This window comes from Lemur catta, chromosome X (genome assembly GCF_020740605.2).
Source record: "Lemur catta isolate mLemCat1 chromosome X, mLemCat1.pri, whole genome shotgun sequence".
NCBI lineage: Eukaryota > Metazoa > Chordata > Mammalia > Primates > Lemuridae > Lemur > Lemur catta.
Genome location: NC_059155.1, coordinates 47,008,430 through 47,078,452, shown reverse-complemented (window position 1 = coordinate 47,078,452; position 70,023 = coordinate 47,008,430). Strand labels below are relative to the sequence as shown.

General features: G+C 55.3%; 4 long non-coding RNA genes across 4 annotated transcripts in view; 3 read left to right on the top strand and 1 right to left on the bottom strand.

Annotated features, from left to right (window-relative positions):
* The first annotated feature begins 16,869 nt into the window (after positions 1-16,869).
* Positions 16,870-18,689, top strand: LOC123628723. Its single transcript, XR_006731744.1, has 5 exons — positions 16,870-16,882; positions 17,418-17,494; positions 17,767-17,812; positions 18,416-18,465; positions 18,553-18,689. It is a non-coding gene; the product is annotated as an uncharacterized LOC123628723 (long non-coding RNA).
* Positions 18,690-37,500: 18,811 nt separating this feature from the next.
* LOC123628722 lies at positions 37,501-38,804 on the top strand. Its single transcript, XR_006731743.1, has 4 exons — positions 37,501-37,573; positions 37,845-38,078; positions 38,489-38,538; positions 38,625-38,804. It is a non-coding gene; the product is annotated as an uncharacterized LOC123628722 (long non-coding RNA).
* Positions 38,805-58,309: 19,505 nt separating this feature from the next.
* The window catches only part of LOC123628720, a 21,020-nt gene continuing 9,306 nt past the window's right edge, over positions 58,310-70,023 (top strand). Inside the window, exon 1 of the long non-coding RNA XR_006731740.1 lies at positions 58,310-58,326. This is a non-coding gene — a long non-coding RNA (uncharacterized LOC123628720). The remainder of the gene's footprint in view (positions 58,327-70,023) is intronic.
* Positions 62,533-63,836, bottom strand: LOC123628719. Its single transcript, XR_006731739.1, has 4 exons — positions 63,764-63,836; positions 63,259-63,492; positions 62,799-62,848; positions 62,533-62,712 (listed from the first exon to the last, which is right to left on the bottom strand). It is a non-coding gene; the product is annotated as an uncharacterized LOC123628719 (long non-coding RNA).

Here is a 70,023-nt window from a genome sequence, read left to right as displayed (position 1 = left end):
AGAGCCTTTCCTCCATGGGGGCAGAGACTCTCAGCAGTTCCCCTGAAACCAGTCACCCTGCCCGCAATCGCTGGTGTTGGGCTGCTCGGGAAATCCAAGAGCTACTCCTTGGTCTCGTCCGGACCCAAACACTCCAAGCACAGCAGCACTGGGAAGAAATCTGGGGCGAGGAAGGCAAAGGATTCCAAGCCTGTGGCCAGAGACGATCATGACCCAAGTAGAGACCCACGCTCAAAGGCCCATGTGAGTAGGCCATCCTCCTCCTGTCTCCCCACACTTCCCCTCCCCGGCTCAGGCATCTATACTCTGTCGCTTGCTCAGGAGCTGTCCTTGGGAGTCCACGATCATTAGGAGGCCCAATCAGGGTCATCTTAGCAGGGGCAAAGGTTAAGAGAGCACTTAGTATGCGCCAGGCTGTGTACTTGACACTTTGCATGTTTCCTGCCTCTTCCCGAAAGAGGGGCTGGGCTTGATGGGACGACCCTTTAAAGATTGGGCTGCAAAGCTTGGAAGTCTAGACTCATCAACCTCCTGATTCATCATTCCTAGCCATTCCCCAAGCCTGCCTGGCAGGGGGCCTGGACTGCCTTAGCATGCCCCTGTTTTACCTGGCTCAGCGCTGCCTGCTGGCCTGGGACTGACTGAGGGAGAAAGTGCTAATAAGATTATGGCTTCCGAATTCCCCTCCTTGCTGCTTACCTCACCCGAGCCCCTGCACATACATGCTCACACCCACACGACCCAGCCCAGCTCTGAGATATTTTTGTTTCAGCTTCCAACGCCCAGGTCAGGGCCACCATGCCTGCACATACATCGTAGAGAATTCATCAGTGGCGACCCCAATACCAGAGGCTTCCAGGTTCCAGGAAACTCACAGGCCACGGCCTTGAGCCAGGGAGGCGTCACGCCCAAAGGCCCTGCACCCTCCAGTGAGTCTTGTGGGTTTGGTGGAGTGGAGGGGAGAGGGGTGGAGGAGTGCAGCCTCTGGCTCTGTCACTTCTGGGGGCTCAGCTTTGCTCCTAGGCTTTCCGGGCTAGCCAGGCACCTCTTCCACAGGAAACGAATGTCGACAGTGCTGGGGTGGGAATGTGGGGTGGGGGTGATTTGTACCACCACCCCAAACTCTGCCTCCAAAAGTAAACTCTCAGCAGAGCAGAGCCTTTTATGTTAAGTCCTCTTCAACCACACTGTTCCTCCGAGAGGCTGGCTGTGGCTGCAGCTGTGCTAGCATCCAACCCAGAGCCACAATCCCAGGGGCCACAGGCTCAGAAGGGCTGACACTGGGGAACAGGAACAGGGAAGGCAGGCCCAGAGAGAAGGTGGCAGCTGCTGGGCCGAACAGGAGCCAGTGGCCGCCAGCAGAGGGTGATGCTGCCTCACTTTAGAGCCAGCTGGGCCCTTGGCATCTCCAGGCTGTGAGGCTTGGAAGCTGGATTCCGTGTTCTCTTTCAGGTGATCAGGAGCCACCTGTCCATGCCCCAAGACCGCAAAGGCAGCAGCACCCACCGGGAGCACAGGGCTGTCCTCGGGTAATGCCTGGTCTGTCTCCTGGAAACCCAGGTCCTGACTAGATGGTGGGAACCGTGTCTGGGTTAAGCTGACTTCTGTGTCGTCCACTGCTTCCTTGCATCCCTCATCCCTCGCATCCCGCGTCCCACGTAGTGGGGGCGACGCGTTTCCACTGAGGATTCTTTGGTGGTCTGGCCACTGGGCTGTGGGTGGTGGGGGATGTAAGGGCCCCGGGCGAGAGGGAGGACAAGGAGAGAGGAGGGCAGAGTATACTCACCGTTTCTCTCCCTCCGGTGTTCACTGGGCTAGTGTGCTCTGCTGCGGAGAGACAGAGACCAACTTAAAGAGCGCCTAGGTATGATGGACCCCTGGCTGGGGCTGGGGACAGGGGCTGGGACAGACCACAGTATCTTCCTGCAAATGCTGGGGACACGGGGCACGGATGTGCTGTAGGTACTGGCGACATCAGTGTGACCAACATCCCCATGGGGAGGAGAAGCAGGCAGTGCTGGCCCTGGAGGCTTCTGTGCATTTACAGCCAGGGTGGGCATGGATAGATTTGTATCGGCTGAGCTCTGTGTACACTTTGCCTAGGCATGCTACAGAGCTCCTTCACATAGCACATTTAGCGCTACCTCATTTATTTCCCCATTTCTATGCTTAGTATGGCTTGTACGGGTTTTGTTGTTGTTTCTTTGCTTGTTTGTCCTTTGAACACATTCTGAACGGTTCTCGTGGACCCCAGTGTTTGAGAAACACTGGTATATTTTGTTCCCGTTTACAAGACACTCCCACGTGTAATTCAGGTGGTGGGTGGGTGGGTCGGACCCACGGCTGACTGGACAGGGGCTGCAGAGGTTTCCGGTTGCAGGGCTAGGAGGGTACTCCCGGGGACAGGGGGTGGTTTCTGTATGCCTATGTGTGTTGTGCCCGGTTATGCCTCTCTTTTCCAGCGGTCGTGGAGAGCGTCCTGAAAAAGTTGCACGCCCTTTGAAGTGAGAGAGTGAGTGTTACACATACCATACCGGTTCCCGCAAAGCTGGTGGGTTCGGGGGGCTGTGGCCGTACCCTGACTCTGCTCTGTTTGACAGGTTGAACCCAGCATCTTCCTACCAGACCAACAGCTGGTACCTCTGGAGCCGGCGAGCTGCGACCAGCCTGGTTCCCTTTGTTTCTTCTTCAGCCACGGCTTCTTCTAGCCCCCTGCTCTTGCCCTCACCTCACCTGAGTTTACGGGAAATTATCAAAATAAAATACCTCTCATATTCGCATATTCTGTGCTCTGCCCTCTTTCTTGCGGGAGGTAGTGTCACTGCAGAGGGAAGGGGTGGGTGTGCTCCTCGATTTTGGAGCATTTGAAGCCAGGTTACCTGGGACCCTGTGCTATGCCCTGACCCTGTGGGGCGTCCCGACCAGGATCTGGGTGGCAGCCCTGCGCTCAGGCTCACCGTAGCGCCCTGGGTCTAGGCTCCGTAGGGTCCCTGCCCGGCCACATTAGGAGGCCCTGTTCATGGTCCCAACCAATGTCGTCTGATTCTGGGGTCCCAAGGTTCCCATGCTGCACCGCTACTGGCCCCTTCCCTTTAGCAGGAGCTAATCAACCTCCTCCCAGAGTTCCCAGCCCTCTTTCCCTTCCTCACTTGGTTCGCTGTCCTCGTTGGCCACTCTCGCCCTTCTTTTCGGTCAGCAGCATCCCTGGTCTCCTCCGTGGTTGATGCCTGGGGCCTTTCCCGCGGGGTTATTGCAACAGGTGTTAAAGAGCAGAAGCTTTGAACTTGGGATTCTGCCACCTTCAGAGACTAGACGGAGCGTGCTACAGTGAGTCTGAGCACCAGGGCTGCCACCCAGATCCTGGCCCAGGCACTGCATGGTAAGCTGGTGGAGCACTGGGTGCTAGGGTACCGGGCTTCAACTGCTCAAAAATGGAGCAGGACCCCTACCGATCGCCTCCCCCGCAACGACCCCTCCCCCCAGAAACCAGGCAGACCACGGAATATGATAATACCAGACCTACTTTAATGTGATAATTTCCTGTAAGCTGGGCTGAGGTGAGGGCGAGAGCAGAGAGCAAGAGGAATCGGTGGCAGAAGAAGAAACAGAGGGACCCAGCTTGGTCGCAGTTCCTGGGCTCCAAAGGTACCAGCTGCTGGTCTGGTAGGAAGATGCTGGGTTCAACCTGTCAAATAGAGCAGAGTCAGGGTCGGGCCACAGCTCCCCAAAGACACTACCTTTGCGGGAACAGGTATGGTATGTGTAACACTCACTTCAAGGTCCTCGAAGTTGTCAATGAGGCACTGCATGGCCGCTGGAATGGAGAGGCATAACCGGGCACAGCAGACATAGGGACAGAGAAACCCACCCCCTGACCAAGGGGACCCGCCTAGCCCTGCAACCTGAAACCTCAGCAGCCCCTGTCCAGTCAGCCCTGGGACCGACCCACCCACCCACCACCTGAATTACACGTGGGAGTGTCTTCTAAAAGGGAACAAAATATACCAGTTTTACGTCAACGATGGGGCACCCCAGAATCCTTCACAAGGTCTTAAAAGGACAAACAAGGAAAGGGAACAACAAAACCAGTACAAGCCCTACCAACCAGAGAAAGGGGGAAATAAATGAGGTAGAGCTAAACATGCTAAGAGAAGGAGCTCTGTGGGATTCCTTGGCAAAGTGCACACAGAGCACAGCCAATACATTTGTATCTGTGCTCACCCCTGGCTGTCAATGCATAGAAGGCTCCAGGGACAGGACTTCTTGGTTCTCCTCCCCAGGGGAACTTTGCTCCCACTGATGTTACCAGTACGTACAGCCCATCCCTGCTCCATGTCCCTAGCATCTGCAGGAAGATACTGTGGTCTGTCCCAGCCCCTGTCCCAGCCCGAGCCAGGGATTCATCATACCTAGTCGCTCTTTAAGATCTTCTATCTCTCTCTGCAGCACGGCACACTAGCGCAGTGGATGCCGGAGGAAGAGAAATGATCACCATATTCTGGCCTCCTCTCTCCTTGCCCCTGTACATACATACTCACACCCACATGTCCTAGCCCAGCGCTGGGAAAATTTTCTTTCCGCTTCCAAGGCCCAGTCCAGGGCAGACCTGCCTGCAGATGCATCATGGAGAATTCAGCAGTGATGACCCCAACACCGTTGCCCCTCAAGCTCCAGGAAACTGACAGACCACTGCCCTGAGCCAGGGAGGCGTCACGCCCAGAGGCCCTGCACCCTCCAGTGAGTCTTGTGGGTTTGGAAGGAGTGTAGGGGAGAGGGGTGGAGGAGGGCAGCCTCTAGCTCTGTCAATTCTGGGGGCTCAGCCTTACTCCAGGGAATCCCTGCCTACCCAGGCAGCTGTTCGACAGGAAACGGGGTGTAGACAAGGCTGGGGTGGGACTTGTGGATGGGGATGATTCATACCACCACCCCAAACTCTGACTCTAGAAGTAGACTCTCAGCAGGGCAGAGCCTTTTATGTTAAGTCCTCTTCAACCACAGTGATCCTCCCAAGGGCTGGGTGTGGCTGCAGCTGTGCTAGCATCCAACCCAGAGCCACAATCCCAGGGGCACAGGCTCAGAAGGGCTGACACTGGGGAACAGGAACAGGGAAGGCAGACCCAGAGAGAAGGTGGCAGCTGCTGGGCCGAGCAGGAGCCAGTGGCCGCCAGCAGAGGGAGATGCTGCCTCACTTTAGAGCCAGCTCGGCCCCTTTGCACCTCCAGGCTGTGAGGCTTGGAAGCTGGATTCCGTGTTCTCTTTCAGGTGATCAGGAGCCACCTGTCCATGCCCCAAGACCGGAAAGGCAGCAGCAACCACCGGGAGCACAGGACTGTCCTCGGGTAATGCCTGGTCTGTCTCCTGGAAACCCAGGTCCTGACTAGATGGTGGGAACCGTGTCCAGGTTAAACTGACTTGTGTCTCGTCCCCTCCTCACCCGCATCCCGCACCCCACAGTGAAAGAGCACCTCCTTTCCACTGAGGATTCCTTGATGATCTGGCCACTGGATGTGGGCGGTGGGGGATGTAAGGGCCACGGGTCAGAGGGAGGACAAGGAGAGAGGAGGCCAGAGTATGGTGATCATTTCTCTTCCTTTGGTGTCTGCTGCGCTAGGGTGCTGAGCTGGAGAGAGAGATAGACGACCCTAAGGAGAGACTAGGTATGAGAAACCCCTGGCTCGGGCTGGGGCAGGGACTGGGACAGACCTAGGTGTCTGCCTGTGGCTGCTGGAGACACGGGGCGGGGAAGGGCTCCAGGTGCTGCCGGCATCAGTGGGACCGAGGTTCCCGTGGGGAGAGGAACCAAGCAGGCCTGGCCCTAGAACCTTCTGTGCATTGACAGTCAGAGGTGAGCACCGATACAAACCTATCGGCTGCACTCTGTGTACACTTTGCCAAGGAATTCCACAGAGCTCCTTGTCTTAGCACGTTTAGCGCTACCTCATTTATTTCCCCCTTTCCCTGCTTTGTATGGCTTGTAGGGGTTTTTTGTAGTTTCCTTGCTTCTTTGTCCTTTGAACATGTTCTGAACGGTTCTGGGGTGCCCCAGCGTTGGCGAATCGCTGGATGGTACATTTTGTTCAGGTTTACCAGACATTCCCACATTTAATTCAGGTGGTGGGTGGGTGAGTCGGTCCCAGGGCTGACTGGACAGGGGCTGCGGATGTTTCCGGTTGCAGGGCTAGGAGGGTCCTCCCGGGGACAGGGGGTGGTTTCTGTACCCCTGTGTGTGTTGTGCCCGGTTATGCCTCTCTTTTTCAGCGGTCGTGGAGAGCGTCCTTAAAAATTTGCACGCCCTTTGAAGTGAGAGAGTGAGTGTTACACATACCATACCTGTTCCCGCAAAGCTGCTGGCTTCGGGGGGCTGTGGCCCGACACTGACTCTGCTGTGTTTGACAGGTTGAACCCAGCATCTTCCTACCAGACCGGCAGCTCGTACCTGTGGAGCCGGGGAGCTGCGACCAAGCTGGTTCCCTTTGTTTCTTCCTCAGCCACGGCTTCCTCTCACCCCCTGCTCTTGCCCTCACCTCACCCGAGTTCATGGCAAATTATCAAATTAAATTAGCTCTCAGATTCGCATATTTGTGCTCTGCCCTCTTTCTTGCGGGAGGTAGTGTCACTGCAGAGGGAAGGGGTGGGTGTGCTCCTCGATTTTGGAGCATTTGAAGCCAGGTTACCTGGGACCCTGTGCTCTGCCCTGTCCCTGTGGGGCGTCCCGACCAGGGTCTGGGTGGCAGCCCTGCCCTCAGGCTCACCGTAGCGCCCTGGGACTAGGCTCAGTAGGGTCCCTGCCCGGCCACATTAGGAGGCCCTGTTTATAGTCCCAACCAATGTCGTCTGATTCTGGGGTCTCATGGTTCCCATGCTGCATCACTACCGGCCCCTCCCCTTTAGCAGGACCTAATCGACCTCCTCCCAGAGTTCCCAGCCCTCTTTCCCTTCCTCACTTGGTTCGCTGTCCTCGTTGGCCACTCTCGCCCTTCTTTTCGGTCAGCAGCATCCCTGGTCTCCTCCGTGGTTGATGCCCGGGGCCTTTCCCGCGGGGTTATTGCAACAGGTGTTAAAGAGCAGAGTTGAGCTGAGCCTCCCCCTCCGGAGCCCCCGCCTCCGTCTGGAGTCATTCTCTCCCTCTGGAGCCGCCACTCACACGCACAGCTCGCCCGGAACCTGGCGAATAATCCTCACTTCCTCTTTAGCCCTCACCTTGGAAACTCAGTTACCAAATCCTGTCAGATCTCCCGCCTTAGCTTCAGTGGAGGGGTGGAGGCAGGAGCCACATCCTGGGGCGTGGTGGAGCGAAAGGGAGGCTGCAGGGGACACGGAAGAAGAGAGTAGGTTGGTCTCTGGGCTGCAGGTGGGGGAACTGAGTCCCTATTGGCGCCTCGGGGCCAAGCCGGGGGACACTGCCAGCTGGCAGCTTGGACAGATGGCCTAGGGATCAGACCTTCCACGTCCCTCAAGTCCTAGATGGACAATCGCCCCTTCTCCAGCCCGATGGGCTCCGCAGACTCCACTTGGGCAAGGCCAGTTACTTTCCAGGGCACCTGTGCATGCTAGGTCTGAATGTCCTTACACGGTCCCCATCACATACCATCCGGGCACCCCCATGCCACAGACTCTGCTGGACGAGATGTTTCCGTGTCCCAGCTCAATCTTCCAGACTGCCTCCCGAGGCCACATGAGGTCTGTCTGAGCTCCCTGTTCTGATGTCACCCTCACTGACAGCTGGGATCGCCTCATTCCTTCAGCGAGGGTCCCTGGCTGGGCGGGCCTGACACTCAGAGGGACAGACTCCTGTGTGGGTGAGGTGAGTGCAGGTTCCGCCAGCTCCCATCGCCCAGAGACTGGGTGTTCACCAGACAAAGAGGGCACAAGTGCAGAAACCATCCGGGGTTAGCGTGTGCAGGGAGGGATGGTCTGTCTGTGTGTCTGTCTGCGTGCCTGTGGATCTAATCGGGGACGATCTCCCTGGAGGGAGAAAGAGCTGATTGAGGGAGTGGGGGCAGTGTGGTCAAGGATCCGTAAGGGATGAAAACAGCCAAAGCAAGGGTGGGATGTCCCTTTCACAAGAGGTGTCCTTCAAGTCCGAAAAACACACAGGAGCGCACAGAGTGGGATGAGGTGGAAGGGGCCAAGCCCAGTGACGGGCACCAGGGCTCTGAGAGTGCTGCAGTCCCCGCAGCAGGCTCTTGATCCTGTGTGCGATGAATATGATGTCTCGAAAGTCCTGTGCGTGTGGGTGGCATGACAACGTGAAGGCTGGCTACCTGGGAGTCGGTGGGACGTGCCTCCCCTGTGAAGCAAAGGGCTCCCGTGGGAGACTGCCACGTTGTGAGCTGACGGAGACACGGGTAGCATGGGCGTGGTGAGGATGGAAACTAGGGAAGAGGGACTGCCCTGGGAAATCTACTCAGCCGTGGTACCAGCCCTCCCCCTATTCCCACTCTGCCTCCCTTCTGTGCCGGCTGGTACGAGCTCAGGGAGACGGCCCATCACACGTGTGGTGGGACCATCACAGACCTCAGAGGCCGAAAGGAACATGAGTGGGGACTTAAACCATCCGCTTCAAACCCTCACTTGAGAGGGTGGGCTTGATTCCCCAGGCTGAGCCTTTGACCCTGACCCCAGTGGTTCTTTTGTAGAAGGAGAACAGAGCGGGTTGGCATCTGGGTGCAGACTCTGCCATAGATTTTCAACTTGGGATTCTGACACCTACAGAGTCTAGACGGAGGGTGGTACAGTGAGTCTGAGCACTGGGCTGCCACCCAGATCCTGGCCCAGGCGCTGCATGGTAAGCTGGTGGAGCACTGGGTGCTAGGGTACCGGGCTTCAAATGCTGGAAAATGGAGCAGGACCCCTACCCATCGCCTCCCCCGATACGACCCCTCGCCCCAGAATCCAGGCAGACCATGGAATATGATAATACGAGACCTACTTTAATCTGATAATTTGCTGTTAGTTGGGCTGAGGTGAGGGCAAGAGCAGAGAGCAAGAGGAATCGGTGGCAGAAGAAGAAACGGAGGGAACCACCTTAGTCTCAGTACCCGGACTCCAAAGGTACCAGCTGCTGGTCTGGTAGGAAGATTCTTGGTAGAACATGTCAAACAGAGCAGAGTCAGGGTCGGGCCACAGCCCCCCGAAGCCACCAGCTTTGCGGGAACAAGTATGGTATGTGTAACACTCACTCTCTCACTTCCAAGGGCCTGGAACTTGTCAACAAGGCACTCCACATACAGCAGACATAGGGACACAGAAACCCACACCGCTGTCCCTGGAGGGAACCTGCCGAGCCCTGCAACCTGAAACCTCAGCAGCCCCTGTCCACTCAGCCCTGGGACCAACCCACCCACCCCCCACCTGAATTACACGTGGGAGTGTCTTCTAAGTTGGAACAGAATATAGCAGTGTTTCGTCAATACTGGGGCACCCCAGAACCGTTCAGAAGGCATTTAAAGGACAAACAAGAAAAGAAACAAGAACAAAACCCGCACAAGCCATACCAAGCAGGGAAAGGGGGAAATACAAGAGGTAGCGCTAAACGTGCTAAGAGAAGGAGCTCTGTGGGATTCCTTGGCAAAGTGTACACAGAGCTCAGCCGATACGTTTGTATCCCTGCTCACCCCTGGCTGTCAATGCACAGAAGGCTCCAGGGCCAGGCCTGCTTGGTTCTCCTCCCCACGGGAACGTCAGTCACACTGATGTCGCCACTACCTACAGCCCATCCCAGCCCCGTGTCCCCAGCATCTGCAGGAAGGTACTGTGGTCTGTCCCAGCCCCTGCCCCAGCCCGAGCCAGGGGTTCATCATACCTAGTCGCTGTTTCAGGTTGTCGATCTCTCTCTGCAGCACGGCACACTAGCCCAGCAGACACCGGAGAAAGAGAAACGGTCACTACATTCTGGGCTCCTCCCTCCTTTTCCTCCTTCTCGCCTGTGGCCCTTACATCCGCCACCACCCACAGCCCAGTGGCCAGACCACCAAGGAATCCTCAGTGGAAACGAGTCGCCCCCACTGCATGGGACGCGGGATGTGAGGGATGAGGGATGCAAGGAAGCAGTGGACGACACAGAAGTCAGCTTAACCTGGACACGGTTCCTACCATCTAGTCAGGACCTGGGTTTCCAGGAGCCAGACCAGGCATTACCCGAAGACAGCCCTGTGCTCCCGGTGGGTGCTGCTGCCTTTCCGGTCTTGGGGCATGGACAGGTGGCTCTTGGTCACCTGAAAGAGAACACGGAATTCAGCTTCCAAGCCTCACAGCCTGGAGGTGCCAAGGGCCCAGCTGGCTCTAAAGTGAGGCAGCATCACCCTCTCCTGGCGGCAACTGGCTCCTGCTTGGCCCAGCAGCTGCCACCTTCTCTCTGGGCCTGCCTTCCCTGTTCCTGTTCCCCAGTGTCACCCTATTTGAGCCTGTGGCCCCCTAGGATTGTGGCTCTGGGTTGGATGCTAGCACAGATGTAGCCAAAGCCAGCTCTGAGAGGAGCAATTGGATTGAAAAGGCCTTAAGTTAAAAGACTCTGCTCTGCTCTGCTCTGCTGAGAGGGTGCTTCTGGACTCAGAGTTTCCAGTGGTGCTACAAATCACCCCCATCCCACAAACCGCACCCCAGCACTATGAGCACCCCACTTCCTGTGGTAGGGATTCCTGGGTAGCCAGGGAATCCTGGGAGCAAGGCTGATCCCCGAGAGTGACAAAGCCAGAGGCTGCCCTCCTCTACCTCTCTCCCCTCCACTCCTACCAAACCCACAAGGCTCACTGGAGGGTGCAGGGCCTCTGGGCCTGACAACTCCCTGACTCAAGGCCACGGCCTGTGAGTTTTCTGAAACTTGGTGGGCCCTGATTTAGGGTCACCCCTGCTCAATTCTCCGTGACACATGGGCAGGCAAGGTGGCCCTGGCCTTGGCATTGGAAGCTGAATGAAATATTTCTCAGAGCTGGGCTAGGGCGTGTGGGTGTGAGCTTGTATGTGCAGGGGCTGGGGTGAGGTGGCCAGTAAAGAGGGGCTTTTGGAGGCTACAATCTTGTAAACACTTTCTCCGTCACTCAGCGCCAGGCAGTCAGGCAGCCCTGAGCCAGGGAAAACAGGGGATGCTGGGACAGTCCCGGTCCCCTGCCAGGAAGGCTTGGGGAACAGCTAGGAAGGAGGAGTCAGGAGGCAAAGAGTCTACACACCCAAGCTTTGCAGCAAAACTTTAAAGGGTCTTCTGATCCAAATCAGGTGCCAGCCCAGCTCTTCCCTGGGGAGGATGCAGGAAACAGGCAAAGTGTCAGGAACAGTGCGTGGCACATACCAAATGCTCTCTTAATGTGTGTCCCTACTAAGATGACCCCGATTGGGCCTCTAATGACCCACGACACCCAAGGAATGGCTCTGGGCCTGGGAGAGAGTAAAGATGCCTGTGCCGGGGAGGGGAAGTGTGGGGTGACAGGAGGAGGATGGCCCACTCACTTGGGCTTTTGGGACTGGATCTCTTTTGGGGCCATTATCATCTCGGGCCACAGGCTGGGACTTCTTTGCCTTCCCGGCAACAGATTTCTTCCCACGCTGCTGTACTTGCACTGTTTGGGTCCGGACCAGAGCAAGGAATATGTCTTGGACCTCCCGACCAGTGGAACACCAGCGACTGGGGAAAGGAGGCCGGCTCCAGGGAACTGCTGAGCGTCTCTGACCCATGGAGGAAAGGCTCCCCCGAGGGCCAAGTTTCAGGCAGCCCCTGGGCACTTCTTCTCCTGGGCCACCTTCTTCCTAGGAACAGCCCGTGGCAGGCTGCTCACAGCAGGGGCAGCAGCAGCTCCTGGGATGCCGGGCCTGCTCCCTCCCTACCACCACACCACGCCCTGCATTTGCTTAGATGAAGAGCTGTGCAGCTCTCCCACGGCCTGCCTTTCCGTGCCTGAAGTGAGTCCTGGGGAGCAGCGGTCCAGAAAGGGCCTGGCATGGGAAGGGTATTCTCCCTGACAAGCAAACTCCAGTGTCTGGCTGTGTCCTCAGGTTGCTCGCGGCTGCCGGCTCTCCTTGGTCTCTTCCTTTGGGGTAAATGCTCACCCTCATCGGTACCTGTCTGAACTCATCTGGTGACTCGGGGTCGGAAGGCAGCTCGACCAGGCCTTGCTCGGAGGGCCGCTGGGGATCCCTGCCGCCCACGTTCGGCCTACTTTTAGCACCTCTTTTCGGGTACCCGCGGGCCCGGACTTTCCGGGGCACGAGGAGGGGGAGAGGGGCGGCAGACGGGGCCAGCGCGCCTCTACCAGTGGGACCTGCTTGTAGGTCCGGCCACACTGTGGACACTTGGGCGTCCCATCCTTCTGAGGACGGGTGTGTGCCGACGCCCCGGACAGCCCAGTCGCTCAGCGGCTGCACGATGGCCACAGACTCGTCAGCCAGGAGGGACTCGTAGTCCGGTTCTTCCCACATCTGGTCAGTCGTGGTGCCGGGCCGGCCTTCCCGGCCCCAGAGCTCGGCCCCTCCCCCCTCTATCACTTCCCGTTCAGCCTCGAAGCCCTCGGGGTCTGCAAGGGCACCCTCGCCCTCGCCCTCGCCCTGGCCCTCGCCGCCCCGCGGCGCCCCCAGATCGAGGTCTAGGCCGGGGCCCCGCGCTCCGGGGCTGGCCGGGCAGACGCTGGCCCGCTCCCCGCCCTCCAGGCCGAAAGCGGCCCCCGAAACAGACACCTCATCGGAGGAACTCATGTCGCCGCTTCGATCAGTCCAGTTTGTGGGCAGAGGGCTGCCCTTGTCACAGCAGGAGAGCCCCGGACACACCCACCTCGGGTGCAGCCAAGACAAAGAACGTGTCTGCCCCTCAGGAGCCACACGACATGGCCTCCAACAGCGCGGCCCTTGCTCAACGCCCGCCTTCTCAACCCCACGGCCTTCTCATTGGTTGGCTTCTGCGCCCGCTCAACGCCGCTGCCTTCTCATTGGTTCGCATCTCCCAGCCCCCGCTAACCAGCGCTGCCCTTGTTTGGCCGTCTCTCGGGTCCCAACCAATAGGGGACGGCGGCGTTTGGTTTGCCCCGAGGCCAGTCCTTTGGCTCCTTGGAAGCCCGCTGGCTCACAGGGTCTTGGCCTCGGGCTCTCGTCCCAGCTCTTTCTCGCTGTCCCTCTGTCGGGCATCTGCTTTCACACTGAGAGCCACGTGTCTCAGCCTCAGTTTCCCATCTGTAAAGTGGGCTAAATAACAGCACCTAGCTCAGGGGTTTGTGAGGGTCACTGGTGGATGTGAAGCAGCCAGCGCAGAGAGGATTTGCAGGGCTTTATTCCCCAACACTTGCCACCCGTGAGGAAGCCCGCAGTCAGTAATCGGAGCTTTTATGGTTTTCTTTTCCACGTCTTTGAAACATTCCCTTGCTGCTTCTCAGATTGGACAATTTCAGTTGACCCTTCTTGAAGTTCACTGATTCTTTGCCTACTCAAAACTACAGTTGGCCCCCTTGGTCGGTTTTTCATTTCAGTTATTGCACGTTCAGCTCCAAAATTGTGGTTCGGTTCCTTTGTGTAGTTAGTGTCTTTTTATCGATATTGTCTATGTGGTCATGTAGTATTCTTCTGGTTTGATTTAGCTCTTTGAGCATATTTGAGACAATCGAGTTAACCTCTTTGTCTACTACGTCCAACATCTGTCCTTCCTCAAGCACAGTTTCTCTTAATATCTTCCGTGAATTAGGCATACTCGTGGGGGGGTATTTTTTATTTTTTGCATGCTAAGTTTGTTGTTAAAAACGGCATTTTGGGTATTGTAATATGGTAACTCTGGGCATCATATTCCAGGGTTGTTTTTTTTCTTTCCTGCTGTGGGATGTAGCTGTTTATTTGTTGTGTTCTAAACTATTTTTGTAATTTGTATTCTTTGTCAGGTTTGATATCTGAGGTGGGAAGGGAGGATGAAGAAGAGAAGGAGGAGAAGGAAGCAGAAAGAAGAACAACAAAAACCTCTTGCAGTCTTTGCACATTTGTTCTATGCTTAGAGATTTGGTGAGTGCTCAGCCAGGCCATTTAAAACTCCGAGTTAGCCTTCACTTCTTGCTTGCGCTGAGACAAGAGAGCAGCCAGACTTGAAAGTTTAGGTCCTTTTCAGGACCTCTCTAAGCATGCATCCAGCCCTGGACACGCACATGGCTTTCTGAATTCCCCAGTGAACATGGACAATTTTGAATGATCTAATTTCCCCCTCTCCCCAGCTTTTCCTCCTAAGCTTTGAGCACTCTTCTGAATGAATTAACTATAATGTTTTGCTGCTAGAAGCTTCAGACTGTTTGCCTTACAATGTTTTAAAGGAATATGTGCCAGTTTTTCTTCCTGAGTGAGTTCTGAATAAGGTGCATCAGCCCTTTGGCTAGCCCCGGACAGATTGGGACAGACAAAATTCTTTCAGGTAAGCCAGCTGGGCTCTCTTCAGAAGCAGGGACCAGAGTGTCACACTGGGAATGTAGACTGTGAGCCAGCTGAGGTCCCAGGGTACGGAGGAATAAAAATGCCACAATTCTTATATAGAGTTCTTAAATTGCCCCTTTCCTGGTTAAGCATTTACCTGGTTGCTGTAAAGCTTAATTAGTTTCCAGAATTCTAATAAAGTTGATTTTCATAGTTTTTGCTTGCTTGTTTGATGTTTTCATAGAGGGACTGATCATTGGAGATATGTGCTTCCCTATGTTTACAGATGTTGTTCATGCAAACAAAGCGCTCTGGTCCCTATGGTTTGGGGCCAGAGAGGCGGCCAAACACGGGGCGCGCCGGATGGTGGGGGCTGAGGGAAGCGAACCCATGAGAAGGCCGCGGCCTGCAGAAACCGGGTGTGGAGCACACTAGGAAGCCGCGCATTGTTGCGGGCCGTCTGCTGTGGCTCCTTAGGCAACGGCGCCCCCGTTGGCCTCTCTACTGGTGAGGCGGGCTTGTGCGGGGCTCTCCTGGCTTCACAAGGGCTACCTTGTACTCAGAACCCGGGCTGATCGTACCCGCGACATGAGTTCCTCGGATGAGGTGTGTGTTTCGGGATCCACTTTCAGACTGGAGGGTAGGGAGCGGGCCAGCGACCGCCCAGCTGGCCCTGAAGCCCCGGGGGGCCCCTGCCTAGGCCTTGATCTGGTGGTGCCACGGAGCAGCCAGGGCCAGGGCTGCGCTTGCAGACCCCGAGGGCTTCCAGGCCAAGGGGGAAGAGATCGAGGCGGGAGGGGCTGTGCTTTGGGATCTGGAAGGTGGGCCCGGCTGTCCGACCAAGGAAATGCGGGATGATCTGGACTACAAGATCTCCAATGGCTGAAGAGTCTGTGGCCCAGGAGCAGCCTCCCGAGAAACTCCGCTACACCCGCATCCGCAGACAACCATGCTGAGAAGGCTGGGACAACCAAGTGTCCACCGTGTGGCTTGACCTAGAAGCAGGTCCCACTGGTAGAGGCGCGCTGGCCCTGTCTACCGCCCCTCTCCCCCTCATCGTGCCCCGGAAAATCCGGGCCCGTGGGTACCCGAAAAGAGGTGCTAAAAGTAGGCCGAACGTGGGCGGCAGGGATCCCCAGCGGCCCTCGTGGAAGGCCTGGTCGAGCTGCCTTCCGACCCCGAGTCACCAGATGAGTTCAGCGAGGGTACCGATGAGGGTGAGCATTTACCCCAAAGGAAGAGACCAAGGAGAGCCGGCAGCCGCGAGCAACCTGAGGACACAGCCAGACACTGGAGTTTGCTTGTCAGGGAGAATACCCTTCCCATGCCAGGCCCTTTCTGGACCTCTGCTCCCCAGGACTCACTTCAGGCACGGAAAGGCAGGCCGTGGGAGAGCTGCACAGCTCTTCCTCTAAGCAAATGCAGGGCGTGGTGTGGGGTACGGAGGGAGCAGGCCCGGCATCTGAGGAGCTGCTGCTGCTGCTGCTGCTGCTGTGAGCAGCCTGCCCCGGGCTGTTCCTAGGAAGAAGGTGGCCCAGGAGAAGATGGGCCCAGGGGCTGCCTCAAACTTGGCCCTCGGGGGAGCCTTTCCTCCACGGGTGAGAGACGCTCAGCAGTTCCCTGGAGCCGGCCTCCTTCTCCCCAGTCGCTGGTGTTCCGCTGCTCGAGAGGTCCAAGACATATTCCTTGCTCTCATCTGGACCCAAACAGTGCAAGTACAGCAGCGTGGGAAGAAATCTGTGGCCAGGAAGGGAAAAGATTCCCAGCCTGTGGCCCGAGACGATAATGGCCCAAAAAGAGATCCAGTCCCAAAAGCCCAAGTGAGTGGGCCATCCTCCTCCTGCCTCCCCACACTTCCCCTCCCCGGCACAGGGATCTTTACTCTGTCGTGGGCCCTGGGCGAGTCCTTCGGTGTCCTGGGTCATTAGGAGGCCCAATCGGGGTCATCTTAGTAGGGACACACATTAAGAGAGCACTTGGTATGTGCCACGCACTGTTCCTGACACTTTGCCTATTTCCTGGATTCTCTCCAGGGAAGAGCTGGGCTGGCACCTGATTTGGATCGGAAGACCCTTAAAAGTTTTTCTGCAAAGGTTGGGTGTGTAGACTCTTGAGCCTCCTGACTCCTCCTTCCTAGCTGTTCCCCAAGCCTTCCTGGCAGGGGGCCTGGACTGTCCCAGCATCCCCTGTTTTCCCTGGCTCAGGGCTGCCTGCCTGCCTGGCACTGAGGGAGGGAGAAAGTGGTAACAAGATTAAAGCCTCCAAAAGCCCCTCTTTACTGGCCACCTCACCCCAGCCCCTGCACATACATGCTCCCACCCACACGCCCTAGCGCAGCTCTGAGAAATATTTGATTCAGCTTCCAATGCCAAGGCCAGGGCCACCTTGGCTACCCATGTATAATCGAGAATTCAGCAGTGGCGGCCCTAAACCAGGGCCCACCAAGTTTCAGAAAACTCACAGGCCACGGCCTTGAGTCAGGGAGTTGTCAGGCCCAGAGGCCCTGCACCCTCCAGTGAGCCTTGTGGGTTTGGTAGGAGTGGAGGGGAGAGGGGTGGAGGAGGGCAGCCTCTGGCTCTGTCACTCTCGGGGCTCAGCCTTGCTCCCAGGATTCCCTGGCTACCCAGGAAGTTCTACCACAGGAAATGGGGTGTTCATAGTGCTGGGGTATGATTTGTGGGATGGGGGTGATTTGTAGCACCACTCCAAACTCTGAGTCCAGAAGCACCCTGTCAGCAGAGCAGAGCAGAGCAGAGCCTTTTAACTTAAGGCCTGTTCAATCCGATTGCTCCTCCCAAGGGCTGGCTGTGGCTGCAGCCGGGCTAGCATGCAACCCAGAGCCACAATCCCAGGGGCCACAGGCTCAGAAGGGCTGACACTGGGGAACAGGAACAGGGAAGGCAGGCCCAGAGAGAAGGTGGCAGCTGCTGGGCCGAGCAGGAGCCAGTGGCTGCCAGCAGAGGGAGATGCTGCCTCACTTTAGAGCCAGCTGGGCCCTTTGCACCTCCAGGCTGTGAGGCTTGGAAGCTGGATTCCGTGTTCTCTTTCAGGTGATCAGGAGCCACCTGTCCATGCCCCAAGACCGGAAAGGCAGCAGGAACCACCGGGAGCACAGGACTGTCCTGAGGTAATGCCTGGTCTGGCTCCCAGAAACCCAGGTCCTGACTAGATGGTGGGAACTGTGTCCAGGTTAAACTGACTTGTGTCTCGTCCCCTCCTCACCCGCATCCCACACCCCAGGGAGAGAGGGCACCTCCTTTCCACTGAGGATTCCTTGATGATCTGGCCACTGGATGTGGGCGGTGGGGGATTTAAGGGCCACGGGTGAGTGGGAGGACGAGGAGAGAGGAGGCCAGAATATGCTGATCATTTCTCTTCCTGTGGTGTCTGCTGCGCTAGTGTGCCGAGCTGGAGAGAGAGATAGACGACCTTAAAGAGCGACTAGGTATGATGAACCCCTGGCTCGGGCTGGGGCAGGGGCTGGGAAAGACCTAGGTGTCTGCCTGTGGCTGCTGGAGACACGGGGCGGGGAAGGGCTCCAGGTGCCGCCGGCATCAGTGGGACTGATGTTCCCGAGGGGAGGAGAACCAAGCAGGCCTGGTCCTGGAGCCTCCTGTGCATTGACAGCTAGGGGTGAGCACGGATAGAAATATATCCGATGAGCTCTGTGTACACTTTGCCAAGGAATCCCACAGAGCTCCTTCTCTTAGCACGATTAGCGCTACCTCGTGTATTTCCCCCTTTCCCTGCCTGGTATGGATTTTACGGGTTTTGTTGTTGTTTTCTTGCTTCTTTGTCCTTTGAACACGTTCTGAACGGTTCTGGGGTGCCCCAGTGTTGGTGAAAGACTGGTGTATTTTGTTCCCCTTTAGAGGACATTCCCAAGTGTAATTCAGGTGGTGGGTGGGTGGGTGGGTCGGTCCCAGGGCTGACTGGACAGGGGCTGCTGAGGTTTCAGGTTGCAGGGCTAGGCAGGCTCCCCCTGGGACTGGGGGTGGGTTTCTGTATCCCTATGTCTGCTGTGCCCGGTTATGCCTCTCTGTTCCAGCGGCCATGGAGAGCATCCTTGAAAAGTTCCAGGCCATCTGAAGTGAGAGAGTGAGTGTTACACATACCATACCTCTTCCTGCAAAACTGGTGGCTTCGCGGCACTGTGGCCGACCCTGACTCTGCTCTATTTGACAGGCTGAACCCAGCATCTTTCTACCAGAGAAGCAGCTGGTACCTCTGGAGCCCCGGAGCTGCGGCCAAGCTGGATCCCTCCGTTCCTTCTTCACCCGCGGCTTCCTCTCACCCCCTGCTCTTGCCCTCACCTCACCCGAGTTTACGGCAAATTATCAAATTAAATTAGCTCTCATATTCGCATATTCTGTGGTCTGCCCTCTTTCCTGGGAGAAGGGGCGTCACTGCAGAGGGAAGGGGTGAGATTGCTCCTCGATTTTGCAGGATTTGAAGCCAGGTTACCTGACACCCTGTGCTCTGCGCTGTCCCTGTGGGGCGTCCCGACCAGGATCTGGGTGGCAGCCCTGCGCTCAGGCTCACCGTAGCGCCCTGGGTCTAGGCTCCGTAGGGTCCCTGCCCGGCCACATTAGGAGGCCCTGTTCATGGTCCCAACCAATGTCGTCTGATTCTGGGGTCTCATGGCTCCCATGCTGCACCGCTACCGGCCCCTCACCTTTAGCAGGACCTAATCGACCTCCTCCCAGAGTTCCCAGCCCTCTTTCCCTTCCTCACTTGGTTCGCTGTCCTCGTTGGCCACTCTCGCCCTTCTTTTCGGTCAGCAGCATCCCTGGTCTCCTCCGTGGTTGATGCCCGGGGCCTTTCCCGTGGGGTTATTGCAACAGGTGTTAAAGAGCAGGACTGAGCTGAGCCTCCCCCTCCGGAGCCCCGGCCTCCTTCTGGAGTCATTCTCTCCCTCTGGAGCCGCCACTCACACACACAGCTCGCCCGGAAACTGGCGCATCATCCTCACTTCCTCTTTAGCCCTCACCTTGGAAACTCAGTTACCAAATCCTGTCAGTTCTCCCCCGTTAGTTTCATTGGAGGGGTGGAGGGAGGAGCCACATCTTGGGGCATGGTGGAGCGAAAGGGGGGCTGCAGGGGACATGGAAGAAGAGAGCAGGTTGGTCTCTGGGCTGCAGGTGTGGGAACTGAGTCCCTTCTGGTGCCTCGGGGCCAAGCTGGGGGAGTCTGCCAGCTGGCAGCTTGGACAGATGGCCTAGGGATCAGACCTTCCACGTCTGTCCCTCACGTCCTAGATGGACAATCGCCCCTTCTCCAGCCCGATGGGCTCCGCAGGCTCGACTTGGGCAAGACCACTTAGTTTCCAGGGCACCTGTGCATGCTAGGTCTGAATGACCTTGGACGGTCCCCGTCAGATACCATCCGGGCACCCACATGCCACAGACTCTGCTGGACGTGATGTTTCCGTGTCCCAGCTCAATCTTCCAGACTGCCTCCCGAGGCCACATGAGGTCTGTCTGAGCTCCCTGTTCTGATGTCACCCTCACTGACAGCTGGGATCGCCTCCTTCCTTCAGCGAGGGTCCCGGGCTGGGCGGGCCTGACACTCAGAGGGACAGACTCCTGTGTGGGTGAGGTGAGTGCAGGTTCCGCCAGCTCCCATCGCCCAGAGACTGGGTGTTCACCAGACAAAGAGGGCACAAGTGCAGAAACCATCTGGGGTTAGCGTGTGCAGGGAGGGATGGTCTGTCTGTGTGTCTGTCTGCGTGCCTGTGGATCTAATCGGGGATGATCTCCCGGGAGGGAGAAGGACCTGGTTCAGGGAGCGGGGGCAGTGTGGTCAAGGATCCGTAAGGGATGAAAACAGCCAAAGCAAGGGTGGGATGTCCCTTTCACAAGAGGTGTCCTTCAAGTCCGAAAAACACACAGGAGCGCACAGAGTGGGATGAGGTGGAAGGGGCCAAGCCCAGTGACGGGCACCAGGGCTCTGAGAGTGCTGCAGTCCCCGCAGCAGGCTCTTGATCCTGTGTGCGATGAATATGATGTCTCGAAAGTCCTGTGCGTGTGGGTGGCATGACAACGTGAAGGCTGGCTACCTGGGAGTCGGTGGGACGTGCCTCCCCTGTGAAGCAAAGGGCTCCCGTGGGAGACTGCCACGTTGTGAGCTGACGGAGACACGGGTAGCATGGGCGCGGTGAGGATGGAAACTAGGGAAGAGGGACTGCCCTGGGAAATCTACTCAGCCGTGGTACCAGCCCTCCCCCTATTCCCACTCTGCCTCCCTTCTGTGCCGGCTGGTACGAGCTCAGGGAGACGGCCCATCACACGTGTGGTGGGACCATCACAGACCTCAGAGGCGGAAAGGAACATGAGTGGGGACTTAAACCATCCGCTTCAAACCCTCACTTGAGAGGGTGGGCTTGATTCCGCAGGCTGAGCCTTTGACCCTGACCCCAGTGGTTCTTTCGTAGAAGGAGAACAGAGCGGGCTGGCGTCTGGGTGCAGACTCTGGCATAGATTTTCAACTTGGGATTCTGACACCTACAGAGACTAGACGGAGCGTGCTACAGTGAGTCTGAGCACTGGGCTGCCACCCAGATCCTGGCCCAGGCGCTGCATGGTAAGCTGGTGGAGCACAGGGTGCTAGGGTACCGGGTGTCAAATGCTGGAAAGTGGAGCAGGACCCCTACCCATCGCCTCCCCCGCAATGACCCCTCGCCCCAGAAACCAGGCAGACCTCGGAATGTGATAATACAAGACCTACATTAATCTGTTAATTTGCTGTAAGCTGGGCTGAGGTGAGGGCAAGAGCAGACAGCAAGAGGAATTGGTGGCAGAAGAAGAAACAGAGGGAACCAGTTTGGTCGCAGCTCCTGGGCTCCAAAAGTACCAGCTGCTGGTCTGGTAGGAAGATGCTGGGTTCAACCCGTCAAACATAGCAGAGTCAGGGTCGGGCCACAGCCCCCCAAAGCCACCACCTTTGCGGGAACAGGTATGGTATGTGTAACACTCACTCATTTCAAAGGTCCTGGAAGTTGTCAGAGAGGCACTGCACGGCCGCTGGAATAGAGAGACATAACCAGGCACAGCAGACATAGGGATACAGAAACCAACCCCCTGTCCTCAGGGGGACCCGCCTAGCCCTGCAACCTGAAGCCTCAGCAGCCCCTGTCCAGTCAGCCCTGGGACCGACCCACCCACCACCTCAACTACACGTGGGAATGTCTTCTAAATGGGAGCAAAATATACCAACCAGTGTTTCAACAATGGTGGGGCACCCCAGAACTGTTCAGAACGTGTTCCAAGGGCAAACAAGCAAAGAAATAAGAACAAAACCCGTACAATCCATACGAAGCAGGGAAAGGGGGAAATACATGAGGTAGCACTAAACGTGCTAAGAGAAGGAGCTCTGTGGGATTCTTCAGCAAAGTGCACACAGAGCGAAGCCGATACATGTGTATCCGTGCTACCCCTGGCTGTCAATGCACAGAAGGCTCCAGGGCCAGGACTGCTTGGTTCTCCTCCCCGCGGGAACGTCGGTCACACTGATGTCGCCAGTACCTACAAAATATCGCTGCCCCGTGTCCCCGGCATCTGCAAGAAGATGCTGTGGTCTGTCCCAGCCCCGGCTCCAGACCGAGCCTGGGATTCATCATACCTAGTCGCTGTTTGAGGTTGTCGATCTCTCTCTGCAGCACGGCACACTAGCCCAGTGGACGCCGGAGGAAGAGAAATGATCACCATATTCTGGCCTCCTCTCTCCTTGTCCTCCCTCTCGCCTGTGGCCCTTACATCCGCCACCGCCCACAGCCCAGTGGCCAGACCACCAAGGAATCCTCAGTGGAAACGAGTCGCCCCCACTGCGTGGGACGCGGGATGCGAGGGATGAGGGATGCAAGGAAGGAGTGGACGACACAGAAGTCAGCTTAACCCGGACATGGTTCCCACCATCTAGTCAGGACCTGGGTTTCCAGGAGCCAGACCTGGCATTACCTCAGGACAGCCCTGTGCTCCCGGTGGTTCCTGCTGCCTTTCCGGTCTTGGGGCATGGACAGGTGGCTCCTGATCACCTGAAAGAGAACACAGAATCCAGCTTCCAAGCCTCACAGCCTGGAGGTGCAATGGGCCTAGCTGGCTCTAAAGTGAGGCAGCATCACCCTCTGCTGGAAGCAACTGGCTCCTGCTCGGCCCAGCAGCTGCCACCTTCTCTCTGGGCCTGCCTTCCCTGTTCCTGTTCCCCAGTGTCACCCCATCTGAGCCTGTGGCCCCCTGGGATTGTGGCTCCGGGTTGCATGCTAGCACAGCTGCAGCCACAGCCAGCTCTGGGAGGAGCAATTGGATTGAACAGGCCTTAAGTTAAAAGGCTCTGCTCTGCTCTGCTGACAGGGTGCTTCTGGACTCAGAGTTTGGAGTGGTGCTACAAATCACCCCCATCCCACAAACCGCACCCCAGCACTATGAGCACCCCACTTCCTGCGGTAGGGCTTCCTGGGTAGCCAGGGAATCCTGGGAGCAAGGCTGAGCCCCGAGAAATGACAGAGCCAGAGGCTGCCCTCCTCTACCTCTCTCCCGTCCACTCCTACCAAACCCACAAGGCTCACTGGAGGGTGCAGGGCCTCTGGGCCTGACAACTCCCTGGCTCAAGGCCACGGCCTGTGAGTTTTCTGAAACTTGGTGGGCCCTGATTTAGGGTCACCCCTGCTCAATTCTCCATGATACATGGGCAGGCAAGGTAGCCGTGGCCTTGGCATTGGAAGCTGAATCAAATATTTCTCAGAGCTGGGCTAGGGCGTGTGGGTGTGAGCATGTATGTGCAGGGGCTGGGGTGAGGTGGCCAGTAAAGAGGGGCTTTTGGAGGCTATAATCTTGTGACCACTTTCTCCCTCACTCAGCGCCAGGCAGGCAGGCAGCCCTGAGCCAGGGAAAACAGGGGATGCTGGGACAGTCCAGCCCCCCTGCCAGGAAGGCTTGGGGAACAGCTAGGAAGGAGGAGTCAGGAGGCTCAAGAGTCTACACTCCCAAGCTTTGCAGACAAACTTTAAAGGGTCTTCCGATCCAAATCAGGTGCCAGCCCAGCTCTTCCCTGGGGGGATGCAGGAAACCGGCAAAGTGTCAGGAACAGTGCCTGGCATGTTCCAAGTGCTCTCTTAATGTGTGCCCTAACTAAGATGACGCCGATTCGGTGTCGTAATGACCGACGACTCCCCAGTACAGGCCTTGAGCAAGGCACAGAGTAAAGATGCCTGAGCCGGGGAGGGGAAGTGTGGGGAGACAGGAGGAGGATGGCCCACTCACTTGGGACTTTCGGACTGGATGGCTATTTGGGTCATTATCGTCTCTGCCCACAGGCTGGGACTGCTTTACCTTCCTGGCCACAGATTTCTTCCCCCGCTGCTGTGCTTGGACTGTTTGGAATGGCATGTGGTTGGAATCATATAGTGTTTAGCCTTCCCACATTGGCTTCTTTCACTTAATGATATGCATTTAAGTTTCCTCCATGTCTTTTCATAGCTTGATAGCTCACTTGTTTTTAGCACCAGATAACATTCCACTGTCTGGGGGTACTATAGTTCATTTATCCATTCACCTACCAAAGGACGTTGCCGTTCCTTCCCAGTGTCGGCAATTGTGAATAAAAGTACCATAAACTTCCATATGCATATTTTTGGTGCATAGGTTTTCAGTTCACTTGCGTAAATTCTGAGGAACATACTTGCTGGATTGCATTGTAGGAGTATGTTTAGTGTCGTGAGAAACTGCCAAACTGTCTTCTAAAGCGGATTTTGCCTCGCCACCGGCAGTGAGTGCTGCTCTACATCCTCACCAGCGTTTAGCGTTGTCAGTGTTTTGGAATTTGGCCATTCTAATACGTGTGTTGTGATATCTCACTGTTGTTTTAACGTGCAATTCCCTGATGACATAGGATGTTGAACATATTTCCATATGCTTACTTGCCATGTATCTCTCTGAATAGGTGTCTCTTCAGGACTTTTGCCTATTTTTAAATCAGGTTGTTTGTTTCTTATTACTGAATTTTAAGTACTCTTTGTATATTTTGTATAGCAGTCCTTTATCAGATGTGTCTTTTGCAAATAGCTTCTCCTAGTCTGTGCCTTGTCTTCTCATTCTTTGACATTGTCTTTCACAGAGCAGAAGTTTTAATTTCAATGAAGTCCCATTCTTTCTTTCATGGATCATGCCTTTGGTGTTGTAATAAAAAGTCATCACCATACCCGAGGTCATAGAGGTTTTCTCCTATGATGTCCTCTAGAAGTTTTATAGTTTTGCAGTTTGCATTTGGCGTGTGGTCAGTTTTAAGTCAATTTTTGTGAATGGTGTAATGTCTATGGCTAGAACCACTTCTTTTGCATGTGGATGTCTAGATGTTCCATCACCATTTGTTGAAAAGACTATCTTTGCTCCATTGTGTTGCTTTTGCTCCTTTGTCAAAGCTATATTCACGTGAGCCTACTTCTCCCATCCAAGTACTAACTAGGCCCGACCCTGCTTAGCTCCCGAGATCAGATGAGATCCGGCGTGTTCAGTGTGGTGTGGCCGTAGACACATGTAAGCCTATTTCTGGGCTCTGTATTCTGTCCCATTGATCTATTCAACTACTCTTGCACCAGTACCACACTGTCTGAATTACTGTGGCTTTATAGTAATCACGGAGAAAAAACATTTAGTCTTTCACGAACAGTATGTCAGCTGTAGTCTTCACAGATATCCTAAATTAAAGAGGTTCTCCTTAATTCCCAGTTTTCTGAGAAGTGTTTATTTTTTAATCATAAATCATTGGTGAATTTCCTCAAAAGCTTTTTCTATATCTATTGAGGTGATCTTACAGCAGTTCTTCTTTAGTTTGTTAATAGGGTAAATTACATTCACTGAGACAAAGAGGTGATAAGAAAGAAGACAAATAGCAAAATGGTAGTTTTGAATCTACTTCAATAACTACTGTTAAAACCGGTTTCCCTCGGCCCCGGGAACAGAATGACAGAGTCACTGAGGCTACAATAAGGCAAAGGAGTTTTATTGACTAGCTCGAGCTAGGGTCCAAGCCCCGAGTACCAACGCAGTGGTCTCTTTCCATGGGCAGGGACCCCGCGCAGCGGGAGTACATGTCTTTTATATTCTTTCCTGGAATTCTTTACAGCCAGTTACTTTCCATAAGGGGACATACGCCCCTCACAAGCTTGTTCACGTATTGATCAGGCCGTGGCCCCCTTATCAGGAAGCTACTCGTGGTTGTTTTATTTTCTTTTTTTTTTTTAACTACATTGGAGCATGTTTTTAGCTCTCTGTCGCAACCAAGCGTTAAGCAAGCAAGCCTTGTATACAAAAGCGGACTTTGGCTGTTAGCTATAAGTTAAGCAAGGAAGCCTTGTATACAAAAGCGGACTTTGGCTGTTAGCTATAAGTTAAGCAAGGAAGCCTTGTATACAAAAGCGGACTTTGGCTGTTAGCTATAAGTTAAGCAAGCAAGCCTTGTATACAAAAGCGGACTTTCGCTGTTAGCTATAAGCAAAACAAGAATTAACTAAAATATTGTTTCAGTCCTGTTCTACACTGCATTCAATGCAAATTGTCTAAACACATCAATGAAAAGCCAGAATGTCAGATTACATAAAAAAAGAAACCAAACTCTCGTCTGTCTATAGGAAATCTACTTGAAATATAATACCATATGTAGGCTACATGTTAAAGGATAGGAAAAGATACCCCACGCAAACACTAATCCAAAGAAAACCAAAGTGGCTACGGTGACAACTGAGAAAGTAGACTTCAGGAATATTGCCTGGCATAAAAAAGGATGTTACAAAAGACTAAAGGGGGCAAAATTCACCAACAAATTTTAAAATTCTAAATTAATATTCACCTAACAACAAAGCTTCAAAACGCTTGAAGCCAAAGTGGTACAACTCAAAGGAGTAATTATTCAATTTCACAAGTATACTTGGAGACTTGGACATTCTTCTATCAGTGATCAATAAGATGAGTACATGGAAAACCAGTACGGATATAGCAGATCCGAACGACACTATCAACCAACTTTACCTATTTGACAAGTATACAACTCTCAGATGAACAGCAGCAGAATAAGCATTCTTTTCAAGTACAGACGGGGCATTTACCAAGAGGGATCATGTCTGCACCACAAAACAAACCTCCAAAATTTAAAATAATTATAATCATGCAATCATATAATCTTTGACCAAAATAGTACTAAACTAGGAGTCAATAACAGAACAATATCTCGGACATCCCCAAATGTTTGTAAATTAAACAGCACACTTCTTTTTTAATGTCTATATTTGTTTTCTAATTTCAAAATATCAATGGGGTACAAAGGTATTTGTTACATGGATAGCTTTTGTACCGCTTGAGTCAGGGCTACAAGTGTGCCCATCACCCAAATAGTGTTCATTGTACCCATTAGGTAGGTTTTTGCCCCGCCCCTCCTCCCCCCTCCCCCCTGCCTGTTTTCCAATGACTTTTACTTTCCTCTCTGCACATGTGTGCCTGTCGGTTACTTCCAATTTATTACAGAGTACGTGTGGTGTTTGTTTTTCCATTCTTGAGGTACTTCACTCAGGATAATGAAACACCACCCTTCTTAATAAATAATGGGTAAAAGCAGATACAACAAGAAAAAATAGAAATTGTTTTTAATGAATGAAAATGCAAACACAAGGTATCAAAATTTGTGTGGTGCAGCTAAAGCAGTACTTAGGGGGAAATTTATAAAATTAAATGCTTATATTAAAAAAGAAGAAAAGTCTCCGATCAGTGATCTAAGTTTCTGCCTTCAGAAACTAGAAAAGGGAGAGCAAGTGAATCCAGGGTAAGCAGAAGGAAGTAAAAACTAAAGATAAAACCAGACAGCAGTGAGAAATCAATAAAACAACAGTACAAAATCACTAATTATGGACGTTTATTTGAAAGAAAAAGATCAATAAAATTGCTGAATCTCCAGGCAGATGGATAAGGAAACAGAGAAAAGAAATGAAATAGCAACATCAGAATGAAAAGGGGAAGATCATGGCAGATTCTAAAGGCACTAAGAGTATAATAAGGAAACGTTCATGACTTTGTTTGATGTTAAGAAACCAGTAATAGAAAGGAATTTCCTTAAGCTGATAAAGGTATCTACAAAGAACTTACAGGAAACGTCGTATTTACTGGAGAAATGTTGAGAGGATTTAAGATCAGGAATAAACCAGGATGTGTCCTCTTACCACTTCTATTCATCATTGTACTAGAACACTTAGGCAGCATAGTATGGCAAGAAAAATAGATGGAAAGCAAAGAGTTTGAAAATAAGGGACTATAATCTCTGATTATTTGTGGGTGACTTGATTGTGTCCATAGAAAAGTCAAATGAATCAACAGATAATTCATGGGAATCAGTGAAAGTATTTAGCCAAGTTGCTGGACAGAGTCAATATACAGAAACCAAGTGTATGTCTAAATAGCATGAACACAGAGAAGATGAATTTTTAAAGTCCAGTTGATGATAATACCTAAAGTACTTAAAGTACATAAGAATAAATCTGATGAAAGATGTACATGACCTCTATGTGGAAAATAGTAAAACTTTATTGAAAGACCTAACTAAAAGGAGGGATATTCCATGTGCTCGCATTGGAAGAGTCAATTTTATAAAGATGTCAGAACTCACCAAACTGAGCTATGGATTCAGTGCAATCCCGATCAAAACACCAACAGGATATTTGTGGAACATGACAAACGGATTCTAAAATGTACATAGAAGTGCAAAGAGCCGAGCTCTAACACCCAAATGTCAAGAAGAGACGATAGAAGAATATCTTCATGACCTTGGGGTAGGGAAGGATTCCATAAACAAGACAGGAAAAGAACCCAACTATATGTTCAAAATTTTTTTTTAATTCTAGCACATTAAAATTAAGCACTAGGATGTCCTACATATACTTTGACATGCATGAAAAACGAGATGAATGGATGAATGAAGGATGGATGCACGGACGTGTGATAAACAAGTGTAATAAAATGTCACCAGTGGAACCCAGATGATGGGTACACAAAATGCTTACAACTTTTCTGTGTGTTTGGAGCTTTTCATTAAAAAATGCTGTGCAAGGCCGGGCGCGGTGGCTCACGCTTGTAATCCTAGCTCTGGGAGGCCGAGGCGGGTGGATCGCTCGAGGTCAGGAGTTCGAGACCAGCCTGAGCAAGAGTGAGACCCCGTCTCTACTAAAAATAGAAAGAAATTATCTGGCCAACTAAAAATATATATACAAAAAAATTAGCCGGGCATGGTGGCTCATGCCTGTAGTCCCAGCTACTCGGGAGGCTGAGGCAGTAGGATCGCTTAAGCCCAGGAGTCTGAGGTTGCTGTGAGCTAGGCTGACGCCACGGCACTTACTCTAGCCCGGGCAACAAAGTGAGACTCTGTCTCAAAAAAAAAATGCTGTGCAAAACCTTTTAAAAGTGTATCTTCTCATTAAAACGTACAGTAACGGGAGCACAGGCAAGCTACCAACTAGAAAAAGATAATTCTCTATCACGAGAAAGCATCAAAGAATTAAAATATAGACTACAAGGAGAACTCCCACAAATGAGCAGGCAACTACCCCAAGGGGGAAATGAGCGAAACATAGTCAACAAACACCTCATAGAAAAGAAAACCGTAAAGGCCAATACATGTGAAGACATGCTCCGTCTCATTACTAATCAAGGGAATTACACATTAAAACCACAGTGAGATACCATTTCACATTCATCAGATAGACAAAAACTTTGTAGTTTCCTAACATCAAATGATGAGGAGGATGTAGAGAAACAATTAAACATCCTTCATACGAGTGTAACTTAGCACAGTCACTTTGTAAGAAATCTGGCACCATCTGGCAAGCTTGGAAATCTGCCTCCCCTGTGAGCCACCAAGTCCACTCCGAGGTATAAACACTGAAACAGGAGTCTGAGGTTGCAGTGAGCTATGATGATGCCACTGCACTCCAGTCTGGGTGACAGAGTGAAGGAAACAAAAAAGAAAAAAAAAAAAAGAAGAAGAAGAAGAGGATAAAGAAAGAAAAAGAGAGAGAGAGAGAGAAAAAAGAAGTGATGAAGACCAGTTCGGGGATAGAGGTTACCTCTGTGAAGGGTGAAGGCAATAGGATCAGGAGGGAGAACGCAGGGACCTGTAAGGTGATGCTACTGTGTGAAAACGCACTTCTGTAAATGCTCGCTGAGGGAATGAATGACGCCAAAATCTGTAACTCTAGCTCTGATCCCTCTCTGGAGCCACAGAAGCACATGACTGAGAGAATTCTGCATATCCTTCGCGAGCACCTCAAACTCGACGGGTGCAAACACCAGCCCCATCATTTCCCATCTAAACTTGCTCAACTTCCTATGTCCCTGTGAATCTTAGTTGTCCTTGACTCCCGCCTCCCTGTGCTGGCCAAGGAAACCCGCCCCTCAGATCTCCTGCTGCAGAGAGCACAGTTGATTGACAAGCCCCAACTGCCACTTCTCTGGGTCCCCCCCACTGACTCTGCACCAAGAGGACCCCTCTTCTGGGCAGCTGCCAGCCAGTGACCGAGCGTGGCAGGGGTACGTGGCTGTGGGAAGCTGAGCCTGGGGACTTGGCATCAGCCCGGCTGAAACTGTGTCAGAACTGAAGTGCATCTGAGATTCCTAGCTGACCCTCCTTCCCCGGTGTCTCTCTTCCAGGCATGAGATCTGCATCGCGCACTCGCAGGACTCTCCCCGCCTGCTCCTGCTCCTTCCCCCTTTATCCCTCAGGTGCAGGTTCCCCACAGTGATCTCCCACATCCAGTCACGTCTTGGCCTCTATACTTCTGGAGGACGCAGACTCACAAAAGTGGTCCCAGGAGTGTCTGGGGGCTGGCTCACCACCACCAGAACGACAAAGAGGATCCCATCCTGAGTGTTACGTGGGGCATGGATAATCTCTGGTCACAAAGTGACCTCCCGATGGCTTGAGGCTTCACACTTAGTTACCTGGGAAACACCCCAGTGCGGGGTCTCACCCTCGTCCATCCGTGAGATGATTCGGGCCTTTGAACAGTAGGGAGGGAAGAACGTCTACACGGATGGTGGGAGCAGCTGGTGACGGCTAAGTGGTGCCGACACCCTGCAGAGGGATAATGAGAAACTGAGGGACGTTACCACACGGTTAAGGGCTCAGTGTAAGAGCCAGAAGGCCTCCTGGCTGGCTTAGAGGGAGGCCCTTACCTCCTGCAGAAGAGGAGCAGACACAACTGAGGAGAGGAGCCCTGTATCGGCATGATTTGACAGCAAGAGATGCAGGACTCCAGAGACGTTTAGGTCTTCAACAGATGCAGGCCCTGGTCTGTGAAGGTCGGGGCCCTGTTTGGAAAAACCCAGGCTCCTGAACTATGCGACGGGGAAGGCTGGATGGAGAGTGCAGCCTTCCTCCCCTAGGGAGCGCCAGCGCGTGCGCTGCACTGGCAGACGCTACAGAGCCCTAGCCCCTACAGGGCCCCAGGCGCCGCCCTCAGGGGCTGCCCCATCTCCTCTCCATAACCTGGCTGGGGAATGCGCGCCTGAGGCTGAGGGAGAGAAGAGATTACACACCCAGGAAGCTGCGGGGAAGAGCTAGCCTGTGCTGGCGGGAGCCAGGGGAACTGCCCTGGGGCTGGGGCTGGGGGTTGAGGGCGCTGGATCAGGGGCCTGGAATGTAAGGCTGGATAAGCAAGTTTTACCCAGGGGGGTACTTGCTCCTGTCATAGGAGTTAGCACCCTGGCAAGGACTCCAGGAAAGGGAGGAAATCCACTGCCAGGCTGACCCCTAGAATCTTGGGGAAACTCATGGCCCCCGTGAACAGAAATGGAAATGCCTGCCTGGGAGTGGCAGACGGCAGAGGGAGGAATAAAAAGGTTGAAAGATGCAGCCGCCCGGGAGCGGATGGAAAATGGGAGGCCAGCGAGCCAGCCTGAGGGTTACGTTCCACGGTAGCGCCCAGGGGACACACCACTGGCCAAAGCCACAGGGAGTGTTCTGGTGAGAGGGCCCGGAGCACGACTAAGGAGGTCGGTGGTGGCCCTCCTCTGCAGGCCAGTGGGGACGGGGCAAGGAATGTGGTCCCAGGTCTGGGCTCATTACCACCATTCACGCAAGGTTGGGGCCCCGGCAGGATAGAAGGCAGGGCACGGCTCTTACCCAACCGACGCCAGGAGACTAGTCTGCAGTAACAACCGGCAGAGTCGGTGGGGGCAGTCACGAGTGCTTGACCCACAAGAAGCCAGCAAGATTGTTCACACACACGGCCCCCTAGGTGCAACTACAGCCAGAAAAAGGCAAGAATGCAGGAGCAGGAGGGTGGTCATCCGGGTAAGGAGCCACGAACCCCTGCTCAGTTCCTGGTCCTGGACAACTTTCAGACCAGCCCCATTGACTGAAGAGGCGGATGAGTCCCGAGGAGGAAGGACCTGGAAACAAGGCGGTGAGGATCTACTGTCACTGTGCCATGGTCCTTCCCTAAAGAGACAAGACTGCCGTCTCCTCGAGGTGACTGTACACTGGGGAAAAGGGGATAGCCAAGATTTCTAGGACTATTGGAAACAGGGCCTGAGATGACATAGATCCTGGTGGTCCAAGGTGTCACCATGGGGCCCTGGTAATAAAAGCAGTTCGGGATAGAGATGGGTTCACAGAGAGTCAACTGGCTCCCAGGACCTACACCGTGGTTCTTTCTCCTGTCCCCACATCAATGCTGGTAAGTGATACATTTGGCAATTGGAGCAATAACTCCCAGCCTGGGGCCCTGGCCAGCAAGGTGGGGAACGCCATAGGGAACCCCTGAAACCGGCCCCCGCCTCAGATCAAGAAATTAAGTCAAAACCAGTATCAGATCCTGGTGCAAGTCTGGGGGCCGACAGAGATTAGTGCCCCCACCAAAGATCTATAGGACTCAGGGCAAGAGGAAGTAACAGGGTCGCGGGGATGAAGAGAGTGGAGAAGAGTGAAAACGTTTTAGGATTCTCGGTACGGGAGAGGGAAGGAGCAAGGGAATGAAAACGAGGAGAGGTACACCAGAGGCTTCAACTGGTGTGATCGTGACGTTTCTTAAGACCGGTGGTGGGTACGGGAGATTTTGCTTTGGTTTTCGTTATCCTTTTTGACATGGCTGAAACAGTGCACCGTGTCTTCAAAAGTCATGGCAAGGAGTGTGAGAAGGAGTTGTGCAGACACAGGCAGGGATCGTGGAGGACCTGTCAGACGTGGACGTGGACGATGGCAGCTTTCTGGAAGACCCAATCGACCCTGCTCTGTAACCCCCAGCAGAGTAGGCTTCTCAGGTGTCGACTCAGAGAAACCAGGGACCTGACTTCCCACGGGCAAGAGTTCAGACACCCCAGGCCTCTACTGGAGACCAGTCAGAGTAGGACGTACAAGGCAGAGGTAACGGAAAAGACAGGTGAACGTGAGTGGGAAAGCGAGGAAGGAAGGCGTGAAAGGAATGAGTCTGAAGGAAAGGTATGAGAGGCTGCTGGAGTAGGCTTGGCTGGCGAGGAAAGGAAATTCTAACACTCCAGGGCCTCAAGGAAATCAAGGAAGGGAGCACTCCCCACATACCAGGACTGCTCAGCTCAGGGAAGCTGGGGACCGGTAGCTCCAGGGGCAACATGACAGAAAATTGGCATGCCACCACCACCACCACCGTGAGGCCTTTGTCATGTGTCCTTTCAAAGCTTAAAAAGAAAACAAAAAAGACACGTCATTTTACCTACACCTGTATGTATTTCCAAATGACACACAGGATCGGTTTGGGTTTTTCAGTTTACAAATGTCCATGCAAATCTATGCATTCTTGTGCAACTTGCTGCATGCGACCATGAGAGTTTTTGAAGTCTGTTAACACAGCCTCATGTGTTGCTTTGAACCGCTTAGATTTAACCTACTGGACGCACATGCCCACGTTGCATCCGTCCACTCCTTTACTGATGGGAATTTAGAGCAATACCCGATTTTCCCTTCACCGACATCCTTCTGCATGTGTCCTTGTACACTACACCTACCAGCGTTTCTCCAGAAGGTGTACCCGGCAGGTCTGCCAGGTCATTGAGGGAGTGGGTGTTTCGAAGTTTAAAGAGTCTCGGCTCACAGCACGGACTATGGAGCCTCACCGCCTGGTTTCCGTCCTGCCGCTGATACCGAATGACCTTGAGCAAGTCGCTGAACCTCTCTGTGCCTGTTTCCTTGACTGTGCGAAGGTGGTAATAGTAGGTACTTTGACCTAGGACTGTCATGAGCATGAGTTAGTATTTATCTACAGTGCTTAGAAGAGAGCCGGGCACATAGTAAATGTTATATAACTTGCATTTCATAGACTCTGCCAAATTACCCTCCCAAATGGCTGCTCTCCCTCTTCCCCCCTGCCCCAGTAGTGAGCAAAAGCACTGGTTTGCTCATAACCTCTCCCTCCCTTGGAATGGCTAAGCTCTTTAATTGTTGCAAACCTGGCATGTGAAAATTGATCTGTGGCTTTAGTTTGCACCTTCAGGATCAGTGACGGTGAGCATCTTTTGGGGGGTCCTTGAGCCTTGGGATTCCCGCTTCCTTGAATAAACTCAGACTGAGGGTGTGGGGGCCTGGGAGAGGTGGGAAAGCTCTGGCTTGCCAAACCGTCACGCCAGTAAAGTGTCATGGGCACACAGCCACGCGCCGATTTGATTACCTATTGTAAGAAAAAGAAGTGAAAGATAACCCAGATCAGAAAGTAAGAAGTTAAATGACCTCTGCTTGCAGATGACATGATCTCACATATAGAAAACCCCAAACACTGCACCCAAAAGCTATTAAAACTAATAAAGAAATTCGGTAAAGTTGCAGGATAGAAAAGCAACATTCAGAAGTCACTTGTGTTTCTATACACTAACAACAAACTATTCACGTTTACCATAGCATGCAAGGAAAAAATACTTAGGAATAAATTTATCCAAGGAGGTGAAAGCTCTGCACACCAAAACTATGAAACACTGATGGGAGAAAAAACACGAATAAATGGAAAGATACCCCGTGCTCATTCAAGGATTGGAAGATTATTAAAATATCTACACTACGCAAAGTTATATACAGATTCAACGCAAGCCCTATCAAAACAACACAAGGGTACTTTTCATATTTTTCCACATGTAGACAAGACAACCCTAAAAACTCTGATTACTGACCGTGGGCTTCCTTGCGCATCTTCCTATCGGGTGGCAGGTGTTGTGGAATAAAGCCCTGCAAATCCTCCCTGCGCTGGGCGCTTCGCATCCCTCATTCACCCTCAAGAGCCCCCGAGCTAGGTGCCGTCACTTAGTCCACTTTACAGATGGGAAACTGAGGCTCAGAGACGTGTCTCTCAGTGGAAAGCAGATGCCCGGCAGAGGGACGGCGAGAAAGAGGTGGGACGAGAGCACGAGGCCGGGAACCTGCGACCCAATGGGCTTCCCACCAGCCAAATGACTGGCTTCGGGCAAACCAACCGCCCTCGTCCCTATTGGTTGGGGCCGGAGAGGCTGCCAAACAAGGGGCACGCTGGTTGGTGGGAGCTGGAGAAGCGAACCAATTAGAAGGCCGCGGCGCGGGACTGCAGGGGAAGGGAAGCCGCGCGTTGTTTCAGGCCCTGTCATCTCGTGCTGCGTCCCAGGCAACCGCCCCCGTGCCGAGGGCGACCGTCTGCCATCACACTGGGCAGATCGAACCGGCGACATGAGTTCCTCCGATGAGGTGTCTGTTTCGGGGGCCGCTTTCGGCCTGGAGGGCGGGGAGCGGGCCAGCGACTGCCCGACCAGCCCCGGAGCGCGGGGCCCCGGCCTAGACCTCGATCTGGGGGCGCCACGGAGCAGCCAGGGCGAGGGCGCGCTTGCAGACCCCGAGGGCTTCCAGGCCCGGCAGGAAGTGATAGAGGCGGGAGGGGCCGTGCTTTGGGGCCCGAAAGGTGGGCCCCGCACCCTGAGTGAGGAGAAGGGAGACGATCTGGACTACCAGTACCACGTGCCTGAGGAGCCTGTGGCCATCGTGCAGCCGCCGAGTGACTGGGATGTCCGGGGCGTCCACAGACACCCATGCTCAGAAGGCCCCGACGCCCAAGTGTCCACCGTGTGGCCGGACCTAGAAGCAGGTCCCACCGGTAGAGGCGCGCTGACCACCTTTGGAAGCCCTCCCCCCGTCATCATGCCCCGGAAAGCCCGGGCCCGCGGGTACCCGAAAAGAGGCCCTAAAAGTAGGCTGAGCGTCGGCGGCAGGGATCCCCAGCGGCCCTCCGAGGAAGGCCTGGTCGAGCTGCCTTCCGACCCCGAGTCACCAGATGAGTTCGGGGAGGTACGAATGAGGGTGAGCATTTACCCCAAAGGAGGAGACCAAGGCCAACCCAGCAGCCCCGAGGAACCTGGGGACACACCTAGACACTCGAGTTTGCTTGTCAGGGAGAATACCCTTCCCATGCCCGGCCCTTTCGTGACCTCTGCTCCCAGAGGACTCACTTGATGCATGGAAAGGCAGGACGAGGGAGAGCTGCACAGCTCTTCCTCTAAGCAAATGCAGGGCGTGGTGTGGGGGAAGGCAGGGAGCAGGCCCGGCATCCCAGGAGCTGCTGCTGCTGCTGCTGTGGGCAGCCTGCCCCGGGCTGTTCCTAGGAAGAAGGTGGCCCAGGAGAAGAAGTGCCCAGGGGCTGCCTCAGACTTAGCCCTAGGGGGAGCCTTTTCTCCATGGGGGCAGAGACTCTCGGCAGTTCCCCTGGAACGAGCCACCTTCCCCCAAATCCTTGGGGTTCCACTGCTTGGGAGGTCCAAAAGATATTCCTTGCTCTCATCGGGACCCAAACAGTCCAAGCCCAGCAGGACTGGGAAGAAATCTGTGGCCAGGAAGGCAAAGCAGTCCCAGCCTGTGGGCAGAGACAATAATGACCCAAGTAGAGATCCAGTCCCAAAGGCTCAAGTGGGTAGGCCATCCTCCTCCTGTCTCCCCACACTTCCCCTCCCCATCAGAGGCATCTTTACTCTGTCCCTTGCTCAGGGCCTGTCTTTGGCAGTCCTCAGTCCCTAGGACACCCAATCGGGGTCATCTTAGTAGGGGCACACATTAAGAGAGCACTTGGTACATGCCACGCACTGTTCTTGACAGTTTGCACGTTTCCTGCCTCTTCCCCAGAGAGGAAGTGGGCTAGCAGCTGATTTCGATCGGACGATCCTTTAAAGTTTGGGCTGCAAAGCTTGGGTGCGTAGACTCCTCAGCCTCCTGACTCCTCCTTCCTAGCTGTTCCCCAAGCCTGCCTGGCAGGGGGCCTGGACTCTCTCAGCATCCCCCTGTTTTCCCTGACTCAGGGCTGCCTGCTGGCCTGAGGCCCTGAGAGAGAAAGTGCTAATAAGATTATAGCCGCTAAATTTCCCCCCTTACTGCCCAAGTCACCCCAGCCCCTGCACATACATGCTCACACCCACACGTCCTAGACAAGCTCTGAGAAATTCTTGTTTCAGATTCCAATGCCAATGCCAGGGCCACCTTGCCTGCACATGCATCGTGGAGAATTCAGCAGTGGCGACCCCAACACCAGAGGCCCCCAAGCTCCAGGAATCTCACAGGCCTCGAACTTGACCGAGAGAGTCCTCAAGCCTAGAGGCCCTGCACCCTCGAGTGAGTCTTGTGGGATTGGTAAGAGTGAAGGGGTGAGGGGTGGAGGAGGGCAGCCTCTGGCTCTGTCAATTCTGAGGGCTCAGCCTTGCTCCCAGGCTTCCCGGCCTACCCAGGCACCCCTTGCACAGGAAACGGGGTGTAGACAGGGCTGGGGTGGGATTTGTGGGGTGGGGGTGATTTGTACCACCACCCCAAACTCTGCCTCCAAAAGTACACTCGAGCCTTTTATGTTAAGTCCTGTTCAACCGCACTGTTCCTCCCAGGGGCTGGCTGTGGCTGCAGCTGTGCTAGCATCCAACCGAGAGCCACAATGCCAGCGGCCACAGGTTCACGTGGGCTGACACTGAGGAACAAGAACAGGGAAGGCAGGCCCAGAGAGAAGGTGGGAGCCGCCAGACTGAGCAGGAGCCAGTGGCCACCAGCAGATGGTGATGCTGCCTCACTTTAGAGCCAGCTGGGCCCTTTGCACCTCCAGGCTGTGAGGCTTGGAAGCTGGATTCCGTGTTCTCTTTCAGGTGACCAAGAGCCACCTGTCCATGCCCCAAGACCAGAAAGGCAACAGGAACCACTGGGAGCACAGGGCTGTCTTCGGGTAATGCCTGGTCTGGCTCCTGGAAACGGAGGTCCTGACTAGATTGTGGGAACTGTGTCCAGGTTAAACTGACGTGTTTTGTCCCCTCCTCACCCGCATCCCGCACCCCACGGAGATAGGGCACCTCCTTTCCACTGTGGATTCCTTGATGATCTGGCCACTGGGCTGTGGGCGGTGGGGGATGTAAGGGCGACAGGCAAAAGGGAGGACGATGAGATTGGAGCCCAGAATATGCTGATCATTTTTCTTCCTTTGGTGTCTGCTGTGCTAGTGTGCCGAGCTGGAGAGAGAGATAGACGACCTGAAAGAGCGATTAGGTAAGATGAACCCCAGGCTGGGGCTGGGGCAGGGGCTGGGACAGACCTAGGTGTCTTCCTGCAGGTGCTGGGCACACGGGGCAGGTATGGGCTGCAGGTGCCGGGGGCACCAGTGGGACAGATGTTCCCGTGGGGAGAAGAAGCAAGCAGGCCTGGCCCTGGAGCCTTCTGTGCATTGACAGCCAGGGGTGAGCACGGATATAAATGTATCGGCTGAGCTCCCTGTACACTTTGGCAAGGAATCCCACAGAGCTCCTTCTCTTAGCACGTTTAGGGCTACCTCGTGTATTTCCCCCTTTCCCTGCTTGGTATGCCTTCTGTGCATTTTCTTATTGTTTCTTTGCCGGTTTGTCCTTTGAACACGTTCTGAACGGTTCTGGGGTGCCCCAGTGTTTAAGAAACACTGGTATATTTTGTTCCCGTTTAGAAGACATTCCCACGTGTAATTCAGGTGGTGGCTGGGTGGGTCGGTCCCAGGGCTGACTGGACAGGGGCTGCGGAGGTTTCAGGTTGCAGGGCTAGGCGGGTCCCCCTGACACAGGGGGTGGGTTTCTGTGTCCCTATGTCTGCTGTGCCCGGTTATGTCTCTCTATTCCAGCGGCCATGAAGTGCCTCCTCGACAAGTTCCAGGCGCAGTGAAGTGAGAGAGTGAGTGTTACACATACCATACCTGTTCCAGCAAAGCTGGTGGCTTCGGGACACTGTGGCCCGACAGCGACTCTTCCGCTTCACAGGTTGAACCCAGCATCTTCCTTCCAGACCGGCAGCTGGTACCTCTGGAGCCCAGGAGCTGCGACCAAGCTGGTTCCCTACGTTTCTTCTTCACCCACGGTTTCCTCTCACCCCCTGCTCTTGCCCTCACCTCACCCGAGTTTATGGGAAATCATCAAATTAAATTAGCTCTCATATTCGCATATTCTGTGGTCTGCCCTCTTTCCTGGGAGAGGGGGCGTCACTGCAGAGGGAAGGGGTGGGGGTGCTCCTTGATTTTGTAGCATTTGAAGCCAGGTTACCTGGCACCCTGTGCTCTGCCCTGTCCCTGTGGAACGTCTCGACCAGGATCTGGGTGGCAGCCGTGCGCTCAGGCTCACCGTTGCGCCCTGGGTCTAGGCTCCGTAGGGTCCCTGCCCGGCCACATTAGGAGGCCCTGTTCATGGTTCCAACCAATGTCGTCTGATTCTGGGGTCCCAAGGTTCCCATGCAGCACCACTACCGGACCCTTCCCTTTAGCAGGAGCTAATCGACCTCCTCCCAGAGTTCCCAGCCCTCTTTCCCTTCCTCACTTGGTTCGCTGTCCTCGTTGGCCACTCTCGCCCTTCTTTTCGGTCAGCAGCATCCCTGGCCTCCTCCGTGGTTGATGCCCGGGGCCTTTCCCGCGGGGTTATTGCAACAGGTGTTAAAGAGCAGGACTGAGCTGAGCCTCCCCCTCCAGAGCCCCCACCTCCGTCTGGAGTCATTCTCTCCCTCTGGAGCCGCCACTCACACACACAGCTCGCCCGGAAGCTGGCGAATAATCCTCACTTCCTCTTTAGCCCTCACCTTGGAAACTCAGTTACCAAATCCTGTCAGTTCTCCCCCGTTAGTTTCATTGGAGGGGTGGAGGCAGGAGCCACATGCTGCGGTGTGGTGGAGCGAAAGGGGGGCTGCAGGGGACACGGAAGAATAGAGCAGGTTGGTCTCCGTGCTGCAGGTGGGGGAACTGAGTCCCTTCTGGTGCTTCGGGGCCAAGCCGGGGACACTGCCCACTGGCAGCTAGGACAGATGGCCTATGGATCAGACCTTCCACGTCCCTCAAGTCCTAGATGGACAATCGCCCCGTCTCCAGCCCGATGGGATCCGCAGGCTCGACTTGGGCAAGACCAGTTAGTTTCCAGGGCACCTGTGCATGCTAGGTCTGAATGACCTTGGACAGTCCCCGTCAGATACCATCCGGGCACCCACATGCCACAGACTCTGCTGGACGTGATGTTTCCGTGTCCCAGCTCAATCTTCCAGACTGCCTCCCGAGGCCACATGAGGTCTGTCTGAGCTCCCTGTTCTGATGTCACCCTCACTGACAGCTGGGATCGCCTCCTTCCTTCAGCGAGGGTCCCGGGCTGGGCGGGCCTGACACTCAGAGGGACAGACTCCTGTGTGGGTGAGGTGAGTGCAGGTTCCGCCAGCTCCCATCGCCCAGAGACTGGGTGTTCACCAGACAAAGAGGGCACAAGTGCAGAAACCATCCGGGGTTAGCGTGTGCAGGGAGGGATGGTCTGTCTGTGTGTCTGTCTGCGTGCCTGTGGATCTAATCGGGGATGATCTCCCTGGAGGGAGAAAGAGCTGATTGAGGGAGCGGGGGCAGTGTGGTCAAGGATCCGTAAGGGATGAAAACAGCCAAAGCAAGGGTGGGATGTCCCTTTCACAAGAGGTGTCCTTCAAGTCCGAAAAACACACAGGAGCGCACAGAGTGGGATGAGGTGGAAGGGGCCAAGCCCAGTGACGGGCACCAGGGCTCTGAGAGTGCTGCAGTCCCCGCAGCAGGCTCTTGATCCTGTGTGCCATGAATATGATGTCTCGAAAGTCCTGTGCGTGTGGGTGGCATGACAACGTGAAGGCTGGCTACCTGGGAGTCGGTGGGACGTGCCTCCCCTGTGAAGCAAAGGGCTCCCGTGGGAGACTGCCACGTTGTGAGCTGACGGAGACACGGGTAGCATGGGCGCGGTGAGGATGGAAACTAGGGAAGAGGGACTGCCCTGGGAAATCTACTCAGCCGTGGTACCAGCCCTCCCCCTATTCCCACTCTGCCTCCCTTCTGTGCCGGCTGGTACGAGCTCAGGGAGACGGCCCATCACACGTGTGGTGGGACCATCACAGACCTCAGAGGCGGAAAGGAACATGAGTGGGGACTTAAACCATCCGCTTCAAACCCTCACTTGAGAGGGTGGGCTTGATTCCGCAGGCTGAGCCTTTGACCCTGACCCCAGTGGTTCTTTCGTAGAAGGAGAACAGAGCGGGCTGGCGTCTGGGTGCAGACTCTGACACAGATTTTCAGCTTCGGATTCTGACACCTACAGAGCCTAGACGGAGCGTGCTACAGTGACTCTGAGCACCGGGCTGCCACCCAGATCCTGGCCCAGGCGCTGCATGGTAAGCTGGTGGAGCACTGGGTGCTAGGGTACCGAGCTTCAAATGCTGAAAATGGAGCCGGACCCCTACCCATCGCCTCTCCGGAAACGACCCTGCCCCGAGAAACCAGGCCGACCACAGAATATAACAATATGAGACCTACTTTAATTTGATAATTTGATGTAAGCTGGGCTGAGGTGAGGGCAAGAGCAGACAGCAAGAGGAATCGGTGGCAGAAGAAACGGAGGGAACCACCTTGGTCGTAGCTCCGGGGCTCCAAAGGTACCAGCTGCTGCTCTGGTAGGAAGATTCTGGGCAGAACCAATCAAACAGAGCAGAGTCAGGGTCGAGCCACAGCCCCCCGAAGCCACCAGCTTTGCGGGAACAGGTATGGTATGTGTAACACTCACTCACTCATTTCCAAGGGCCTGGAACTTGTCAACGAGGCACTGCATGGTCGCTGGAATAGAGAGGCATAACCGGGCACAGCAGACATAGGGACACATAAACCAACCCCCCTGTCCCTGGGGGGAACCTGCCGAGCCCTGCAACCTGAAACCTCAGCAGCCCCTGTCCACTCACCCAGACCCTGGGACCGACCGAGCCACCCACCACCTCAATTACACGTGGGAGTGTCTTCAAAGTTGGAACAGAATATAGCAGTGTTTCGTCAATGCTGGGGCACCCCAGAACCATCCAGAAGGTTTTAAAAGGACAAATAAGGAAAGAAACAACAACAAAACCCGTACAAGCCATACCCAGCAGGGAAAGGGGGAAATACACGAGGTAGCGCTAAACGTGCTAAGAGAAGGAGCTCTGTGGGATTCCTTGGCAAAGTGTACACAGAGCGCAGCCGATACATTTGTATCCCTGCTCACCCCTGGCTGTCAATGCACAGAAGGCTCCAGGGCCAGGACTGCTTGGTTCTCCTCCCCACGGGAACGTCGGTCACACTGATGTTGCCAGTACCTACAAAACATCCCTGACCCGTGTCCCCAGCATCTGCAGGAAGATACTGTGGTCTGTCCCAGCCCCTGCCCCAGCCCGAGCCAGGGGTTCATCATACCTAGTCGCTGTTTGAGGTTGTCGATCTCTCTCTGCAGCACGGCACACTAGCCCAGCGGACACTGGAGAAAGAGAAACGATCACTACATTCTGGGCTCCTCCCTCCTTTTCCTCCTTCTCGCCTGTGGCCCTTACATCCGCCACCGCCCACAGCCCAGTGGCCAGACCACCAAGGAATCCTCAGTGGAAACGAGTCGCCCCCACTGCGTGGGACGTGGGATGCGAGGGATGAGGGATGCAAGGAAGCATTGGACGACACAGAAGTCAGCTTAACCTGGACACGGTTCCCACCATCTAATCAGGACCTGGGTTTCCAGGAGCCAGTCCAGGCATTACCTCAGGACAGTCCTGTGCTCCTGGTGGGTGCTGCTGCCTTTCCGGTCTTGGGGCATGGACAGGTGGCTCCTGATCACCTGAAAGAGAACACGGAATCCAGCTTCCAAGCCTCACAGCCTGGAGGTGCAAAGGGCCCAGCTGGCTCTAAAGTGAGGCAGCATCTCCCTCTCCTGGCGGCCACTGGCTCCTGCTCGGCCCAGCAGCTGCCACCTTCTCTCTGGGCCTGCCTTCCCTGTTCCTGTTCCCCAGTGTCAGCCCTTCTGAGCCTGTGGCCCCTGGGATTGTGGCTCTGGGTTGGATGCTAGCACAGCTGCAGCCACACCCAGCCCTTGGGAGGATCACTGTGGTTGAAGAGGACTTAACATAAAAGGCTCTGCTCTGCTGAGAGTCTACTTCTAGAGTCAGAGTTTGGGGTGGTGGTATGAATCATCCCCATCCACAAGTCCCACCCCAGCCTTGTCTACACCCCGTTTCCTGTCAAACAGGTGCCTGGATAGGCAGGGAATCCCTGGAGTAAGGCTGAGCCCCCAGAAGTGACAGAGGTAGAGGCTGCCTTCCTCCACCCCTCTCCCCTACACTCCTTCCAAACCCACAAGACTCACTGGAGGGTGCAGGGCCTCTGGGCGTGACGCCTCCCTGGCTCAGGGCAGTGGTCTGTCAGTTTCCTGGAGCTGGAGGGGCAACGGTGTTGGGGTCATCACTGCTGAATTCTCCATGATGCATGTGCAGGCAGGTCTGCCCTGGACTGGGCCTTGGAAGCGGAAAGAAAATTTTCCCAGCGCTGGGCTAGGGCATGTGGGTGTGAGTATGTATGTACAGGGGCAAGGAGAGAGGAGGCCAGAATATGGTGATCATTTCTCTTCCTCCGGCGTCCACTGCGCTAGTGTGCCATGCTGCAGAGAGAGATAGACGATCTTAAAGAGCGACTAGGTATGATGAATCCCTGGCTCGGTCTGGAGCCGGGGCTGGGACAGACCACAGTATCTTCCTGCAGATGCTGGGGACGTGGAGCAGGGATGGGCTGTACGTACTGGTAACATCAGTGGGAGCAAGGTTCCCCTGGGGAGGAAAACCAAGAAGTCCTGTCCCTGGAGCCTTCTATGCATTGACAGCCAGGGGTGAGCACAGATAAAAATGTATCGGCTGAGCTCTGTGTACACTTTGCCAAGGAATCCCACAGAGCTCCTTCTCTTAGCATGTTTAGCTCTACCTCATTAATTTCCCCCTTTCTCTGGTTGGTAGGGCTTGTACTGGTTTTGTTGTTCCCTTTCCTTGTTTGTCCTTTTAACACCTTCTGAAGGGTTCTGGGGTGCCCCATCGTTGACGTAAAACTGGTATATTTTGTTCCCGTTTAGAAGACACTCCCACGTGTAATTCAGGTGCTGGGTGGGTGGGTCGGTCCCAGGGCTGACTGGACAGGGGCTGCTGAGGTTTCAGGTTGCAGGGCTAGGCGGGTCCCCTGGGTCAGGGGGTGGGTTTCTGTATCCCTATGTCTGCTGTGCCCGGTTATGCCTCTGTATTCCAGGGAACATGGAGTGCCTTGTTGACAAGTTCCAGGATCTTTGAAGTGAGGGTTACACATACCATACCTGTTCCCGCAAAGGTAGTGTCTTTGGGGGGCTGTGGCCCGACCCTGACTCTGCTCTGTTGGAGAGGTTGAACCCAGAATCTTCCTACCAGACCAGCAGCTGGTACCTTTGGAGCCCAGGAACTGCGACCAAGCTGGGTCCCTCTGTTTCTTCTTCTGCCACCAATTCCTCTTGCTCTCTGCTCTTGCCCTCACCTCAGCCCAGCTTACAGCAAATTATCACATTAAAGTAGGTCTGGTATTATCATATTCCGTGGTCTGCCTGGTTTTTAGGGCGAGAGGTCGTTGCAGGGGAGGCGATGGGTAGGGGTCCTGCTCCATTTTCGAGCAGTTGAAGCCCAGTTTCCTAGCACCCTGTGCTCCACCAGCTTACCATGCAGCGCCTGGGCCAGGATCTGGGTGGCAGCCCAGTGCTCAGACTCACTGTAGAACGCTCCGTCTAGGCTCTGTAGGTGTCAGAATCCCAAGTTGAAAATCTGTGCCAGAGTCTGCACCCAGACGCCAGCCCGCTCTGTTCTCCTTCTACGAAAGAACCACTGGGGTCAGGGTCAAAGGTTCAGCCTGCGGAATCAAGCCCACCCTCTCAAGTGAGGGTTTGAAGCGGATGGTTTAAGTCCCCACTCATGTTCCTTTCCGCCTCTGAGGTCTGTGATGGTCCCACCACACGTGTGATGGGCCGTCTCCCTGAGCTCGTACCAGCCGGCACAGAAGGGAGGCAGAGTGGGAATAGGGGGAGGGCTGGTACCACGGCTGAGTAGATTTCCCAGGGCAGTCCCTCTTCCCTAGTTTCCATCCTCACCGCGCCCATGCTACCCGTGTCTCCGTCAGCTCACAACGTGGCAGTCTCCCACGGGAGCCCTTTGCTTCACAGGGGAGGCACGTCCCACCGACTCCCAGGTAGCCAGCCTTCACGTTGTCATGCCACCCACACGCACAGGACTTTCGAGACATCATATTCATCGCACACAGGATCAAGAGCCTGCTGCGGGGACTGCAGCACTCTCAGAGCCCTGGTGCCCGTCACTGGGCTTGGCCCCTTCCACCTCATCCCACTCTGTGCGCTCCTGTGTGTTTTTCGGACTTGAAGGACACCTCTTGTGAAAGGGACATCCCACCCTTGCTTTGGCTGTTTTCATCCCTTACGGATCCTTGACCACACTGCCCCCGCTCCCTCAATCAGGTCTCTCCCTCCAGGGAGATCATCCCCGATTAGATCCACAGGCACGCAGACAGACACACAGACAGACCATCCCTCCCTGCACACGCTAACCCCGGATGGTTTCTGCACTTGTGCCCTCTTTGTCTGGTGAACACCCAGTCTCTGGGCGATGGGAGCTGGCGGAACCTGCACTCACCTCACCCACACAGGAGTCTGTCCCTCTGAGTGTCAGGCCCGCCCAGCCCGGGACCCTCGCTGAAGGAAGGAGGCGATCCCAGCTGTCAGTGAGGGTGACATCAGAACAGGGAGCTCAGACAGACCTCATGTGGCCTCGGGAGGCAGTCTGGAAGATTGAGCTGGGACACGGAAACATCGCGTCCAGCAGAGTCTGTGGCATGGGGGTGCCCGGATGGTATGTGACGGGGACTGTCCAAGGACATTCAGACCTAGCATGCACAGGTGCCCTGGAAACTAACTGGCCTTGCCCAAGTGGAGTCTGCGGAGCCCATCGGGCTGGAGAAGGGGCGATTGTCCATCTAGGACTTGAGGGACGTGGATGGTCTGATCCATAGGCCATCTGTCCAAGCTGCCAGCTGGCAGTGTCCCCCGGGTTGGCCCCGAGGCGCCAGTAGGGACTCAGTTCCCCCACCTGCAGCCCAGAGACCAACCTGCTCTCTTCTTCCTTGTTCCCTGCAGCCCCCCTTTCGCTCCACCACGCCCCAGGATGTGGCTCCTGCCTCCACCCCTCCACTGAAGCTAAGGCGGGAGATCTGACAGGATTTGGTAACTGAGTTTCCAAGGTGAGGGCTAAAGAGGAAGTGAGGATGATGTGCCAGTTTCCGGGCGAGCTGTGCGTGTGAGTGGCGGCTCCAGAGGGAGAGAATGACTCCAGAAGGAGGCCCGGGCTCCGGAGGGGGAGGCTCAGCTCAACCCTGCTCTTTAACACCTGTTGCAATAACCCCGCCGGAAAGGCCCCGGGCATCAACCACGGAGGAGACCAGGGATGCTGCTGACCGAAAAGAAGGGCGAGAGTGGCCAACGAGGACAGCGAACCAAGTGAGGAAGGGAAAGAGGGCTGGGAACTCTGGTAGGAGGTCGATTAGGTCCTGCTAAAGGGGAGGGTCCGGTAGCGATGCAGCATGGGAACCATGAGACCCCAGAATCAGACGACATTGGTTGGGACTATAAACAGGGCATCTTAATGTGGCCGGGCAGGGACCCTACGGAGCCTAGACCCAGGGCGCTACGGTGAGCCTGAGCGCAGGGCTGCCACCCAGACCGTGGTCGGGACGCTCCACAGGGACAGGGCAGAGCACAGGGTCCCAGGTAACCTGGCTTCAAATGCTCCAAAATCGAGGAGCACCCCCACCCCTTCCCTCTGCAGTGACACTACCTCCCGGAAGAAAGAGGGCAGACCACAGGATATGCGAATCTGAGAGCTAATTTAATTTGATAATTTGCCATGAACTCGGGTGAGGTGAGGGCAAGAGCAGGGGGTGAGAGGAAGCCGTGGCTGAGGAAGAAACAAAGGGAACCAGCTTGGTCGCAGCTCCCCGGCTCCACAGGTACGAGCTGCCGGTCTGGTAGGAAGATGCTGGGTTCAACCTGTCAAACACAGCAGAGTCAGTGTCGGGCCACAGCCCCCCGAAGCCAGCAGCTTTGCTGGAACAGGTATGGTATGTGTAACACTCACTCTCTCACTTCAAAGGGCGTGCAAATTTTTAAGGACACTCTCCACGACCGCTGGAAAAGAGAGACATAACCGGGCACAACACACACAGGGGTACAGAAACCACCCCCTGTCCCCGGGAGGACCCTCCTAGCCCTGCAACCGGAAACGTCCGCAGCCCCTGTCCAGTCAGCCCTGGGACCGACTCACCCACCCACCACCTGAATTAAATGTGGGAATGTCTGGTAAACCTGAACAAAATGTACCATCCAGCGATTCGCCAACGCTGGGGCACCCCAGAACCGTTCAGAACATGTTCAAAGGACAAAGAAGCAAGGAAACTACAAAAAACCCCTACAAGCCACACAAAGCAGGGAAAGGGGGAAATACACGAGGTAGCGCTAAACGTGCTAAGACAAGGAGCTCTGTGGAATTCCTTGGCAAAGTGTACACAGAGCGCAGCCAATAGGTTTGTATCCGTGCTCACCTCTGTCAATGCACAGAAGGTTCTAGGGCCAGGCCTGCTTGGTTCCTCTCCCCACGGGAACCTCGGTCCCACTGATGCCGGCGTCACCTGGAGCCCTTCCCCGCCCCGTGTCTCCAGTAGCCACAGGCAGACACCTAGGTCTGTCCCAGTCCCTGCCCCAGCCCGAGCCAGGGGTTTCTCATACCTAGTCTCTCCTTAGGGTCGTCTATCTCTCTCTCCAGCTCAGCACACTAGCGCAGCAGACACCAAAGGAAGAGAAATGATCACCATACTCTGGCCTCCTCTCTCCTTGTCCTCCCTCTGACCCGTGGCCCTTACATCCCCCACCGCCCACATCCAGTGGCCAGATCATCAAGGAATCCTCAGTGGAAAGGAGGTGCTCTTTCACTGTGGGGTGCGGGATGCGGGTGAGGAGGGGACGAGACACAAGTCAGTTTAACCTGGACACGGTTCCCACCATCTAGTCAGGACCTGGGTTTCCAGGAGACAGACCAGGCATTACCCGAGGACAGTCCTGTGCTCCCGGTGGTTGCTGCTGCCTTTCCGGTCTTGGGGCATGGACAGGTGGCTCCTGATCACCTGAAAGAGAACACGGAATCCAGCTTCCAAGCCTCACAGCCTGGAGGTGCAAAGGGGCCGAGCTGGCTCTAAAGTGAGGCAGCATCTCCCTCTGCTGGCGGCCACTGGCTCCTGCTCGGCCCAGCAGCTGCCACCTTCTCTCTGGGCCTGCCTTCCCTATTCCTGTTCCCCAGTGTCAGCCCTTCTGAGCCTGTGGCCCCTGGGATTGTGGCTCTGGGTTGGATGCTAGCACAGCTGCAGCCACACCCAGCCCTTGGGAGGATCACTGTGGTTGAAGAGGACTTAACATAAAAGGCTCTGCCCTGCTGAGAGTCTACTTCTAGAGTCAGAGTTTGGGGTGGTGGTATGAATCATCCCCATCCACAAGTCCCACCCCAGCCTTGTCTACACCCCGATTCCTGTCGAACAGCTGCCTGGGTAGGCAGGGAATCCCTGGAGTAAGGCTGAGCCCCCAGAAGTGACAGAGGTAGAGGCTGCCCTCCTCCACCCCTCTCCCCTACACTCCTTCCAAACCCACAAGACTCACTGGAGGGTGCAGGGCCTCTGGGCATGACGCCTCCCTGGCTCAGGGCAGTGGTCTGTCAGTTTCCTGGAGCTGGAGGGGCAACGGTGTTGGGGTCATCACTGCTGAATTCTCCATGATGCATGTGCAGGCAGGTCTGCCCTGGACTGGGCCTTGGAAGCGGAAAGAAAATTTTCCCAGCGCTGGGCTAGGGCATGTGGGTGTGAGTATGTATGTACAGGGGCAAGGAGAGAGGAGGCCAGAATATGGTGATCATTTCTCTTCCTCCGGCGTCCACTGTGCTAGTGTGCCATGCTGCAGAGAGAGATAGACGATCTTAAAGAGCGACTAGGTATGATGAATCCCTGGCTCGGTCTGGAGCCGGGGCTGGGACAGACCACAGTATCTTCCTGCAGATGCTGGGGACATGGAGCAGGGATGGGCTGTACGTACTGGTAACATCATTGGGAGCAAGGTTCCCCTGGGGAGGAGAACCAAGAAGTCCTGTCCCTGGAGCCTTCTATGCATTGACAGCCAGGGGTGAGCACAGATAAAAATGTGTCTGCTGAGCTCTGTGTACACTTTGCCAAGGAATCCCACAGAGCTCCTTCTCTTAGCATGTTTAGCTCTACCTCATTTATTTACCCCTTTCTCTGGTTGGTAGGGCTTGTACTGGTTTTGTTGTTCCCTTTCCTTGTTTGTCCTTTTAACACCTTCTGAAGGGTTCTGGGGTGCCCCATCGTTGACGTAAAACTGGTATATTTTGTTCCCATTTAGAAGACACTCCCACGTGTAATTCAGGTGGTGGGTGGGTGGGTCGGTCCCAGGGCTGACTGGACAGGGGCTGCTGAGGTTTCAGGTTGCAGGGCTAGGCGGGTCCCCTTGGTCAGGGGGTGGGTTTCTGTATCCCTATGTCTGCTGTGCCCGGTTATGCCTCTCTATTCCAGCGGCCATGCAGTGCCTCATTGACAACTTCGAGGACCTTGAAGTGAGTGTTACACATACCATACCTGTTCCCGCAAAGGTAGTGGCTTTGGGGGGCTGTGGCCCGACCCTGACTCTGCTCTGTTTGACACGTTGAACCCAGCATCTTCCTACCAGACCAGCAGCTGGTACCTTTGGAGCCCAGGAACTGTGACCAAGCTGGGTCCCTCTGTTTCTTCTTCTGCCACCGATTCCTCTTGCTGTCTGCTCTCGCCCTCACCTCAGCCCAGCTTACAACAAATTATCACATTAAAGTAGGTCTGGTATTATCATATTCCATGGTCTGCCTGGTTTCTGGGGGGAGAGGTCATTGCAGGGGAGGCGATGTGTAGGGGTCCTGCTCCATTTTGGAGCAGTTGAAGCCCGGTTCCCTAGCACCCTGTGCTCCACCAGCTTACCATGCAGCGCCTGGGCCAGGATCTGGGTGGCAGCCCTGGTGCTCAGACTCACTGTAGCACGCTCCGTCCAGTCTCTGTAGGTAGCAGAATCCCAAGTTGAAAGCCTCTGCTCTTTAACACCTGTTGCAATAACCCCGCAGGAAAGGCCCCGGGCATCAACCACGGAGGAGACCAGGGATGCTGCTGACAAAAAAGAAGGGCGAGAGTGGCCAACGAGGACAGCGAACCAAGTGAGGAAGGGAAAGAGGGCTGGGAACTCTGGGAGGAGGTCGATTAGGTCCTGTTAAAGGGGAGGGGCCGGTAGCGGTGCAGCATGGGAGCCATGAGACCGCAGAATCAGACGACATTGGTTGGGACCATGAACAGGGCCTCCTAATGTGGCCGGGCAGGGACCCTACGGAGCCTAGACCCAGGGCGCTACGGTGAGCCTGAGCGCAGGGCTGCCACCCAGATCCTGGTCGAGACGCCCCACAGGGACAGCGCAGAGCACAGGGTCCCAGGTAACCTGGCTTCAAAAGCTCCAAAATCGAGGAGCACCCCCACCCATTCCCTCTGCAGTGACACTACCTCCCGGAAGAAAGAGGGCAGACCACAGAATATGCGAATATGAGAGGTATTTTATTTTGATAATTTCCTGTAAACTCAGGTGAGGTCAGGGCAAGAGCAGGGGGCTAGAAGAAGCCGTGGCTGAAGAAGAAACAAAGGGAACCAGGCTGGTCGCAGCTCGCCGGCTCCAGAGGTACCAGCTGTTGGTCTGGTAGGAAGATGCTGGGTTCAACCTGTCAAACAGAGCAGAGTCAGGGTCGGGCCACAGCCCCCCAAACCCACCAGCTTTGCGGGAACAGGCATGGTATGTGTAACACTCACTCTCTCACTTCAAAGGGCGTGCAACTTTTTAAGGACACTCTCCACGACCGCTGGAAAACAGAGGCATAACCGGGCACAACACACATAGGGATACAGAAACCACCCCCTGTCCCCGGGAGGACCCTCCTAGCCCTGCAACCGGAAACCTCAGCAGCCCCTGTCCAGTCATCCCTGTGACCGACCCACCCACCCACCACCTGAATTACACGTGGGAGTGTCTTGTAAACGGGAACAAAATATACCAGTGTTTCTCAAACACTGGGGTCCACGAGAACTGTTCAGAATGTGTTCAAAGGACAAACAAGCAAAGAAACAACAACAAAACCCGTACAAGCCATACTAAGCAGAGAAATGGGGAAATAAATGAGGTAGCACTAAATGTGCTATGTGAAGGAGCTCTGTAGTATGCCTAGGCAAAGTGTACACAGAGCTCAGCCGATACAATTTTATCCGTGCCCACCCTGGCTGTAAATGCACAGAAGGCTCCAGGGCGAGCACTGCTTGGTTCTCCTCCCCATGGGGACGTTGGTCCCACTGATGTCGCCAGTACCTACAGCACATCCATGCCCCGTGTCCCCAGCATCTGCAGGAAGATACTGTGGTCTGTCCCAGCCCCTGTTCCCAGCCCCAGCCAGGGGTCCATCATACCTAGTCGCTCTTTAAGTTGGTCTCTGTCTCTCCGCAGCAGAGCACACTAGCCCAGTGAACACCGGAGGGAGAGAAACGGTGAGTATACTCTGCCCTCCTCTCTCCTTGTCCTCCCTCTCGCCCGGGGCCCTTACATCCCCCACCACCCACAGCCCAGTGGCCAGACCACCAAGGAATCCTCAGTGGAAACGCGTCGCCCCCACTGCGTGGGACGCGGGATGCGAGGGATGAGGGATGCAAGGAAGCAGTGGACGACACAGAAGTCAGCTTAACCCAGACACGGTTCCCACCATCTAGTCAGGACCTCCGTTTCCAGGAGACAGACCAGGCATTACCCGAGGACAGCCCTGTGCTCCCGGTGGTTGCTGCTGCCTTTCCGGTCTTGGGGCATGGACAGGTGGCTCCTGATCACCTGAAAGAGAACACGGAATCCAGCTTCCAAGCCTCACAGCCTGGAGGTGCCAAGGGCCCAGCTGGCTCTAAAGTGAGGCAGCATCACCCTCTGCTGGCGGCCACTGGCTCCTGCTCGGCCCAGCAGCTGCCACCTTCTCTCTGGGCCTGCCTTCCCTGTTCCTGTTCCCCAGTGTCAGCCCTTCTGAGCCTGTGGCCCCTGGGATTGTGGCTCTGGGTTGGATGCTAGCACAGCTGCAGCCACAGCCAGCCTCTCGGAGGAACAGTGTGGTTGAAGAGGACTTAACATAAAAGGCTCTGCTCTGCTGAGAGTTTACTTTTGGAGGCAGAGTTTGGGGTGGTGGTACAAATCACCCCCATCCCACATTCCCACCCCAGCACTGTCGACATTCGTTTCCTGTGGAAGAGGTGCCTGGCTAGCCCGGAAAGCCTAGGAGCAAAGCTGAGCCCCCAGAAGTGACAGAGCCAGAGGCTGCACTCCTCCACCCCTCTCCCCTCCACTCCACCAAACCCACAAGACTCACTGGAGGGTGCAGGGCCTCTGGGCGTGACGCCTCCCTGGCTCAAGGCCGTGGCCTGTGAGTTTCCTGGAACCTGGAAGCCTCTGGTATTGGGGTCGCCACTGCTGAATTCTCTACGATGTATGTGCAGGCATGGTGGCCCTGACCTGGGCGTTGGAAGCTGAAACAAAAATATCTCAGAGCTGGGCTGGGTCGTGTGGGTGTGAGCATGTATGTGCAGGGGCTCGGGTGAGGTAAGCAGCAAGGAGGGGAATTCGGAAGCCATAATCTTATTAGCACTTTCTCCCTCAGTCAGTCCCAGGCCAGCAGGCAGCGCTGAGCCAGGTAAAACAGGGGCATGCTAAGGCAGTCCAGGCCCCCTGCCAGGCAGGCTTGGGGAATGGCTAGGAATGATGAATCAGGAGGTTGATGAGTCTAGACTTCCAAGCTTTGCAGCCCAATCTTTAAAGGGTCGTCCCATCAAGCCCAGCCCCTCTTTCGGAAAGAGGCAGGAAACATGCAAAGTGTCAAGTACACAGCCTGGCGCATACTAAGTGCTCTCTTAACCTTTGCCCCTGCTAAGATGACCCTGATTGGGCCTCCTAATGATCGTGGACTCCCAAGGACAGCTCCTGAGCAAGCGACAGAATATAGATGCCTGAGCCGGGGAGGGGAAGTGTGGGGAGACAGGAGGAGGATGGCCTACTCACATGGGCCTTTGAGCGTGGGTCTCTACTTGGGTCATGATCGTCTCTGGCCACAGGCTTGGAATCCTTTGCCTTCCTCGCCCCAGATTTCTTCCCAGTGCTGCTGTGCTTGGAGTGTTTGGGTCCGGACGAGACCAAGGAGTAGCTCTTGGATTTCCCGAGCAGCCCAACACCAGCGATTGGGGGCAGGGTGACTGGTTTCAGGGGAACTGCTGAGAGTCTCTGCCCCCATGGAGGAAAGGCTCTCCCCAGGGCCAATTTTGAGGCAGCCCCTGGGCACTTCTTCTCCTGGGCCACCTTCTTCCTGGAAACAGCCTGGGGCAGGCCGCCCACAGCAGCACTAGCAGCTCCTGGGAAGCTGGGCCTGCTGCCTGCCTTCCCCAACACCACACCCTGAATTGTCTTAGAGAAAGAGCCGTGCAGCTCTCCCACGGCCTGCCTTTCCCTGCCTGAAGCCAGTCCCCGGGGAGCAGAGGTCAAGAAAGAACCTGGCATGGGAAGTGTCTTCTTCCTCACAAGCAAACTTGAGTGTCTGGGTGTGTCCCCAGGTTGCTCGGGGCTGCCGGGCTCGCCTTGGACTCCTCGTTTGGCTTGGACTCCTCCTTTGGGGTAAATGCTCACCCTCATCGGTATCTCCCTGAACTCAGCTGGTGACTCGGGGTTGGAAGGCAGCTCGACCAGGCATTCCATGGAGGGCCGCTGGGGATCCCTGCCGCCCATGCTCAGCCTACTTTTAGGGCCTCTTTTCGGGTTCCCCCGGGCCCAGAATTTCCGGGGCACGATGGAGGTGGGACGGGAGGCAGACATGGTCAGCGCGGCTCTAACACTGAGCCCTGCCCCTAGGTCCGGCCAAAGAGTGGACATTTGGGCCTCGTGGCCTACTGATGATGGCTGTCTGCGGAAGGCCCGGATATCCAACTCGCTCAGCGGCTGCACGATGGCCACACATTCGTCAGCCTGGAGGGACTCGTAGTCCAGATCGTCCCACATCTGGTCAGTCGGGGTGCCGGGCCGGCCTTCCCGGCCCCAAAGCACGCCCCTTCCGTCCTCCTCATCGTCGTCCAAGCCCTCGGGGTCTGCAAGTGCGCCCTGGCCCTCGCCGCCCCGCGGCGCCCCCAGATCCAGGTCTAGGCCGGGGCCCCGCGCTCCGGGGCTGGCCGGGCAGACGCTGGCCTGCTCCCCGCCCTCCAGGCCGAAAGCGGCCCCCGAAACAGACACCTCATCGGAGGAACTCATGTCGCTGCTTCGATCAGTCCAGTTTGTGGGCAGAGGGCTGCCCTTGTCACAGCAGGAGAGCCCCGGACACACCCACCTTGGCAGCAGCCAAGACAAAGAACGTGTCTGCCCCTCAGGAGCCACATGAGATGGCCTCCAACAGCGCGGCCCTTGCTCAACGCCCGCCTTCTCAACCCCACGGCCTTCTCATTGGTTGGCTTCTGCGCCCGCTCAACGCCGCTGCCTTCTCATTGGTTCGCATCTCCCAGCCCCCGCTAACCAGCGCAGCCCTTGTTTGGCCGTCTCTCGGGCCCCAACCAATAGGGGACGGCGGCGTTTGGTTTGCCCCGAGGCCAGTCCTTTGGCTCCTTGGAAGCCCGCTGGCTCACAGGGTCTTGGCCTCGGGCTCTCGTCCCAGCTCTTTCTCGCTGTCCCTCTGTCGGGCATCTGCTTTCACACTGAGAGCCACGTGTCTCAGCCTCAGTTTCCCATCTGTAAAGTGGGCTAAATAACAGCACCTAGCTCAGGGGTTTGTGAGGGTCACTGGTGGATGTGAAGCAGCCAGCGCAGAGAGGATTTGCAGGGCTTTATTCCCCAACACTTGCCACCCGTGAGGAAGCCCGCAGTCAGTAATCGGAGCTTTTATGGTTTTCTTTTCCACGTCTTTGAAACATTCCCTTGCTGCTTCTCAGATTGGATAATTTCAGTTGACCCTTCTTGAAGTTCACTGATTCTTTGCCTACTCAAAACTACAGTTGGCCCCCTTGGTGGGTTTTTCATTTCAGTTATTGCACGTTCAGCTCCAAAATTGTGGTTCGGTTCCTTTGTGTAGTTAGTGTCTTTTTATCGATAGTGTCTATGTGGTCATGTAGTATTCTTCTGGTTTGATTTAGCTCTTTGAGCATATTTGAGACAATCGAGTTAACCTCTTTGTCTACTACGTCCAACATCTGTCCTTCCTCAAGCACAGTTTCTCTTAATATCTTCCGTGAATTAGGCATACTCGTGGGGGGGTATTTTTTATTTTTTGCATGCTAAGTTTGTTGTTAAAAACGACATTTTGGGTATTGTAATATGGTAACTCTGGGCATCATATTCCAGGGTTGTTTATTTTCTTTCCTGGTGTGGGATGTAGCTGTTTATTTGTTGTGTTCTAAACTATTTTTGTAATTTGTATTCTTTGTCAGGTTTGATATCTGAGGTGGGAAGGGAGGATGAAGAAGAGAAGGAGGAGAAGGAAGCAGAAAGAAGAACAACAAAAACCTCTTGCAGTCTTTGCACATTTGTTCTATGCTTAGAGATTTGGTGAGTGCTCAGCCAGGCCATTTAAAACTCCGAGTTAGCCTTCACTTCTTGCTTGCGCTGAGACAAGAGAGCAGCCAGACTTGAAAGTTTAGGTCCTTTTCAGGACCTCTCTAAGCATGCATCCAGCCCTGGACACGCACATGGCTTTCTGAATTCCCCAGTGAACATGGACAATTTTGAATGATCTAATTTCCCCCTCTCCCCAGCTTTTCCTCCTAAGCTTTGAGCACTCTTCTGAATGAATTAACTATAATTTTTTGCTGCTAGAAGCTTCAGACTGTTTGCCTTACAATGTTTTAAAGGAATATGTGCCAGTTTTTCTTCCTGAGTGAGTTCTGAATAAGGTGCATCAGCCCTTTGGCTAGCCCCGGACAGATTGGGACAGACAAAATTCTTTCAGGTAAGCCAGCTGGGCTCTCTTCAGAAGCAGGGACCAGAGTGTCACACTGGGAATGTAGACTGTGAGCCAGCTGGGGTCCCAGGGTATGGAGGAATAAAAATGCCACAATTCTTATATAGAGTTCTTAAATTGCCCCTTTCCTGGTTAAGCATTTACCTGGTTGCTGTAAAGCTTAATTAGTTTCCAGAATTCTAATAAAGTTGATTTTCATAGTTTTTGCTTGCTTGTTTGATGTTTTCATAGAGGGACTGATCATTGGAGATATGTGCTTCCCTATGTTTACAGATGTTGTTCATGCAAACAAAGCGCTCTGGTCCCTATGGTTTGGGGCCAGAGAGGCGGCCAAACACGGGGCGCGCCGGATGGTGGGGGCTGAGGGAAGCAAACCCATGAGAAGGCCGCGGCCTGCAGAAACCGGGTGTGGAGCACACTAGGAAGCCGCGCATTGTTGCGGGCCGTCTGCTGTGGCTCCTTAGGCAACGGCGCCCCCGTTGGCCTCTCTGCTGGTGAGGCGGGCGTGTGCGGGGCTCTCCTGGCTTCACAAGGGCTACCTGCTGCTCGGAACCTGGGCTGATCGTACCCGCGACATGAGTTCCTCGGATGAGGTGTGTGTTTCGGGATCCATTTTCAGACTGCAGGGTAAGGAGCGGGCCAGCGACCGCCCAGCTGGCCCCGAAGCCCCGGGGGGCCCCTGCCTAGGCCTTGATCTGGTGGCGCCACGGAGCAGCCAGGGCCAGGGCTGCGCTTGCAGACCCCGAGGGCTTCCAGGCCAAGGGGGAAGAGATCGAGGCGGGAGGGGCTGTGCTTTGGGATCTGGAAGGCGGGCCAAGCTCTCCGACCAAGGAAATGCGGGATGATCTGGACTACAAGATCTCCAATGGCTGAAGAGTCTGTGGCCCAGGAGCAGCCTCCCGAGAAACTCCGCTACACCCGCATCCGCAGACAACCATGCTGAGAAGGCTGGGACAACCAAGTGTCCACCGTGTGGCTTGACCTAGAAGCAGGTCCCACTGGTAGAGGCGCGCTGGCCCCGTCTACCGCCCCTCTCCCCCTCATCGTGCCCCGGAAAATCCGGGCCCGTGGGTACCCGAAAAGAGGTGCTAAAAGTAGGCTGACCGTGCACGGCAGGGATCCCCAGCGGCCCTCGTGGAAGGCCTGGTCGAGCTGCCTTCCGACCCCGAGTCACCAGATGAGTTCAGACAGGTACCGATGAGGGTGAGCATTTACCCCAAAGGAGGAGACCATGGAGTGCCCGGCAGCCGCGAGCAACCTGAGGACACAGCCAGACACTGGAGTTTGCTTGTCAGGGAGAATACCCTTCCCATGCCAGGCCCTTTCTGGACCTCTGCTCCCCAGGACTCACTTCAGGCACGGAAAGGCAGGCCGTGGGAGAGCTGCATAGCTCTTCCTCTAAGCAAATGCAGGGCGTGGTGTGGGGTACTGAGGGAGCAGGCCCGGAATCCCAGGAGCTGCTGCTGCTGCTGCTGCTGTGAGCAGCCGGCCCCGGGCTGTTCCTAGGAAGAAGGTGGCCCAGGAGAAGAAGTGCCCAGGGGCTGCCTCAAACTTGGCCCTCGGGAGAGCCTTTCCTACGCGGGTGAGAGACGCTCAGCAGTTCCCTGGAGCCGGCCTCCTTCTCCCCAGTCGCTGGTGTTCCACTGGTCGGGAGGTCCAAGACATATTCCTTGCTCTGGTCCGGACCCAAACAGTGCAAGTACAGCAGCGTGGGAAGAAATCTGTCGCCAGGAATGCAAAAGATTCCCAGCCTGTGGCCCGAGACGATAATGGCCCAAAAAGAGATCCAGTCCCAAAAGCCCAAGTGAGTGGGCCATCCTCCTCCTGCCTCCCCACACTTCCCCTCCCCGGCACAGGGATCTTTACTCTGTCGTGGGCCCTGGGCGAGTCCTTCGGTGTCCTGGGTCATTAGGATGCCCAATCGGGGTCATCTTAGTAGGGACACACATTAAGAGAGCACTTGGCATGTGCCACGCACTGTTCCTGACACTTTGCCTGTTTCCTGGATTCTCCCCAGGGAAGAGCTGGGCTGGCACCTGATTTGGACCAGAAGACCCTTTAAAGTTTTTCTGCAAAGGTTGGGTGTGTAGACTCTTGAGCCTCCTGACTCCTCCTTCCTAGCTGTTCCCCAAGCCTTCCTGGCAGGGGGACTGCACTGTCCCAGCATCCCCTGTTTTCCCTGCCTCAGGGCTGCCTGCCTGCCTGGCACTGAGTGAGGGAGAAAGTGGTAACAAGATTAAAGCCTCCAAAAGCCCCTCTTTACTGGCCACCTCACCCCAGCCCCTGCACATACATGCTCCCACCCACACGCCCTAGCGCAGCTCTGAGAAATATTTGATTCAGCTTCCAATGCCAAGGCCAGGGCCACCTTGCCTGCCGATGTATCATGGAGAATTCAACAGTGGCAAGCCTAAACCAGCGCCCACCAACTTTCAGAAAACTCACAGGCCGTGGCCTTGAGTCAGGGAGTTGTCAGGCCCAGAGGCCCTGCACCCTCCAGTGAGCCTTGTGGGTTTGGTAGGAGTGGACGGGAGAGAGGTAGAGGAGGGCAGCCTCTGGCTCTGTCATTTCTCGGGGCTCAGCCTTGCTCCCAGGATTCCCTGGCTACCCAGGAAGCCCTACCGCAGGAAGTGGGGTGCTCATAGTGCTGGGGTGCGGTTTGTGGGATGGGGGTGATTTGTAGCACCACTCCAAACTCTGAGTCCAGAAGCACCCTGTCAGCAGAGCAGAGCAGAGCAGAGCCTTTTAACTTAAGGCCTGTTCAATCCAATTGCTCCTCCCAGAGCTGGCTGTGGCAGCAGCTGTGCTAGCATGCAACCCGGAGCCACAATCCCAGGGGGCCACAGGCTCAGATGGGGTGACACTGGGGAACAGGAACAGGGAAGGCAGGCCCAGAGAGAAGGTGGCAGCTGCTGGGCCGAGCAGGAGCCAGTTGCTTCCAGCAGAGGGTGATGCTGCCTCACTTTAGAGCCAGCTAGGCCCATTGCACCTCCAGGCTGTGAGGCTTGGAAGCTGGATTCTGTGTTCTCTTTCAGGTGATCAGGAGCCACCTGTCCATGCCCCAAGACCGGAAAGGCAGCAGGAACCACCGGGAGCACAGGACTGTCCTCGGGTAATGCCTGGTCTGGCTCCTGGAAACCCAGGTCCTGACTAGATATTGGGAACCGTGTCCGGGTTAAGCTGACTTCTGTGTCGTCCACTGCTTCCTTGCATCCCTCATCCCTCGCATCCCGCATCTCACGCAGTGGGGGAGACTCGTTTCCACTGAGGATTCGTTGGTGGTCTGGCCACTGGGCTGTGGAGGGTGGCGGATGTAAGGGCCACAGGCGAGAAGGAGGAAAAGGAGGGAGGAGCCCAGAAAGTACTGATCGTTTCTCTTCCTCCGGTGTCCGCTGGGCTAGTGTGCCGTGCTGCAGAGAGAGATCGACCACCTCAAAGAGCGACTAGGTATGATGAACCCCTGGCTCGGGCTGGGGCAGGGGCTGAGACAGACCACAGTACCTTCCTGCAGATGCTGGGGACACGGGTCAGGGATGTTTTGTAGGTACTGGCGACATCAGTGTGACCGACGTTCCCGTGGGGAGGAGAACCAAGCAGTCCTGGCCCTGGAGCCTTCTGTGCATTGACAGCCAGGGGTGAGCAGGGATACAAATGTATCGGCTGTGCTCTGTGTACACTTTGCCAAGGAATCCCACAGAGCTCCTTCTCTTAGCACGTTTAGCGCTACCTCGTGTATTTCCCCCTTTCCCTGCTGGGTATGGCTTGTACGGGTTTTGTTGTTGTTTCTTTCCTTATTTGTCCTTTTAAAACCTTCTGGATGGTTCTGGGGTGCCCCAGCATTGACGAAACACTGCTATATTCTGTTCCAACTTTGAAGACACTCCCACGTGTAATTGAGGTGGTGGGTGGCTCGGTCGGTCCCAGGGTCTGGGTGAGTGGACAGGGGCTGCTGAGGTTTCAGGTTGCAGGGCTCGGCAGGTTCCCCCCAGGGACAGGGGGGTTGGTTTATGTGTCCCTATGTCTGCTGTGCCCGGTTATGCCTCTCTATTCCAGCGACCATGCAGTGCCTCGTTGACAAGTTCCAGGCCCTTGGAAATGAGTGAGTGAGTGTTACACATACCATACCTGTTCCCGCAAAGCTGGTGGCTTCGGGGGGCTGTGGCTCGACCCTGACTCTGCTCTGTTTGATTGGTTCTGCCCAGAATCTTCCTACCAGAGCAGCAGCTGGTACCTTTGGAGCCCCGGAGCTACGACCAAGGTGGTTCCCTCCGTTTCTTCTGCCACCGATTCCTCTTGCTGTCTGCTCTTGCCCTCACCTCAGCCCAGCTTACATCAAATTATCAAATTAAAGTAGGTCTCATATTGTTATATTCTGTGGTCGGCCTGGTTTCTCGGGGCAGGGTCGTTTCCGGAGAGGCGATGGGTAGGGGTCCGGCTCCATTTTCAGCATTTGAAGCTCGGTACCCTAGCACCCAGTGCTCCACCAGCTTACCATGCAGCGCCTGGGCCAGGATCTGGGTGGCAGCCCGGTGCTCAGAGTCACTGTAGCACGCTCCGTCTAGGCTCTGTAGGTGTCAGAATCCCAAGCTGAAAATCTGTGTCAGAGTCTGCACCCAGACGCCAGCCCGCTCTGTTCTCCTTCTACGAAAGAACCACTGGGGTCAGGGTCAAAGGCTCAGCCTGCGGAATCAAGCCCACCCTCTCAAGTGAGGGTTTGAAGCGGATGGTTTAAGTCCCCACTCATGTTCCTTTCGGCCTCTGAGGTCTGTGATGGTCCCACCACACGTGTGATGGGCCGTCTCCCTGAGCTCGTACCAGCCGGCACAGAAGGGAGGCAGACTGGGAATAGGGCGGAGGGCTGGTACCACGGCTGAGTAGATTTCCCAGGGCAGTCCCTCTTCCCTAGTTTCCATCCTCACCGCGCCCATGCTACCCGTGTCTCCGTCAGCTCACAACGTGGCAGTCTCCCACGGGAGCCCTTTGCTTCACAGGGGAGGCACGTCCCACCGACTCCCAGGTAGCCAGCCTTCACGTTGTCATGCCACCCACACGCACAGGACTTTCGAGACATCATATTCATGGCACACAGGATCAAGAGCCTGCTGCGGGGACTGCAGCACTCTCAGAGCCCTGGTGCCCGTCACTGGGCTTGGCCCCTTCCACCTCATCCCACTCTGTGCGCTCCTGTGTGTTTTTCGGACTTGAAGGACACCTCTTGTGAAAGGTACATCCCACCCTTGCTTTGGCTGTTTTCATCCCTTACGGATGCTTGACCACACTGCCCCCGCTCCCTCAATCAGCTCTTTCTCCCTCCAGGGAGATCATCCCCGATTAGATCCACAGGCACGCAGACAGACACACAGACAGACCATCCCTCCCTGCACACGCTAACCCCGGATGGTTTCTGCACTTGTGCCCTCTTTGTCTGGTGAACACCCAGTCTCTGGGCGATGGGAGCTGGCGCAACCTGCACTCACCTCACCCACACAGGAGTCTGTCCCTCTGAGTGTCAGGCCCGCCCAGCCCGGGACCCTCGCTGAAGGAAGGAGGCGATCCCAGCTGTCAGTGAGGGTGACATCAGAACAGGGAGCTCAGACAGACCTCATGTGGCCTCGGGAGGCAGTCTGGAAGATTGAGCTGGGACACGGAAACATCACGTCCAGCAGAGTCTGTGGCATGTGGGTGCCCGGATGGTATCTGACGGGGACTGTCCAAGGTCATTCAGACCTAGCATGCACAGGTGCCCTGGAAACTAACTGGTCTTGCCCAAGTCGAGCCTGCGGATCCCATCGGGCTGGAGACGGGGCGATTGTCCATCTAGGACTTGAGGGACGTGGAAGGTCTGATCCATAGGCCATCTGTCCTAGCTGCCAGTGGGCAGTGTCCCCGGCTTGGCCCCGAAGCACCAGAAGGGACTCAGTTCCCCCACCTGCAGCACGGAGACCAACCTGCTCTATTCTTCCGTGTCCCCTGCAGCCCCCCTTTCGCTCCACCACACCGCAGCATGTGGCTCCTGCCTCCACCCCTCCAATGAAACTAACGGGGGAGAACTGACAGGATTTGGTAACTGAGTTTCCAAGGTGAGGGCTAAAGAGGAAGTGAGGATTATTCGCCAGTTTCCGGGCGAGCTGTGTGTGTGAGTGGCGGCTCCAGAGGGAGAGAATGACTCCAGACGGAGGTGGGGGCTCTGGAGGGGGAGGCTCAGCTCAGTCCTGCTCTTTACCACCTGTTGCAATAACCCCGCGGGAAAGGCCCCGGGCATCAACCACGGAGGAGGCCAGGGATGCTGCTGACCGAAAAGAAGGGCGAGAGTGGCCAACGAGGACAGCGAACCAAGTGAGGAAGGGAAAGAGGGCTGGGAACTCTGGGAGGAGGTCGATTAGCTCCTGCTAAAGGGAAGGGTCCGGTAGTGGTGCTGCATGGGAACCTTGGGACCCCAGAATCAGACGACATTGGTTGGGACCATGAACAGGGCCTCCTAATGTGGCCGGGCAGGGACCCTACGGAGCCTAGACCCAGGGCGCAACGGTGAGCCTGAGCGCACGGCTGCCACCCAGATCCTGGTCGAGACGTTCCACAGGGACAGGGCAGAGCACAGGGTGCCAGGTAACCTGGCTTCAAATGCTACAAAATCAAGGAGCACCCCCACCCCTTCCCTCTGCAGTGACGCCCCCTCTCCCAGGAAAGAGGGCAGACCACAGAATATGCGAATATGAGAGCTAATTTAATTTGATGATTTCCCATAAACTCGGGTGAGGTGAGGGCAAGAGCAGGGGGTGAGAGGAAACCGTGGGTGAAGAAGAAACGTAGGGAACCAGCTTGGTCGCAGCTCCTGGGCTCCAGAGGTACCAGCTGCCGGTCTGGAAGGAAGATGCTGGGTTCAACCTGTGAAGCGGAAGAGTCGCTGTCGGGCCACAGTGTCCCGAAGCCACCAGCTTTGCGGGAACAGGTATGGTATGTGTAACACTCACTCTCTCACTTCACTGCGCCTGGAACTTGTCGAGGAGGCACTTCATGGCCGCTGGAATAGAGAGACATAACCGGGCACAGCAGACATAGGGACACAGAAACCCACCCCCTGTGTCAGGGGGACCCGCCTAGCCCTGCAACCTGAAACCTCCGCAGCCCCTGTCCAGTCAGCCCTGGGACCGACCCACCCAGCCACCACCTGAATTACACGTGGGAATGTCTTCTAAACGGGAACAAAATATACCAGTGTTTCTTAAACACTGGGGCACCCCAGAACCGTTCAGAACGTGTTCAAAGGACAAACCGGCAAAGAAACAATAAGAAAATGCACAGAAGGCATACCAAGCAGGGAAAGGGGGAAATACACGAGGTAGCCCTAAACGTGCTAAGAGAAGGAGCTCTGTGGGATTCCTTGCCAAAGTGTACAGGGAGCTCAGCCGATACATTTATATCCGTGCTCACCCCTGGCTGTCAATGCACAGAAGGCTCCAGGGCCAGGCCTGCTTGCTTCTTCTCCCCACGGGAACATCTGTCCCACTGGTGCCCCCGGCACCTGCAGCCCATACCTGCCCCGTGTGCCCAGCACCTGCAGGAAGACACCTAGGTCTGTCCCAGCCCCTGCCCCAGCCCCAGCCTGGGGTTCATCTTACCTAATCGCTCTTTCAGGTCGTCTATCTCTCTCTCCAGCTCGGCACACTAGCACAGCAGACACCAAAGGAAGAAAAATGATCAGCATATTCTGGGCTCCAATCTCATCGTCCTCCCTTTTGCCTGTCGCCCTTACATCCCCCACCGCCCACAGCCCAGTGGCCAGATCATCAAGGAATCCACAGTGGAAAGGAGGTGCCCTATCTCCGTGGGGTGCGGGATGCGGGTGAGGAGGGGACAAAACACGTCAGTTTAACCTGGACACAGTTCCCACAATCTAGTCAGGACCTCCGTTTCCAGGAGCCAGACCAGGCATTACCCGAAGACAGCCCTGTGCTCCCAGTGGTTCCTGTTGCCTTTCTGGTCTTGGGGCATGGACAGGTGGCTCTTGGTCACCTGAAAGAGAACACGGAATCCAGCTTCCAAGCCTCACAGCCTGGAGGTGCAAAGGGCCCAGCTGGCTCTAAAGTGAGGCAGCATCACCATCTGCTGGTGGCCACTGGCTCCTGCTCAGTCTGGCGGCTCCCACCTTCTCTCTGGGCCTGCCTTCCCTGTTCTTGTTCCTCAGTGTCAGCCCACGTGAACCTGTGGCCGCTGGCATTGTGGCTCTCGGTTGGATGCTAGCACAGCTGCAGCCACAGCCAGCCCCTGGGAGGAACAGTGCGGTTGAACAGGACTTAACATAAAAGGCTCGAGTGTACTTTTGGAGGCAGAGTTTGGGGTGGTGGTACAAATCACCCCCACCCCACAAATCCCACCCCAGCCCTGTCTACACCCCGTTTCCTGTGCAAGGGGTGCCTGGGTAGGCCGGGAAGCCTGGGAGCAAGGCTGAGCCCTCAGAATTGACAGAGCCAGAGGCTGCCCTCCTCCACCCCTCACCCCTTCACTCTTACCAATCCCACAAGACTCACTGGAGGGTGCAGGGCCTCTAGGCTTGAGGACTCTCTCGGTCAAGTTCGAGGCCTGTGAGATTCCTGGAGCTTGGGGGCCTCTGGTGTTGGGGTCGCCACTGCTGAATTCTCCACGATGCATGTGCAGGCAAGGTGGCCCTGGCATTGGCATTGGAATCTGAAACAAGAATTTCTCAGAGCTTGTCTAGGACGTGTGGGTGTGAGCATGTATGTGCAGGGGCTGGGGTGACTTGGGCAGTAAGGGGGGAAATTTAGCGGCTATAATCTTATTAGCACTTTCTCTCTCAGGGCCTCAGGCCAGCAGGCAGCCCTGAGTCAGGGAAAACAGGGGGATGCTGAGAGAGTCCAGGCCCCCTGCCAGGCAGGCTTGGGGAACAGCTAGGAAGGAGGAGTCAGGAGGCTGAGGAGTCTACGCACCCAAGCTTTGCAGCCCAAACTTTAAAGGATCGTCCGATCGAAATCAGCTGCTAGCCCACTTCCTCTCTGGGGAAGAGGCAGGAAACGTGCAAACTGTCAAGAACAGTGCGTGGCATGTACCAAGTGCTCTCTTAATGTGTGCCCCTACTAAGATGACCCCGATTGGGTGTCCTAGGGACTGAGGACTGCCAAAGACAGGCCCTGAGCAAGGGACAGAGTAAAGATGCCTCTGATGGGGAGGGGAAGTGTGGGGAGACAGGAGGAGGATGGCCTACCCACTTGAGCCTTTGGGACTGGATCTCTACTTGGGTCATTATTGTCTCTGCCCACAGGCTGGGACTGCTTTGCCTTCCTGGCCACAGATTTCTTCCCAGTCCTGCTGGGCTTGGACTGTTTGGGTCCCGATGAGAGCAAGGAATATCTTTTGGACCTCCCAAGCAGTGGAACCCCAAGGATTTGGGGGAAGGTGGCTCGTTCCAGGGGAACTGCCGAGAGTCTCTGCCCCCATGGAGAAAAGGCTCCCCCTAGGGCTAAGTCTGAGGCAGCCCCTGGGCACTTCTTCTCCTGGGCCACCTTCTTCCTAGGAACAGCCCGGGGCAGGCTGCCCACAGCAGCAGCAGCAGCAGCTCCTGGGATGCCGGGCCTGCTCCCTGCCTTCCCCCACACCACGCCCTGCATTTGCTTAGAGGAAGAGCTGTGCAGCTCTCCCTCGTCCTGCCTTTCCATGCATCAAGTGAGTCCTCTGGGAGCAGAGGTCACGAAAGGGCCGGGCATGGGAAGGGTATTCTCCCTGACAAGCAAACTCGAGTGTCTAGGTGTGTCCCCAGGTTCCTCGGGGCTGCTGGGTTGGCCTTGGTCTCCTCCTTTGGGGTAAATGCTCACCCTCATTCGTACCTCCCCGAACTCATCTGGTGACTCGGGGTCGGAAGGCAGCTCGACCAGGCCTTCCTCGGAGGGCCGCTGGGGATCCCTGCCGCCGACGCTCAGCCTACTTTTAGGGCCTCTTTTCGGGTACCCGCGGGCCCGGGCTTTCCGGGGCATGATGACGGGGGGAGGGCTTCCAAAGGTGGTCAGCGCGCCTCTACCGGTGGGACCTGCTTCTAGGTCCGGCCACACGGTGGACACTTGGGCGTCGGGGCCTTCTGAGCATGGGTGTCTGTGGACGCCCCGGACATCCCAGTCACTCGGCGGCTGCACGATGGCCACAGGCTCCTCAGGCACGTGGTACTGGTAGTCCAGATCGTCTCCCTTCTCCTCACTCAGGGTGCGGGGCCCACCTTTCGGGCCCCAAAGCACGGCCCCTCCCGCCTCTATCACTTCCTGCCGGGCCTGGAAGCCCTCGGGGTCTGCAAGCGCGCCCTCGCCCTGGCTGCTCCGCGGCGCCCCCAGATCGAGGTCTAGGCCGGGGCCCCGCGCTCCGGGGCTGGTCGGGCAGTCGCTGGCCCGCTCCCCGCCCTCCAGGCCGAAAGCGGCCCCCGAAACAGACACCTCATCGGAGGAACTCATGTCGCCGGTTCGATCTGCCCGGTGTGATGGCAGACGGTCGCCCTCGGCACGGGGGCGGTTGCCTGGGACGCAGCACGAGATGACAGGGCCTGAAACAATGCGCGGCTTCCCTTCCCCTGCAGTCCCGCGCCGCGGCCTTCTAATTGGTTCGCTTCTCCAGCTCCCACCAACCAGCGTGCCCCTTGTTTGGCAGCCTCTCCGGCCCCAACCAATAGGGACGAGGGCGGTTGGTTTGCCCGAAGCCAGTCATTTGGCTGGTGGGAAGCCCATTGGGTCGCAGGTTCCCGGCCTCGTGCTCTCGTCCCACCTCTTTCTCGCCGTCCCTCTGCCGGGCATCTGCTTTCCACTGAGAGACACGTCTCTGAGCCTCAGTTTCCCATCTGTAAAGTGGACTAAGTGACGGCACCTAGCTCGGGGGCTCTTGAGGGTGAATGAGGGATGCGAAGCGCCCAGCGCAGGGAGGATTTGCAGGGCTTTATTCCACAACACCTGCCACCCGATAGGAAGATGCGCAAGGAAGCCCACGGTCAGTAATCAGAGCTTTTAGGGTTGTCTTGTCTACATGTGGAAAAATATGAAAAGTACCCTTGTGTTGTTTTGATAGGGCTTGCGTTGAATCTGTATATAACTTTGCGTAGTGTAGATATTTTAATAATCTTCCAATCCTTGAATGAGCACGGGGTATCTTTCCATTTATTCGTGTTTTTTCTCCCATCAGTGTTTCATAGTTTTGGTGTGCAGAGCTTTCACCTCCTTGGATAAATTTATTCCTAAGTATTTTTTCCTTGCATGCTATGGTAAACGTGAATAGTTTGTTGTTAGTGTATAGAAACACAAGTGACTTCTGAATGTTGCTTTTCTATCCTGCAACTTTACCGAATTTCTTTATTAGTTTTAATAGCTTTTTGGTGCAGTGTTTGGGGTTTTCTATATGTGAGATCATGTCATCTGCAAGCAGAGGTCATTTAACTTCTTACTTTCTGATCTGGGTTATCTTTCACTTCTTTTTCTTACAATAGGTAATCAAATCGGCGCGTGGCTGTGTGCCCATGACACTTTACTGGCGTGACGGTTTGGCAAGCCAGAGCTTTCCCACCTCTCCCAGGCCCCCACACCCTCAGTCTGAGTTTATTCAAGGAAGCGGGAATCCCAAGGCTCAAGGACCCCCCAAAAGATGCTCACCGTCACTGATCCTGAAGGTGCAAACTAAAGCCACAGATCAATTTTCACATGCCAGGTTTGCAACAATTAAAGAGCTTAGCCATTCCAAGGGAGGGAGAGGTTATGAGCAAACCAGTGCTTTTGCTCACTACTGGGGCAGGGGGGAAGAGGGAGAGCAGCCATTTGGGAGGGTAATTTGGCAGAGTCTATGAAATGCAAGTTATATAACATTTACTATGTGCCCGGCTCTCTTCTAAGCACTGTAGATAAATACTAACTCATGCTCATGACAGTCCTAGGTCAAAGTACCTACTATTACCACCTTCGCACAGTCAAGGAAACAGGCACAGAGAGGTTCAGCGACTTGCTCAAGGTCATTCGGTATCAGCGGCAGGACGGAAACCAGGCGGTGAGGCTCCATAGTCCGTGCTGTGAGCCGAGACTCTTTAAACTTCGAAACACCCACTCCCTCAATGACCTGGCAGACCTGCCGGGTACACCTTCTGGAGAAACGCTGGTAGGTGTAGTGTACAAGGACACATGCAGAAGGATGTCGGTGAAGGGAAAATCGGGTATTGCTCTAAATTCCCATCAGTAAAGGAGTGGACGGATGCAACGTGGGCATGTGCGTCCAGTAGGTTAAATCTAAGCGGTTCAAAGCAACACATGAGGCTGTGTTAACAGACTTCAAAAACTCTCATGGTCGCATGCAGCAAGTTGCACAAGAATGCATAGATTTGCATGGACATTTGTAAACTGAAAAACCCAAACCGATCCTGTGTGTCATTTGGAAATACATACAGGTGTAGGTAAAATGACGTGTCTTTTTTGTTTTCTTTTTAAGCTTTGAAAGGACACATGACAAAGGCCTCACGGTGGTGGTGGTGGTGGCATGCCAATTTTCTGTCATGTTGCCCCTGGAGCTACCGGTCCCCAGCTTCCCTGAGCTGAGCAGTCCTGGTATGTGGGGAGTGCTCCCTTCCTTGATTTCCTTGAGGCCCTGGAGTGTTAGAATTTCCTTTCCTCGCCAGCCAAGCCTACTCCAGCAGCCTCTCATACCTTTCCTTCAGACTCATTCCTTTCACGCCTTCCTTCCTCGCTTTCCCACTCACGTTCACCTGTCTTTTCCGTTACCTCTGCCTTGTACGTCCTACTCTGACTGGTCTCCAGTAGAGGCCTGGGGTGTCTGAACTCTTGCCCGTGGGAAGTCAGGTCCCTGGTTTCTCTGAGTCGACACCTGAGAAGCCTACTCTGCTGGGGGTTACAGAGCAGGGTCGATTGGGTCTTCCAGAAAGCTGCCATCGTCCACGTCCACGTCTGACAGGTCCTCCACGATCCCTGCCTGTGTCTGCACAACTCCTTCTCACACTCCTTGCCATGACTTTTGAAGACACGGTGCACTGTTTCAGCCATGTCAAAAAGGATAACGAAAACCAAAGCAAAATCTCCCGTACCCACCACCGGTCTTAAGAAACGTCACGATCACACCAGTTGAAGCCTCTGGTGTACCTCTCCTCGTTTTCATTCCCTTGCTCCTTCCCTCTCCCGTACCGAGAATCCTAAAACGTTTTCACTCTTCTCCACTCTCTTCATCCCCGCGACCCTGTTACTTCCTCTTGCCCTGAGTCCTATAGATCTTTGGTGGGGGCACTAATCTCTGTCGGCCCCCAGACTTGCACCAGGATCTGATACTGGTTTTGACTTAATTTCTTGATCTGAGGCGGGGGCCGGTTTCAGGGGTTCCCTATGGCGTTCCCCACCTTGCTGGCCAGGGCCCCAGGCTGGGAGTTATTGCTCCAATTGCCAAATGTATCACTTACCAGCATTGATGTGGGGACAGGAGAAAGAACCACGGTGTAGGTCCTGGGAGCCAGTTGACTCTCTGTGAACCCATCTCTATCCCCAACTGCTTTTATTACCAGGGCCCCATGGTGACACCTTGGACCACCAGGATCTATGTCATCTCAGGCCCTGTTTCCAATAGTCCTAGAAATCTTGGCTATCCCCTTTTCCCCAGTGTACAGTCACCTCGAGGAGACGGCAGTCTTGTCTCTTTAGGGAAGGACCATGGCACAGTGACAGTAGATCCTCACCGCCTTGTTTCCAGGTCCTTCCTCCTCGGGACTCATCCGCCTCTTCAGTCAATGGGGCTGGTCTGAAAGTTGTCCAGGACCAGGAACTGAGCAGGGGTTCGTGGCTCCTTACCCGGATGACCACCCTCCTGCTCCTGCATTCTTGCCTTTTTCTGGCTGTAGTTGCACCTAGGGGGCCGTGTGTGTGAACAATCTTGCTGGCTTCTTGTGGGTCAAGCACTCGTGACTGCCCCCACCGACTCTGCCGGTTGTTACTGCAGACTAGTCTCCTGGCGTCGGTTGGGTAAGAGCCGTGCCCTGCCTTCTATCCTGCCGGGGCCCCAACCTTGCGTGAATGGTGGTAATGAGCCCAGACCTGGGACCACATTCCTTGCCCCGTCCCCACTGGCCTGCAGAGGAGGGCCACCACCGACCTCCTTAGTCGTGCTCCGGGCCCTCTCACCAGAACACTCCCTGTGGCTTTGGCCAGTGGTGTGTCCCCTGGGCGCTAC